Source organism: Camarhynchus parvulus, chromosome 7, assembly GCF_901933205.1.
Source record: "Camarhynchus parvulus chromosome 7, STF_HiC, whole genome shotgun sequence".
NCBI lineage: Eukaryota > Metazoa > Chordata > Aves > Passeriformes > Thraupidae > Camarhynchus > Camarhynchus parvulus.
In genome coordinates, this window is record NC_044577.1 from 7,440,536 (window position 1) to 7,495,889 (window position 55,354).

At 40.1% G+C, this 55,354-nt stretch overlaps 1 protein-coding gene across 1 annotated transcript; it reads left to right on the plus strand.

Moving 5' to 3' along the window:
* The first annotated feature begins 15,993 nt into the window (after positions 1 to 15,993).
* Positions 15,994 to 32,884, plus strand: WDR75 (WD repeat domain 75). The gene is made up of 21 exons (XM_030951922.1): positions 15,994 to 16,098; positions 16,247 to 16,376; positions 17,149 to 17,214; positions 17,786 to 17,879; positions 18,621 to 18,745; positions 19,075 to 19,145; positions 19,697 to 19,813; positions 20,345 to 20,433; positions 21,212 to 21,370; positions 21,669 to 21,728; positions 21,818 to 21,933; positions 22,405 to 22,577; positions 23,338 to 23,501; positions 25,695 to 25,878; positions 27,310 to 27,404; positions 27,779 to 27,874; positions 28,423 to 28,592; positions 29,190 to 29,249; positions 30,308 to 30,451; positions 30,536 to 30,627; positions 32,524 to 32,884. Exons 1-21 carry the CDS (start codon positions 16,013 to 16,015, stop codon positions 32,726 to 32,728), a joined length of 2,496 nt encoding a protein of 831 aa, XP_030807782.1. The 5' UTR covers positions 15,994 to 16,012; the 3' UTR covers positions 32,729 to 32,884.
* Positions 32,885 to 55,354: the final 22,470 nt, after the last annotated feature.

The window sequence follows — 55,354 nt, forward strand, 5'->3', positions numbered from 1 at the left end:
TGTCCTTGGGGTAAATAACACTTCTTTAGCTGTACCTGCTTTGCAGCACACCAACCTTGGCCAACAGCAGGTGATAGGAGACAATCACATATATAGGTCAAACATCAACTGGTATTTTCCCAGCATATCACACTTTCAATCACCCAGCCCATGCAAATATGACAGAAAACAGTGGCATGCACAGACTGTATTTTGTATTCTGTATTTTATCCTGAGAGCCTTGAACAAAGAATAATTTAATTACTAACTTTAAAAAGTCATTCTTAAATGCAAAACAAGACACATCTGGTTTCATTTCTTTTTAATTCATATCTCAGGAATACAAACCAATACTGTTCATTCAGGTATCTAGTACTTACATGCCCCTTTTAAATTGCCACATTTTCATAAAACTGTGTAGGGGATTAAGATCAAATTATCCCACTACTGACCAAAATGAGGTGGAAGCAAGAATGTAATTGTGTTAATAGCGTTTTTCTGGACAATCACAAACCTCTCTACAAAAAGTAAAAGGTTTGGTGCTCATACAGAGTCTGCAAAATGCCAATGGCTATTGAAGAAGGCAGCAGAACATGAAGTAAAGCAACACCAAGACGGTCCTGTGCTGCCTCTCAAGTTTCTCTTCTGCGTGTGTGCCTGCAAGCACAGCCCATGACTGCCTTTAGAACTGAACTAGTCTGAAGTGTGCAACATACAAATTACTTTTGTTTCAGTTTACCTCCTGAATCCACTTACTATAGCACTGCTGTGTCATCCTGAAAGGAAAATTCCAGTCTAGAGCATTGCTGATTCTCCCATCCCCACCTTTTGTGGCATCATCTCTGGTAGCAAGCCCAGCCTGGATGACAATTTATATTGCTAACTGCTCTACAGTGCAATGAAGTCAAAAAAGTTATTTGGGGGAATCCACAATCTTTATAAGTAACAAACCCCTATAAGAAAGGTGAACACAAAAAAGCCAAAAGTGAACACAGAGAAATATATATTTCTCTTTTTGCAATCCTAAGTTTTAAAACCTGGTTCTCAGAATAAGTGGATCATGTACATTTCCCAGGAAGATGGGTGGCTAAAAAAATTTCCAGAATTAGGAAGATAAGTATCACTTGATATGGCATTATGTTAAGTCCTTGGAAGATGCTGGCTCTAAACTGTTCAATGTAGGAACATATTCTGTAGGTGTCTGAACTATTCCAAAGGAAAACTTTCACCCTGATTTTCAAATAGGCCCACAGAAATAAACATACAACAATCAAATTCTCTCCCTACTCTACAATCACTAATACAAATACATATTTTGCAGTATAGCTAAAACATTAGGACACCTCCTTGAGTAGGAATACAAGTCTTCTCTTTTTCTTACTAAAAGTCAATATATTATTTTGATTAATTACTTGTCAAGGATTTGCTTGGCTGTCTAACAAAATGAGGGAATGATTTTTCCGCTATAGTTTGAAAAAAAGTTATTCCTTTTCAGCAGATTAATTATGTCTCTACTTTCCTCTGAAGAACTGGCTTTGGAATGGGTTTAGGCAACACCTTAAAAATAACATGGGCTGGATATTTCTTTTCCTCTCTGGGAGGGTCAGTTCTAAGTAAACACTGGAAAGAAAATCTGTCTGTTTTGATGCTCAAAAATAACTAAACTGAAAATATTAAAGAACAGTTTATAAGCTCAAATAATCTATGTGTAGAATACTGGTAAGTGAGAAGTTTCACCACAAGGAGAATGTGGGATAATGCAATGCCAGATGTAGGTAAGAAACCTCCTGACAGAATGAATACATGTTGATAACTATATACATTAACCAGTGTAGCTGTGGACTCCCAGTGTTTTGTTCATGTCAAAATTCTACCTGCAAGGTAGATGTAGCAGAATGGTGTTTCTTTTCAATCCACAAGTAGTTCATTATCATTCACAAACTAACAAAAGGACCACAACAAATTCACTGTTAAAGAACTCCTAACTACTAAATAAATGCCTTTCCTTCTAACACTGCTGTACCTTTCACCCTAGAACAAGTTAATCTTTTTCCTGCACACCTAGGAGGAACTGGTTTATTTAGGGTGGCATACAGGATTTGCCCTTCTCCTGACTATGCACCATACGCATTTTGCCACTCAGGTCTTAGTTCAGAACAAGTGATTACTTCTCCAAGACAAAATATTTTTCTTAAAGCATGTGTTTTCAAGTCTCAGCTGTACTCCCAAAGGCCAAATGGAAACACATGATTCAGGCTTCTCTTAGTGTAGAGAGAGCTAAAAGGAATTCACTTAAATTTTATAGAAGACTGTCCCAAATATCTTAGCAATTAGCACTGTCATCTAGTAATTAGTATTTTATTTTCTTTAAAAATTATGAGTCACATTCTGGAAAGCAGATCCTCTGTTTGATAGGGGACAGACTTAAAAGCAAGGTTAAGCAAAGGGCAAGTTCTTTCCAACCTTCTCTTTACTTATGGTAAGGTCTCCTGGGACTTGAAAACATGGCTAGAAAATAGTTGAAGTCACTGCTTGACTGTGCAGTGCATTCAAAACAAAAATGCCACTATTTTGCTTGCAATTAACTTTTAATTATGATCAACATAAATCTTACCTAATAGCTGTGTATGACTCATTAGGCTCCAGCCACTCCTCTTTTCTATGCCAAAGCACCTTTCAGAGCATGGGGAGGATGACTTAGGAGCTGACTTCATGTAAACTCATTCAATCAGGGCTGACCCCTGATCCCAAAAGCAGGACCTGGCACAAACAAAGCAGAGAAAGGGATTTTGAAAGTGTAAGTAGACAAAGGTGAACTAATAAACACCATGGGACAGTATGATCTGGTACAGACTCCCTAATGTACATCACAGATGTACTCTCCCCAAAGCTCAAACACGGGCATGTCCTTTAGCACCTGCCATGGTGACAATTGAGCAGCTATCAGTACCTACACAGTGTACATTTAAACATATATTCTATTGCTGCACATAAACTGTAACTTCTCCCCACTCATGTTCTGAGAGCTGATTTATTAAACACCAGTGTGTAACATTAGGCGCTTGGGAGTTAGCTCAGTGGAAAAACTGATCAGATTGTTCCTCTGCCTGCTTGTCCCTCAGCCTGCTGCCAGGAGGCAGGGCAGCTGCCAAGGGGTCGCACACTCTTGTCAGTTGCAGAGCAATTAAACCGGCATCCAGCTCACTTGGATTCCCTGCTTTAGTACTCCATACCCTTAACAGTTTGTACAGAAACCAAGATTTCTAAAGCCAACCAAGACAAAAACCAAAACAAACCCCAACCCCCCACCAGAAAAAACCCAAAACAACTTACAGAACCACCCAAAAACTGCACAGAAGTTATTTGTCCACCTCCTGTCTTCATTTGTTTTCAAATTTCATTTCATAATAGCCCTAATAGCCAAAAAGTGTCCAGGACCTTCCTTCTCTCCTCTCATCTCCCTCATTTAGCATTTTAATAAATTTAGACCACACAAATTTTGTCTTTTGATTTTTCTTTGGATTTTCCCTTTTTTTTTCCTTTTATCTTTGAAAATAAACTGATGACACTGCTGTCAAGGTTTGGGCAAACAGGTCTTCTCTGTAAATACTGACCTAGCTATCTAAGAAAATAAGCCTTACCAACATCATACCTGCTCTTAGTTTTAGTTTCTTCAATGCATTTTAAACTGAAGGTATGCATTTAAACTGAGTAACCTGAGAAAGGATAGGAGAACACAGGTATTGTCACCATGTCCTCCTCAGACACATCCAAGCACCAGGCAGCTCTCTTAGCTACAGACATATCCAGTGTTCCAACACAGTCACCTGATAATCCATCACTTCCAGCTCCTACAGACAATCACCATTTGCCCCAGCCTGTTCTCATGTGCTGTACCAGTGACAGATGGTTCTATCTAAGTGACAGAAAAAGGCATTATTTGACATGGCCCTTTTGATGCAGAGACCCAGAATCCCTTCTCAGTGTGAAATCTGTCCTTTTCCTCATTAATCATGATGCTGGCCTCAGCTATCTGCAGACCTTGGCAATACCCTCTGCAAATGGTGTTTAATGACCTGTCCCTGTCTCATCTTTGCAGGTCTGCTGCAAGAGAATGCTCCAGTTCTGACACTGGCACTATGATTTCACTCACATTCAACAAGTCAGCATAGAAGGCTCCAGATATGAAACTCGCTCTCAAAGAATAGAATGGCCTCAGTATCATGATTAAAATCACTTTTAAAAGCACATCTCAAGGTAACATCTCATTGCACATCTACATTAGTCTCAAGCAATATGAGTTCCAGATAAAATTCTAATTTAATACAAGAATGAGTTCCACATGCAATAATTAAAACTGAGTAACAAAAGTGCTTATCAAAATGCCACTTTTACATCAGAACTGAAAATGCAATTACCAAGTCCACTTCCAAATTTGATCTTCAAACTTGCCTGGCATGCTCAGAAGCCCACCTTTTTTTGTAAACTTCTTTGAAATAGAAAGCCATTTTAAAGACAAAATACAACTGCATTCTTTTTCCACTGCATAATTCCCATCAAATCTATTTCCAGCACTTCCATTTCTAATGGAATGACCTAATGAAAGCATCTGAAAACAGATGCTTTTCAAATTATCCTCAAACCAAAAGACTCCAGACTGCATGATGTTGAAAGTCCTAAAAAAAGATTATCACCAAGCTCCCCTCAGGTAAGTTCACTTCACTCTATGCATGTTGCATCATTCACAAGGAATACAGAAATGAACCTCTATAAATGTCCTTCTGTCCTCCTGTTCAAGCTAAACAGACCAGAAGTACTTAAGTAATTTGTCCATTTTGATGGAATTGCAGTGCGATTGCATGCAATTCTGTGATTATTCTGTGCAAGCTGAAAAGTCAGATGTTCCTACTTGGTGCTGTACTAAGCCTGCTAGTGAAAAACTTTTGGGAGGGATACCAAGCCCCTGATAAAAAAAGGCCCCTCTTTTTGCTGCCACAAATAGGTTCATTTTGTTATTTTGTGAAAGATCAGGCTGGCAGTTTTCCCTGTTTAAAATTCTCTTCTTTGAGACTATATATAATTTTATGGCTAATGGAGTGGAAGATGGTGGTGAAAAGCAGGATCTCTGATTTCACCCACACAGCACACACAGTGTACAGCAGTACAGCATCTCTTCAGCAGGCTCCTCACATTTCCAGAGCTCTGGGCTAGTGACCATCCACAAAAAAAGGTCAAATGAAAGTAATTCAGTTTCACGCCCTTCTAAGTCCTTTCTACTTCTGCTGGTCCTCCACCACAAGCACAAGTACAAACTGCTTCTCGGTGTGCTGTTGACGTTCCATAAATATCTCTTGTGTCTCCTGATCTAAGTCTTCTCAGATCTTTTCATATGAGGCACAAAGGGAAAGACTCCTCTTTGCTAAGTCTGAAAGTTTCAATGTGGGGACTTTTCAAACTAATTATAGATCACAACATTCAGCTTTGAACATTGTCTTTCCTTCTTTTCTACAAATTCCTGGTGTGCTTAACAAGTCAGAAAGTTGTAACATCACACTGAGATTTGTTCCCTCACTTAATATATGCTCTGTTCACCAACTGCCTTTTCAATATTGTTAAAAGGAAAACTTGATATTTCTATTTTCACACTACCTTGCTTCTTTGCCTTGACTCTCCTGCTCTGCCTCCTATATTTTTATATATGCCCCCTGCCTCTTTTGCTGCTGGAAAACTCAGCTGTCCTCTAGCTTTCAAAGTCACACAAAGACAAAAAATTAAGCAATTAAAAAAACTTCCTCTGTCCTTGAAGAGGTCCTTTTTCATTCTCCTGTTTCTAATATTCATGTGCCTCTTAGGAATCAAGCACAAAAGATTAAATGCATTTGAAGGAAAATCTTGATAGATGTGAAAAGCTATCTTTCAGCTTGAAATTATGAAGCAAAATTATCATTCCATATGCATCCACAAATAAAAAAGGAAATTATAGATTCAGTAATTTTGTTTCCAGATTATTTCAAGTTAGTTTCATGTGACTGTTTTTGACATCAGGGCATCCTGGGTCAAAGGAGGGTCTGCACTGAAAGGCTGTTTAATCTAAAGCATGACAAAGTAAGCATAAAACATTTATTTCCCTTGGACTTTCCAGGCAGCAAATAGCCTAGCTTACAACTGAAGTGCAGATAATATGCTGCAGAGACAAATATTTTTGTTGATGAACTTTCTTATTTATTCCATTCTATTTTGTCTAACATGTCAGTTTCTCCCACACACTGGTACCTCAACCACAGCTCCTGCACAAACATATGAGAGACTGACACCCACAACATGGGGGATAAGCAGGTGAGAAATCTTTCTTACAACATCAGCACATGTCGTGCTGAGGAAGAGAACAACAAGGAAAGAACAACAAGGAAAATGACACAACAAAGCAGCCGGTGCCAGGTAGCTGCCCAGCAGAGCCAGCTGGGAAGGTCTGCTGGTGAGGAACAAAACACTTCTTGTTACAACATCATGAAAGAGTGATACCCAGAAATCACCTTGCACCAGTTAATATTCAAGTCTTCAAGTAACACAAAACAGAAAGAACATGCAGCACTGCTCATGGAAATAGTTTATAAATACAACAGTATGAGAGTTCTTGTGCTTGTGGGCTCTTAGTAATAAATGGCACAAGTAAAAGTAAACCACATTTCGCTCAAACCATTTAATATGGTTTTCTCTAACACTATCTGCATTTTTTCCACCTAAATTGAAAATTCATAATTCACAAAGTTAAAACTGATTACCCATATGGGCCTGAAGGATACCCAGTCAAACAAAATGCAGAGGTAAGCAAATTCCAGCAATTGCCACAAGGCTGACTGAAGCCTGGCTCTCTAGATTTGCACAGGAAACCTGTGTTGTATTTGGCAGCCACTCTCTTGTGGGGCTCTCAGAATTTTTTTTTTTTTTTCTACAGACCTTATTGCTCAACAGAGGAAGAAAATTTAGCCAAAATAGCTGATACCTTTGCTATTTTACTTTGACAGTCTAGATTATTTTGAGTATTTCAAAAGCTGCACATCCTTTAAGACAGGATTATTTAACCTGCAAACTATAACCTTTGGTCTTGCTCCTCAGGCCTGATAACTACTGAGCACCACAGACTCCACAGAAGCAATCAGCTGGCTAACAAACAATCTGTTTTATAGAGAGACTCAGGGCTTATTGAACTCTGCCTTGCCAGCCAAATTCTGCAGTTCCTCCTATACCATCATGTAAGAGACGAAACATTTCCGATGGCTTTCTCTCCTGCATGCAGGAGTGCCTGGAAGCACGGCAGTAACACAATACCCAGTCTCTGCGGGAAGGGAGGGTCTCAAATTGCTCAGCAGCTTGTCTGCTGGCTGACAAAAGAGATTTTCATGGCTCTGGCAGGAGCTCTGTCCAGCCTTTCACAGCCAGTAACTATGAGTTCTCCTAAATTATGACGCCTGCAAGTTTCAGGGAAAAGTGGAGGCCAAATATTTATCCACAAATGTCAAATACAATCTTATTTATTCATCCCTGAGATGGGAAATACCTATGTGGTATGTCAATTTGACTGACAGAAGCGAGCACATGGCAGGATCTTGCTGAAATTAAAAGGCATTAACTCCCTAGACACCTGCCTATAATGGCAGCAAAACAGCAGACACACCATACACCAGCCTGTGGACTGTGCTGGGGACATTTTTCTTCAGAGACAGAGGAAATTTCTAGGGTGTGGCAGTTTATTTACCTCTTATACTGATCAAGAAACTAGTGTAAGATTTGAAATTTGGAAGAAAGCAATTTGAAAATGGAAAAGAATACTATGTTAAGCATGAAAAGTAGCACAGTAAACATACTCATCTTCACAAAAAACCCCTGAAACACATTTAACAGTTTTACTGCTGTTTACAAGCAGAATAGCACTGAAGACAATGAAAGGCAATTGTGAATCTAGAAGTGAAACTACACAGAACATACCATAAGAATTTGTATGGATTACCTTCAAAGAGGGTAGAAGTAATATGACCAAACTAAAATCTGCAATAGAAACCCTAATAGCTTGAGGATGTATTAACTTATCCACAGCAAACCACAAATTAAATACATAGTCAAGATAGGAGAAGGCATTTAAATGAAAAGAAAAAAGAAATGGAATCAAGACAAATAAACAAATTATTGCAACCAAAATAACTTTGGGTATTTAGAAGAACAGGTATCTCAGGAAGATTCTCTCTCAGAGAAATAACAAGTATGGACACCTAGGGTAATCAGATTAAGATTACTTTTACCACAATATACAAAGAATTGAAATTGGCATAAACATAGGTGCCCTAAAACAATACAATCCAAGGTGCTTATTCATAAAAAGACTTGTCCAACAGACAGAGAGCAAAACTTTACTTAAGCATAATTTGGAACCGGAGACTGATTTAGCGTTCACGAACAATACTAAAGTAATCCAAACAAATGCTTCCATAGCACAGAGCATTTTCTCTCACCTCCCTTTAATTAATTACTGTATCTAACACCTGGTAAACTCCACTTCTGTGACTTCTAAAAGTAGGAGGGTTTGACAGTGTTCTCTCCAGATGAACCAAAAGCATGGTTCATAGCAAGCTCAGGTTCTTGCTACAAGAATGCCTTTCAGGGATAGCATGAAACAAGTCCAGAAATTCATGGAACTGCTTATTCTGGGATCCTTCAATAAGACCTGCCATCATTTGAAGACAGCAGACATTGCTACTGCTGCCTTCTAAAACTTGGTGCCACCTTTATTAGTTCACTGGAGCAATACCCTCCACTGGAGCAATGCCTTCCTTCTAAGCCACAAAATCAGCTGCAGGCCAATACTATGAGCTCTCACTCTCTCAGGACCCTCCAAGTGCACTGTGTGGATCAGGAGCACACTGTGCCAGGAGAACATGAAACCTTCAGAAAAAAAAAAAAAACACTCCAATTGAAGCTACAGAATATTAGCAATATGAATTATATCAACAATTGTTAAAGGCAACATGAGCCCTAACCCAAGGGCAATTCTTGCTCCACCAGCTACCAAGTTCCAGTAAACTTTGGGAAAAGGCATATAAAGGATCTAACAGATGTTCATACCATTTTAGAAGATCCTTAGGTAGAATTGGTGCCTGTGGATTAAGAGTGTTAAGAGCAGGTATGCAGCACTACAAGTAAGCAGCCATGTGTGGGTAAGGGAAGACAGAATTTGGAGGGTATAATGCCTAAATCACAGTTCACACAACCTGTTACTTGCATGCAAGCTAAGAGATAGTCTCCTGTCAATTTATAGCTTGTCAGTTCAATAGGCCTTACAATACAAAGCTATTCCATGATGACTGACTGTTGTTTCTAACAGTTAAAGTCCCAGTTCAGAACACATCACGGTTTGTTTTGGTTTTTCCTCTTAGCTAAAGCAGCAGCATTTACCCAGACTACTAAAAACATTGTGCATTAAAAGATACCACACAACTCTGAAATAAACAACACATTTGGACTCACTCTCCCCTCCAAAATCCTTCTTTCAGTAGAAATCATGGTAAAAACCATTTGGCAACAAAACAGTTTTCCCTGCTATGAAACTCAATACAACTGTCCAAAAAAAAATCTACTCTGCAGCTGCTGCAAGAGAAAAATCCAAACCCTAACAATAGGCATCTGGACTTGGTGCTTGGAAATAATTTGGGAAATGAATTTTACGTCAGTTTGAACACACTTATAAACTAGAGTTCTGTTGGCATGGTTTATCTCAGAGGAGACGTGAATAGTAAAGGGCACCCACCCTTTAGAATCAGCCCCTTTGTGTCAGACAAGTACCACAAATGCCAAGGCATCAGTGCAAAATGCAGGGGAAAAGTAGAGGGTACGTTTATTGTAAGAAATAGACATATGAGAAGAAAAAAACAAGTAACCCTGCTAGCTGCAGTATCAGAAAAGGGAAAGTGGATATTTACTTGACCTATTATATTACATTACTCAGGACACCCACCAGTTCTGAAGTATCACTAACTCTGATCTGTGAACCCTCGAGGCTCCTCTCAGAGTTCTCAGAGAGAAGAAGATAACTACCATTAAAGATAACCACCTCCAGCAAGGAAAGTTTTAGAGTTAACTCATGAAACCCAAGAAAAAAAAAGAAGAGTCTATGCCTGCTCCATGAATTGCTTCTTGAAAAGTAGGGCCGTGGTTATGAACTAATGCATCAAAAGTACATTGTTTCCATGAGTTCAAAGATTTTGCAATGAGACTTTTCCCAAAGACACTAAAAGCTGCACCAAGCCCCCAGTCTCCTAGGCCAGTTTTCAGCTTGTCACTGGGCATGCAGTCCCAGCTGGCATGCAATCCAGTGCTGGCCCCTGCTCTTGCTGGCTTCAAGAATGGGACAGGATTTTTTAAAATAGGGTGATTATCAGTACTAGGGAATTAACACAAGTTGAGAACAGTAAAGCTTGTACGTCCTGCTTTGTTGTTGGAAACACTTACAGCAAGAGAACACTGTTTACACACAGTAATGCATGGTTACAGCTGGTTTGTATCACAGGAGAGGCTGTGAACATTTGTTAGGCTACAGGTATGAAGCTTTTAAAAGACTGTCTCTCCTTTTCAGCCAGAATATTTTTATAACTATTGCAGCACTTACCTTCCCTAGCTGAACAAAGCTTTGTCTCCCCCGCTACTGGTAAGAAAAAAAAATCTTTAAAGACATGGGACAGTGGACACTAAAGATTCAGCAGCTGTTTGATGAAAATAAGATTGGGACCCATTTTAGCTCTGCTCCCCTAAAACTCTATTCTTGCTTACTAACAGCCACTGCTTAAAGAACAAACCCAAGAACAAAGACCTCCACATACAATAAGGTAAACTTAGAGTGTGTCTGTCTTTTTATGGCAGAGTCTTTGCACTGAACAGTTTCAATTCAGAAGAAAGTTAGAGGTGCAGGCTCTGTTTTGCTTCTCAGGTTATCTTTTGAATAATCAGCATCTGTTTCAGCTGTTATGAGTTGCTCCATTTGCATTTTTGTGGAAAGGAAAAGGTATCCAGCAGTAGCCAATGCCTTATTGATAAAGTAACTTAAAGTCTGTATGTACCACAGCTAATTAGGAAATACTTGTTATCTTAAGCATTACTTATTACTTGTACTTACTACTTATTCCAGAGCTTCTTTTCTTTACCAGAATAGAGATACACCAGAATACAAAATCAGCATCACACCTGTACACCTGGCTGGTATTAATAAGCAGTTAACAGTGATGGGACTTGACTGGCATTGCCATGACAGATGTGTACAAGACACCATCTCTGCTTTTCAATGAGGAAAATGTGCTGTAAAAGGCATGTGGATCAACACTGTCCCCCACTCTGTCTGTTGGGGTAATTTGGAAGACCCTTGGCACTTGATCTAGCAGGCACTTGTTTCTCCAGTCTAAACTCCTCAGTGACTTCGTTGGTGTAAGGCACACAGATGCAGAAAATGCATTTGATGCACAGCTGGTACAAGCCACCATCTGGGACAGCACATACACAGAAGCATACAGAGTTCCCATAGCAAGACTCTAAGAGTATTCACAACCTGGATACAAAAGCACAGTTGTGCCAGCATGGAGGTCATTTGGTACCACATCTCCACAAAATGCCCTTTCCAAAGGGAAAGGCACAACCCAATGAATGAAGAAAAGGCCAAGTACATTCACACCGCCTCAAGGTGGGCTTCTGCTGTCACGTGCTACAGTTTTTCCTATTCTAACTACTATAATTTCCATTTATCAAGTTTGCCTCTACTCATTCTCACCATACGCTCAGTCCCTCTATTTAGAGATGTTTCAAAACAAAACTTCTTTGGAAAAGTGATTGAAGTGTTTACACGTGTTTTGCCACCACCTGTTGAGCACTGCTAAGGAAACAGTCACACAGAGTCCCTCCAAGGTGCCGGCCCTCCCTTTGACAGCAGCGGTTCCACCAGGAGAACAGCAGTGCGCTGTTTATGGCCAGGCTGGCTCAGAACAGAGGGCTCTGAGGGGCACCACGCCTTTGGCGAGCTCCCCTTTCCGGGGGTTCTGCGCTTCAAACACGGAGTTGTTCGTGTTGCAGTCGTTCTTCTAGCACCCTCTAGTGCCGACGGCGGCTTTGACTCACTACTATGAGCACCATCTCTCCATAAGCCAAGCCTCCCCTCCCCGCAGAGCTGCTTGGCCAACTTGAACACTGTGGATGTGCCCCTCTGCAGGGGAGTCCCACACCACCACGCCTTCCTGCTGCATACTCCGTTCTCATCTCTGTCACATTTATTTTTCTTTCAGCAAAGGAGATGTGAATTTTTGGTTACCACAAAGAAAACAGTGTAATTTCCCTTCAAATAAATATATCTCCTGAACTGAAGTCAACATATGAGCACATTGTCTTTGTGTTATTTACTTAGGCAAATTAGTAATCATTTGTTTGAGTTGGTCACATCACCTCCTAAAAGAAGGCATTTGTTTAGGAGATGATGTGAGCAGCCTTTCTTATCCCTGATCTCCTTAAAGAAGAATTCAAGGCATGTATTTCAGAACCCTCTTCTCTTTGCAGCCACAAGCCAGGTGAGAAGGGCACAAAATGGAAGACAAAAAGCCATTCGAGACCAGCGGTAGAGTTTACAAACAGAACAGATTTTTTGAAATGTACCAGATCCTTTGCCTCATGCTGCAATGCTGGCCAGCCAGCATCCCAGTGTGAAAGCAGAGTGTGGGGAGTGATAGATCAGCTCCCAGGCTCCAGACAGGGATATGGAGCTGGATATTCTATTAAGGAGCAAGGCTGCGATCAAATAGGATACAGGAAAGTAAAAAATCTGCTGAAAACCAAGTCAAATATAAAACACAGTTAGCATTCCAAGTCAGATATCTGCCCTGTGTTGTACTTCTGACTGGATGAACTGCAGTGGTACTGTGGTGACCCACGCCCTTCCTTAAGGACAGTCATTCTGCTTCCTTGGAGTGCCAACAATGGTTTTTCCCCTTAATCACTCTTACACTGTATTATTTACATGGGATTTCACAATTGATGGGACAGTTTAGAAACTTACAGACTAGGCAGAGTACATAAACCTAACTAGTAACACTTGTATAGAAAGAACTCACCTCTTGGCCTGGAAGGATTTCCATCTAAGTTGGTAACATATTTAAAGTTATTCCATTTTTATTTACAACATTAAAAATAGATGTCTCAGAACTACAGCTGCATTCTCTCCAACTAGTTTACCTGTAATTACTTACACAATCGCACAGTGAATTCTAAATGCAAACAAATCTTTGGCCAATACTATTTGCTATGATTTATGAACTATTTGCTCTATTCATTGCAATATGTTTTTTCAAAAATTTGCAAAGATACACCTTGTATTACTTACAATTATATTCTATTGATTAATTCCTCCTAAAGGAATTAAGCATCAACTGAATCCACTAGAATCCTTACTGAATCAAGTCACTATTTTGGGAAAGATAAAAGCAACTTTCTGCAGACAGACAACTCTATAAATTTTGTATACTGGAAATGTAAAATTAAACAAATAAATTAGAAAAAGCATACAAGGCCACCACTACAAACAAATAAAATCTAACAACAGGTTAGATTAGTTTTGCTCCTTTCTCCATTGAATACCACAAACCAGATACTTTCAGTATCTTCTACTACCTCAACTTCCAAAAACTGGTACAGGTAAGTTTTGGTTCTTTATACACCTGTGCATCAAATCACACTTAAAATATAGGTTATGACAATAAATTAAAAGGCTGAGTGCATCTTAAAAAAAATGTTTTAAAAACACACTCTGTGTGTGTTTATTATTTATTAATAATTCTATATTATATATTATTATTTACTACTATTATTCATTATTTCCTAATAAATGGCAACCATTTTAACTTTGAATATGAGTGTCTTTTAAACTCTGCCATAGTGACCCAATCGAATCCAAAAATGTTCCACAATAAACAAAAATGTTCCATATTTAGAATAGCACTACTAGAAACTTCGGGCAGCATTACTTAGAACAATTACACAGAGCATCTACCTGTATATAATAACTAACAAGTGAAATTGATACTGAAATCACATTAATTGTGGCTGCATTACTGGGTTTTCCGCTGAAGTGTGGGAAGGAAAACCGAATTAATTGTGCTGCTGGAAGCAGAGAAAGCCAGTGCTGAGAGCAGCAGCTGTGCTGTGGGGGGGGGAACAGTGCTCTGCACAGGTGCTGGGAGTTTATGGTTTGTTTTATCACTCTGTGCTCCTGCTCTAGGATATATGTTTGGGGGATAGTCTTGACCGCTACATGGTTTATCAGCTTCAAAGCTTAGGGCAGATTTCCAAAAATGATAAAAATAAACATGCGTTACAAAAACATATGGATTAAGATGCACAAGGTATTTGCCTTTCTCCCTTCATCAAGGGAGAGGATGAACATGCCAAGTTCCTGTATTTTAACAAAACTTGACTACATTTAGTGTAGACCTGACAAAAGAGTCCTATTCACATAATAAAGTGGATTAAAGGGACTGGCTTTTCCTGAAGACCTCGTTTTTTTCCCCTTCTGGCTTTATTCAATGTCTGTGGCTCAGGACCTGGACACAATATACTGTACCATACAGGAGGAGCAATAGGTTGCATCTGCCTTTGGGTTCTAAACCATTCACCAGAATGAGAGCACGACACAGCTGTTGCAGCGGACCGCAACTTAGGCAGCCCTTGTAAATTCTGCTCTCAGCTCCGGAGAGAGTGCACTGTTTAATTGCCAAAGCATCTGAGAATGGCAGCCAGGTTTCTGGGTGCACTGGGCCCTCTCACACCCATCCCCAGCCCCCTATGACCACAGTTCTCCACGGTGTGTGCTACTGCCCCTGCACAATCCTCGCTTAACCTGCGAACTGGGATTCAGCCAGCAGGGAAGAAAAGGGAGACAGCGGGATGATCACAACTACCCGCCCATAACGCACCTGTCCCTGTTATTGCCTGTGAAGGCCGACTGTTTAAAAACCAATTACAGGCATACCAGAGATACCTTCAATCGCCTAAACAGCCGCCAAAACTTCACAGCTGTGCAAAAACTGCAATTGCCATTCTGGAGCAGCAGTGAAGGGCGCAGACACCATAAATCACGCTGTACTCCAGACATTCGCATTGCTCCTGACAGCGGTTTTCCTCCAGATACGAGAACACGATGTGCTCAGTAACTCGGCAAACCCACAGCTCGTCCAAGTCGGCGAACAAGGAGGGGCGGGAGGGGGTATAGCAAAGCTTACCCATCGGTTTCCTCTGCTCAGCCTTTCTACTCGCTTAAACAAGGGCGTTAACGCATTTTTCTCCTCAGACAGGCGCAATTCCAGACCCAGGCAGAGGACTCTCCCTTGCAGTGCCCTGGCAGGCCGTGCCAGGCGCTGAGGCCAGGAGGGACCGGAGTGTGGGGTGGGGGGTGAAAGGGACACAGCCCCTCACGGGCCGGCGCCGCGCTGCCCAGCGCTCCCGCCACCTTTCATCCTGGGAATGGCCGCAGAGAGCAGCCGGGGGAGGTTTCGGACGAAAATCCTGGTAGTGGACACGGGCAGTATGCTCACAAGCTCCACAACTCCCCGCACACACCGACGCTCTGAGGGGCACTAATGAAGGGAGGAGCGCCCCGTAAAAATCACCTGTGGCCAGGTGAGGGGCGGCCTCTGCTGCCAGGTAACCGACGGGAGGACACAGTCAAGCTGTGCCAGCGGAGGTTCAGGTTGGACATTAGGAAGAATTTCTTCAGAGAAGCTGTTTGGAAGGAGCTGCCCGGGGAGGTGGCAGCTCCTGGAGGTGTTTAAGGAGAGTCTGGACGCCGGGTGCCACGCTCCGGTGATGGATGAGGCGCTTTTGGGGCCGTTCCCCTCCTGCGCCGCCCCGGTGTGTCCGTGAGGGGGCGCGCGTGCAGCCCGCCCGCAGCACGCGGCGGCGGCGGGGCCAATCGGCGCAGGGCGGGGCGGGGCTGGCGCGCGGGTGGCGGCGGGACAAGATGGTGTCGCCGGGCGCGCTCCGCGTGGTGCGCTGCGGCGGCGGCGGCCAGCGCGGCGCCAGGGCCGTGTTCTCCGCTGACTCTAAGCAAGTGGCACGGGGGGCGGGGGTTGTCTCGATCGGGGGGGCTCCTGAGCTCCGGGCCGGGCTCTGCCCGCCCGTGTCCCCGCGGCCTGCGGCTGCCGCGGGGCGCCCGGACCCCTTGGGCCGGGGTAACGGCGTTTCCCCCCCGCAGGTACCTGCTGTACGCCTCGGGCGACTTCGTGAAGGTGCACAGCGTGAACACCGAGGAGACCCTGCGGCTCCTGTGCGGCCACGGCGACCTGGTGACCGGCATCCAGCTCAACCCACACAACCACATGCAGGTTTGCGGGGGGAGGTCCGGCTGGGGGTGGCCGGGCTGCCCCTGACCCTTGTGTGCCCCCGCGGGGGCTGTCCCGGGGCTGGCTGGGGTTTGGGAAGGGGCTGGGAGGGATTAGGGCATCGTGGAGCTGATGTTTCACTGAAATCTGACAAGAAGGGTAGAGCTGTGTCAGTTTCCTACGAACAGAAACGTGAAATGTCATGTGGATTGCACTCCTTGAATGGAATGACAACAAAACGGAAATACAGCAAAATTTTCGGTTCAAATTGATTGAAAGAGTAAAAGAAGCATATGAGAAGATCAGAAATACTGTGATCGGTGTTCACCCTTCTGTATCTGCTGGTAGTGATGCAGATGTGACTAAATCCATTTAACTTCCCCAGTGGCTCCCTCTGCCCCCAGCCTGCGTTCCCTGCTCCTAGTTTGCTTGGACTTTTTTGGTGTCTGGATATAAGCAAGATTTATTTACCAAGAGGGATGTTGGTAAATAAGTAAGTCTACATGTTAGCTTTGTGAAATGTTGGTAAATCTATATGTTAGCTTTGTAAAATTAGATGTTCACATGGTGGGTATCTGTGCATTCACTCTTTGTGACAATGTACATTTTGAACTAGAGTAGTGGTTTTGCGTTTGCACTTTATTTGAAGTCAGCACAGAGCTGGTCCCTGTCCTGTATTTTTTATTATTCAGTTACCTGGTTGTGATTTTATGTAGAATCTGGCTTTGATATATTGCTATTACTTATACAGTTGGTTTTGGTTTTTTATCTTCAGCTCTATTCTTCCTCTCTCGATGGCACCATTAAGCTGTGGGACTTCATGGATGGCATTCCCATTAAAGTATGTTGAGTTATTCCTGTTAACAGCATGACAAAAATGGGCACAAATCAGTCTAAGATGGGTTGTTCTACTACAAACACAACCTAAAACCCATCTAATTGTGTCAGTAAAAGAATGTGTGGTGATGATAATGATGCAGATCCTTTGGGGAAGAAGCTGGGAGATGTACTGACATACTGACCTTGCGACCTGCTGCAGTTTCGAGTCCAGGGTAGCTCTGGGAAGTGTGCTGCAGTTTGGGATACACCATTAAGAATTGATCCAATGGCTTGAAAATGTGGGCTGCTTACTCTTGCTCATATTTTCTGCTAAATACCCACTCTGGGTGTGCCTTCTGCTTTGTGTTAGAGATAAGGTATCCTAAAGCTTTTCAGTAAATCTGATGTCTCATATTTTATTAGTACTGTTTTAACATTTGTATCAGTCCTTGATAGAATAAAGATGTATTTGTCTTAGAATTGAGGATTTTAATTAATACATGAACCTTTCTGTAAGACATGATTTCCTTATTTTAAAGACATACACACAAATGTAGTTATTATTGATTTCCTTCTCTTTTTTTTTCCTTCAGACTTTCACTGTAGGATCCAAACTTCTGGCACTGTACGCGCTTGCCAGTGCTGAGGACTCGGTGTTTGTTGTCATTCCAAAGAAGGGTGAACGAGGTACAGTACAGGCAGCATCATCCATGCCATCTCAGTCATTCTGTGTCTGTGAGATTAGTCTCCCACCTTAGGCAGTAATACCATAAGCAGACTTGTCCTATTCACAGCATGCCTAGGTATTTTTTAATGAGATTTTGTCTGCAGTAAATACACCATCATCCATGTCATCTCAGTCATTCTGTGTCTGTGCTACTGTCCCAGCAGTGAGCAGTGTGCTGCAAGAATGGGCTTTAATATGTTAATTGTGAAATATTTTTTAAATCCTGTGGCAGATGTCTAGTTCTGCACTTTGTACCTCTTTCATTCTCATTCTGTAACATCTGTCATTCCAATATTTGTCTAGAAGAGTGCTTGTCTTTGCTTTTGAAGCATGTACTGCATGGTTGTGGTCTCATAGATGCAGTTCATCTTTGAGCTCATCTTTGAGTGCTCACCAAGGTTCAGGTTACACTACTGAAGTTGGGTATGAGTGCTGGGGATCATTCTCCCACCTTAGGCAGTAACCTTAGGCATTTATTACCATAAACGGACTTGTCCTATTCACAGCATGTCTAGTATTTTTTAATGGGATTTTGTCTGCAATAAATACAGCTTGGCCTCACTGTGTACTATAATATGTTGCTACTTCAGAGCAAGAGCTTCCCTTGGATTCTTCTGCTTACCCTTGCACTGATACCCACTGTCTGGTCCTCATTCTTCAGTACTACTGTTGGTTTCAGACAGATTTTTTTCTTTGGTCAGATACATTCCAGCTGGTCTCAGTTAAGCTGACAAAAGGAGCAGGCCAAGATCTGGAAGGCAAGGAGCTCTCAGTGGTTCTGGATGGTGTGGGTGCATCACCGAAGCAAATTGCATTTGGAAGAGAAGTATGCTCACCTCTGGGTTTTTTTCTTCTCTTGGTGTTGGTTGGTTGGAGGTTTTTTCCCTCTCAGATGAACTCTATGCTGTTTATACCTTTATACAAAGCACAGCAGTACTGAAACAAAACTGGAAGTAAATTAATTGGTATAAAAACTATACTCTTTTTAATATTACCAAAAAAAAAAGAAACTTTGAGACTTATAATGGGAAAGTATTTGCTCAATATCAGCTTATATGTTGTCTCCAGAGTAAAGTATTTTGTAGTGAAATGTACTTGATTTTTTTCTTGTGTGAAAAGATAATCTGTGTGTCCTAAATGGCTTTACTTTAACAGGATTCATATGTGGTATCAGTAAAGGATGTGAATCTCCAAGTTTATTTTTTTAAACGGAAATTGTTGAACAGGTAAGAATAAGAATGAAAATGTCAGGTATTCATTCAGTCTGATCTATCTTAAATGGTTTTTAACTCATGATGTGTGCACACATGGTCTCATATTTGGTTTTCTGCTGGAGGGGATGTAGTCACTATATGAGAAGCTTCCTGTAGAAGTGAACAGTGAGCAGATCAGGGGCAGTGGTACCTTATCTTTGCAGCTCAGGAATGTATTTTTTTCAGTTAAATACATAGGTTGATGCTGACCTGAAACAAGTGGTGGGCATAGTTTGGGCAGGGCCCAGGCAGCGGGAGAGAAGCAGGAGAAAAGGAGAGGGAGAGAGAGAAAGACAGAAGCAAAAACTCTTTCACCTTGATTGAAGGTGAAGAATTATGGAAATCAAGAGGAAAATAAGTCTGTCACTATTTTTTGAGAGTGCATGTAACCATAACAACTTGAAAATGTTTAATTTTTCTAATCAGAATTATTTTTTATGTGCACTAGCTGATCCTTTTGAAGATTTGTTTTAGAAAAACCAACCTAACTCTTAAAATTAAAGTTCCTTTCTTAACTTTTGAAGGTTTTCCTTAAGTACAGCGAAGACAAAAGGAGGTGACAATCGCTTCACTTGTGTCGTGTGCCATCCTACAGAGGATTGCATTGCAACTGGCCATGCTGATGGAAAGATTCGCCTCTGGTATGTGCAGTTTGGTTAACTGTGTATCCCATCAGCTCCTCTGACTGTAGGAATTAAGTCAAACCTGAGCAAAGCAGTCTAATTTGTCCTTAGCAATGCCATTTTCAGAAGTCAGAATGAGCAATGAACCTGCAGTGCTGACAAGTCTGTATGTCAAGTGGAAAAAATGCTATGTTAAGTTATGCTCAGTTAAATCTAAACTTAGGTGTAAAAGGTAATGTAGGAACAGGTGAAATAACTCTTTATGGACACATCTAAGGAGAGCACATCAGTGGAATACATGATTAGAAACACTACATGGTTAAGTTGCCTCCAGGGCTGATGATGATCTAAGATGTGAGGTGTAGACCAGGAAGCTTCTGAAAACCTGTAGCGTGGTTCCTTCCCTTCTTCTGCATCACTTGAGCATAGGATAAACCAGTCTAGAAGGTAGAGGACTGGATGATATAATTGATTCAGTTCAATATTTCCTTTGGTTTACTCTGTTGTTGATGTTGTGTGTAAAGAATTGTTTTGTTCCTCTCCACACAGGAGGAATTTCCACCACAAGAAAGCATACACATATTCAGCACTGCACTGGCATCATGATACTGTCATGGATCTGGCTTATTCTTTGGAGGGTGAGTAAAAGAAAAATAAAAACCAAAACAAAGCAATAAGAAAAACCCTACCAAAAGAACCCAAAAATCTCCATCAAACAAACAAAACCTCAAATTTGAAGTGTTGCAGCAGACAAGGAAGAATCTGTAGAAGCTCCAAGTTTGTCCACTTACTAACAAGTTAATTTCCAGAATTTTAAGTGTATCCAGGAAGGATCTGAAATAAAAACTAAAGGAGTTACTTTTATATGCATTTTGATTGGCATTTGTAATGTCAAATATCTTCCTTTTGTTGTAGAAGTAAAAATCTAACCCCTTATCTCACCTCTTCTCCCTCACCTCCATTCTTCTGCCCCTTCCATTTCATCAATAGTACTGATGAGTTCCTGCCAGTTTTACTTGCATCCAAATAAAACAAGCCAGTCTTGTCTGAGCTCAAACCTCCTGTCAGAAATACTACACTTCTATCTGAATTGTGTGATCTGAACTATTCTTCTTAAGTACTTTTTACAGGAGAATAATTCAGCCATATCCTAACACAAATACCCAGCTGATTCAGAAAGTGATGGGATCTACTACTCCCAAAGCATTGCTGAAATTTCACTGTAGACACAAGTTCCTGTTACTTAATCCAAGTTTCTCTAGCAATTTAACAGGAGATAATGAAAAGCATGTTTTCTCATTCTCAGTTTAAAAAGTTTTGAGAAACTCATGTCTGTCTGTCATTGTAAAGACACAGGGTGCTGATTTCATTTCTTTTTAAGCAAAACCTTTTAACTGTATTTTGTTGCTGGAAAAGGAACCAGGTTGCTGAGTGGTGGAGTTGAATCTGTTCTAGTCCAGTGGCACAATGAATCTTCATGCCAGAAGGATTTCCTGCCTCGTTTGGGGTCTCCCATCGAGTGCATCTCCATGTCCTCTGACGGCGTTCTCTGCTGCACCCTGCACACAGACAACAGTAAGCCAAAACACATCCAAGTATCACTTCAGTGGAAATGCAAATCTCTATGAGCTTTATTTTGATGATTTTGGATGAATTAACTAAGAACTGTATAAAATTTCATTAATGATCTGAAAAAACAGATTATTTTGCTCTTTGATCAGTTCTGTGAATTTGCTTGGTGACTGCTGTAACTTGGTTTTCCACTTTGGTGTCGTAAACTGGGAAAAGATACATTTACAGTACAGGTGGTTACAGTTCTTTCCCACCGAGAGATGTGTGCTTTTTGTGAGACTTGGTCTGCTTTCTCTTTCAGGAATTACAATAATCAACAGCAACCTAAGGTTTTCCAAAAGTATTCAAGGGCTAATCAAAAGTAAGTGCAGTAAAATTTGTCGTCCACTTAGAGGGTGGAATGTGTCACTTGACAGCTTTGGTCATTTGTCACCTGAATTTTGTTTCCAGGTAGAGATGTCAAGACTGGCCTAGTGGTTGATCCTAGAACCAAAGCTTTGGTCCTGAATGGAGAGCCAGGCCACTTGCAGTTCTATTCCCTCCAGAGTGACCAACAGTTGTTCAGTGTAAGTTGAATGGGCTTATACCAAAACTTTAACTCACTCAGTCAAGTTACTTGTGCATCAGAATTTATTTGAAGACTTAATATGGCAAATGGGGAAAAAACGTTACAGCTATCCCACAAGGCTGGATTGCAGGCTGACATGTTCTTGGCTTTATCTCTATATTCATGTGCTAAGCAAATCTAAATATTGATACTGAAAAAAGTACTCTAAAACAATGTGCTATCCTGTTAAATGTCAAAAATTTGTAGGTAAAACACCTTCAAATTATTTTTCATTCTTTCCTACACTTTGCGTCATTGTGGAATGCACGTGCTCAAATTCTGCTTTCCCCACATGTTGGCATACTTCTTCATGCCACAGCCCAGTCTGGTCTAACTGGAGCCTTCAGAACGTGCTTCCTCTGTGGTTTCATGAGTGATATCTCTTCCAGCTGCACCTGAATTTTAACTCCCCTGTGGCCTTGCTTTGCAGCTGGACATCGTGCAGCGGCAGTACATCCACCAGGCGGGCCTGAAGCAGTCGGACCTGGTGAAGGTTGCATTCAGCGCTCGGGGCACCTGGCTGGCCACGGTGGAGGAGAGTGAGGAAGTGGCTGACCCCGAGCTACAGCTGAAGCTGTGGTTCTACAGTGAAGAAACACAGAGGTAATGGTAACAGCTGGCCTTCCAGCTGTCAGTCACACAAATCCCTGCACAGATGTTGCCTTGCAAAGATCTGGGAATTTACTATGCGCACTACAGCATCTGCAGCAGAGCACAGAGTTGCACTGAATTCACACAGGAAATAATTGCTCTGGATCTATTTTACTCAGAGTAATTAGAGACAGTTGTAACCATGGGACTTAAATTCACAAATTTTCTTGGTATTAAAAATCATGGACCTGACAGAATGGTTCTGTAGCTCATATAGTTTTCCTACCTCTATTTAATCCATCATTAATTGATGGATTCGGAAGCTTATAATTGTATTGTTGGTCTTTGTCTTTAGCTAACATATGCATTAATAGCCTTTCCCTAATTTTCCTTTCCTGGTTAATAGCCTTTCCTTAATTTTCATCTTTAAAAAATGACATTTTGACTACAAATTATTTTCTTAAAGAAACAAAGCAAAAGAAAGCTACTACACAGATAACCACATGACTGATTTTCTAACTACTGGAAAGACTGCCCAGGGTTCAGGCTGAGTGTTTGAGAGATGCTTGCCTACTGATAATTCTTGGTGCTGGGCTAATGTATGGAAGCCATTAGGGGAACCTGATCTGTTAATGCAATAGCATTTAGCTGTCTTAATTAGAAATTCCTTTGATTGCTCTTCTCTCTGCCCATTCCAGAATCAGCTTGAACTGAATTCTCCCCAGGTTCCAAATGAAACAGAATGACAACCTTTTGCTTTCTTTTCCTATAGCTTTGCGCTGAACACCAGAATAAACACGCCCCATGACAACCACATCACAGACATGTGCTTTCGTGACATGGATGAACTGGGAGATGACTCTCTCATACTGGTAACAACTGGCAGAGACTGTGTGTTTAAAGTCTGGGTGATGGTAGAAGACTCTGATCCAGAAGGTAAGTGTGGCCAAAATATAACTTACTCTTACTTGCACCTTTTAACGTAGAATATAAGAATAACCTGAGTTGGAAAGGACCTACAATGCCATTTGAAGTCATGCTGTAGAAATTAGAACCCTACTTTCATTTGCTCAGTCCCCTGCATTGATCTGCTTCTGCTGCTGCATGAAGTGTTGTGTTCTCCTGAGCGTCCTGTGATGGAGTTCTGCTGTAGTTTATAGTATTAGTTTGGTCTGGAGGTTCCTGATATAACCAAAGACCTTGGCAAGCTGCTGCAGAAGGGAGTGGCAGCCTATGTTCATTGGTTAAAGAACTGTTTCTGGTAATGATTTTTCCATGCTGAGAGAATGGATTTTTGTCAGTCCTCTGGGTTGGCTTTTCATTTGAGACTTCTGCTCAAAGGAGCAGTGTACAGAAATGTGTTACTGTTTTTGAGGTGAATTAGTGTAAAATAATAGCACTTCTGCAATTTGACATATCCACCACTTCAGAGTTCATTTTTTGAACATCCTTCCTTTCCATTAGGTACTTGAACATCATAGAATGGGTATCTAGGTATTTCTGAGATACTTTTAATAACCAAATTTAACCTCAAGAAAGACACGCTGATGTCACTTCTTTCAAACACACCATTTGTGTATATTTATTGATTGTTCTGTATGCCTCTGGATGTGAAATACAAAAGATTTCCAACATATTAATGTCCTTTTACTTCAATGTTATTACAGTGTCAGGCACACGTAAGTGAGGTGGCACTTTCCTGCCACTTGGCTGTCTTGTCATTTCATGTTCCTAAGTAGCTGTGATAGTGGTGTTGCTGAGCTGCTTGCAGTTTAGAAATCTGTTTGTCTTTTCATGGGCAGGTGAGAACATGTTCAAAAGTACTTTAGAGCTGCTAGGGTTTCCATTTGGCAGACTTTGCCAGACTTTCCCTTTCCAAGCTCTTTGTCCCTCAACTGTGGCTGCTCATGAGAAGACAGACAAAACTTGTGTCATTTACTGTATTAGTAGTAATCTCCCCAGTGGTATCTGAAAGAGGGTTTGGTTTTGCTTTTTTTCATAAATTATTCTGAGGTTAAATTATATCTTAACTTAATGAGCAGATACTTTGATCTTGAGCACAGTATTAGTTAGGGATGAAACTTAATTTTTTTTCCTTCCACAAAATAGTTTTGTATCTGCTGACTGGCCTCCTCAGGGTGTTTGTATTTGAGTGACTACAGGGCTCTGTTTTGTGGCATATGTAAAAGTACCAATTACTGGTGGCTGCTCTGGTGTATTTGCCCAGTGGGGCAGAGTAGGAATGCTCAGGCAGAAAGGCTTGACATGCTGCAGCTTCTCTGCAGCAAATACTAGTTTGGCAAAGGGCTCCTCAGTTGAGTTCACTCTGGTATGTGTTCATTGCAGCAGGTCTCTTGCTGGGCCCCTAGATGGTGCCATGCAGTTGGAAGTACTCAATCGTTTCTGGCTTTTTTTTTTTTTTTTTTAACAGGCAGGTCTTTTAATCATCAACTTGTGGCCATTATATAAAGAGTAACTTAGCATAGGGTGATTTTCGTTTTTTTTGCTCATCCTACTCAAATGTTTCAAAAGCATGCTGTAGGAATTATTTTATACTGGGAAATGTGTGTTAATGTGGTAAGTACATCAGTTTGCTCCAGTTTATTTTCTGGTAACTATCAACAGGGGTAAAGGTGTCCAAACAGAATGCAGTGGCAGGTGAACCAACTGAAGGAAGCATGCTGGTGGGTCACTTGGTGATCCTCAAATCCTCTGTAAATGAACCATGAGCTTTGTTGGACTCAAATGCAAGCTGTGTTCAGATTTTGAGTAATGCTCCTGTGTTCTTGCTAGAGTTTTGACAGAACAATTTTTCCAGAACATTAAGTGCTGAAACTACTTGGGTATCATTTTTCCTAACCTCTGCCTCTGTGAGAGCACAGTTATTGGAGTTGGCAAACTAAGCATGAATATTGTACCATGTCAGTCTCGAGGTTCACTGTTCAAATGCAAACCTGAGGACAAATGAAAACCCTAGCAGCTGTTTCTCCTATTAGAACAGGACAGATTCTCTGTACTCTTCAAAAATTCTGAAAGAAAACTGTTTTGCCTTGAGCCTGTTTCGCAGTAATAATTGAATTCTTTCTTCATGTATGGACTTGAATTAACTGGCTTGTTCATTCAATGCAGCACACCAGAGTGTGAGCTGGAGCTGTGACTTTGTAGGCAGCTACCACAACTACCAAGCTACAAACTGCTGCTTCTCAGAAGATGGCTCTTTGCTGGCTGTTAGCTTTGAAGGAACTGTCACTGTATGGGATTCACTTACTTGGGATCTTAAGTGTACATTTTGCCACCCACCTGGAAATATAAGGTACATTTTTCATCTGCTCTTTTTTTGTCTCATTTGAACTCTCAGAAAAGAAAGAATCAATTCATGGCAGTCCAAGACCTTGTATATGCTCATAAACATATACACATAAACATTGATTTTATCAGTCTTAAATTTGTATATAGAAAAGACTAAAATGGCTTTTAGGTGGCCATGGCTTTTTTTATTCTAAAAATAAGATTGAGCCTTGCAGTTCCTTCTTACTTGCTTATGTCTCTTGTACCTCCCATCCTCAAATCTCTATCATGGGACACACAAGTAGTGTGTTGATAGCCCTTCTCTTTTCCCCCATTAATCCAGGGGTGAATCAAAGTCCGGGAAAAGTGTAAATGCAAACAGTTGGTTCTTTATTTGTGTATGCATGCATGCAAATGGAAATTATATCAATAAACCATAAAGGCATGATGACCTTACCTGTACTATGAAATACATATCTTCATCCTCTGTAACCTCTGTTCAAAAATCCATGTTTTCCTGGCAGACTATCCCAGCAATGCTCCATTCTATGCTGTCATGATAAAAGACATCAACATTGTATGGTCACAATATTTTAAAGACTCTTGGCACAAAGAATCATAGCAGCATACAGAGGTTTCTCCCTTTCATGTGCTGTGTGTATGTTTGTAAGCATTTCTTTTGTGTTATGAAATCTGTTTTATGTTGGTCCTCTAAGATTAGAAATTGAGAAATGTTATTCTGAAACTAGTGTGGAGGAAAATTGTGGGAGGCATGTGAGCCACCAGCTTGGTGCAGTGGCAAGCTTTTCCCAGGCCAGCTGCCTCCTCTTATAACCTCTACTATTTGTTATATTAAAAGGAAATAAATTACTCTAGGTATATAATGAATTACTGTATTATTTGCATAATGTCAAAGGGCTATGCTTTAATATACAAATTCTGTCCCTTATTAGCTTTTTTAAAAATCTTTTATCATTACAAGTCCTAAGGCTGTTCTGTTATTCTCAAACAAGAGACTGAGAAATTAAATCTCATGCTTTCTTCAACTGGAGCTCTAATAGCCCTTTTTAAACTACTACTCTCATTCTAGTTCCTAAACAATAGTAGGGCTTCTCTAAATACTAATTTATTTTCCAATCCCAATGTGAATACTTAGAGTTATGTATGGGTTTGTAATTTATTTTAGAGTTTTAAATCCCTCCTTTATATTGGAATGCTGTAGAAACATGTAATCCTTACATAATTATGCACACTTTAAATTATCAGATTTATCTGATAGTTATGTGTGGAGTTTCATGCCACTAGAGGTGAATGCAAAAAGCAAACTTTGGATTTAGATACCAAAAGTAAATCATAACTAAATAGTTTTTGTGACTTGTGAGTAATTGCTACATAGAAAAAAAACAAAGATGAACTCTGAAGGTGACTAATTTGTTTTGACTTCTTACTTCTGTAGGAACATCTGCTTTGGGAGACTAACATGTTCCAAGTACCTTATTGGTGCCACTGATTATGGCTTTCTGTGTTGCTGGAACCTGCTCACTTGTGCATGTAAGATCAGCTTGAATGTGTGCTAGAGTAATTTATTACTTGAAATCACTGTGAAACCTTGAAATAATTCTAGTTCAGTTCCAGATTTAACACACTACAAAATGCCCTGTGGAAATGGGATTATTTTCATACTTAGGATAGGATACTGTCTGTGTGCATGTGCTTTGTGTGTGCAGAATAAATCTTGGGTTAGGTGAATGATAACCCAGTAATAGGTAGTATTTCTTACACTTGTGTAGGAGTTGGCAGCATTTGTGTGTTTTTATTCACCAGGGAATGAGTGAAGCTGCCTCTTCCAGCAGCTAAGGCCTTGTGTGTTTGTTTGACCTTTTGTTTGGCTCCTTTTCACCTCTGCCTCTTGCTGTGCTTTTCAGTGGAGTGGAGTGCCCACCTCAACGTCGTAGTGCTGCAACCTGATCCCCTTTCTGAACACATTGCTGCAGTCTCATGGCTCTCCAAAGAGTCCAGCTGTAAGTACAAAGCCTTCTTTCACTAGTCATAATCAGCAGAATTTAAAACTGGGGAAGCACAATTCCTAGAAAAGGTTTTCTTAGAATTCAGACCATGAAAGCTGGAGAGGGACTTCAGGGTGTGCCTGCACCTGTGGGAACTGAGCCATATCTGACAGCAGCATTCAGATAAAGTGTGTTACCTTTTCTTCCAGCTGGTAGTTTCAGGTACAGGATATATCTCAGGATTAACCACACTTTCTGGGTGAGGGTCTCAAATGTTCTTGACCTTCTCTTGTAAATGCAGAACTGTGCAGCTACATTTTAGAGCTCTGACATTAAATTAACTCTTCCTACAGAAATGGTAATTTCCAAGTGTGTTCTGTGGACTGGAGTATTGTGAAAGGTCCCTTCTATTACTGAGTGAAGTTAGCCAGTTAAATTCCTGTGAAGTGCTGCTTGGAAGCAATCCTGTCCAGCCTTCTTGGCTGTGATATGCAGGGCTTTGACAGCTGGCCAGGAGTGTAAGAATTTCCTGATTTTAAAAGAAGATATTTTTGGTTTTGCAGTGTTTGTGTTTAAACCAAGTGAGCCATGGCCAGTCTACATCCAGAGAAATCTTTGTAAAGAAAAGATCCTGCTTGCTGCCTTCATTCCAAGAGATGAACCTGAAATTATAAGCTCAGAAAAATACCTGTGGCTAAGAAAATCCCAACTGTTTTTTCTTACAGATACACAAGTAAGGAATAGTAATTGGTAGGTGGTTCCAGGGGAAAAACTGTTTTCTTTAAAATGGATTGATAGGAATTCAGAGTTCTGCTTGTGAGCATAGGAGTTCCTTTTTTGATTTCATGTCATTATAAGCTGTGCTTTGTTGAAAGCGTTTAACTGCCAAAACAGCCTAAGAGCAAAATTATTTACTGGTTTTCTATTGGTTTTCTACTATTCTTGTGAATAGTTTTATGCTGCTTCATTGATACAAGAGACTAGATAACTTGGGAACATTGCCTATGCTGTTTAACTTAAACAAGCACCTAGAAGCTGTATGAATTATTGCTGATTATTCAAATGTTCCATGTGATATTCAGTTTCCCTGTAATTTCTGATGGGGGTGTGGGGTTTTTTGTTTGTTTTCCTAAAAAGCATATAGAACCTCTAGGTCCATTCTTGCTTCTCTTCAATTTCTTTACAAAATACAGATGAAGACATGGTTTTGCCTCTTCCACTTGACTGATAAAACTTTTGGGCCAGTTGGAAGTTTCTGTAGGCAAGCTATGCAAATATAGAAAGCAGTTTCACATATCATAACATATCATAACATCCTTCTGTATTTTAGGAGCTAATGACACTTAGCACAAAGTCTCTGGAAGAAAGGCTCACACCATCAAGCAAACAGGTACCTCTCATAGAACTTCTGACTGAGATGGGCAGAGCAGTTCAAAATTCTGATGGTTGTTTTGTCATACTGAAATTCCCTTTTGCCATGAAAATGCTCACCAGATCCTTACCTGGAGTCCCAGGCACTTAGCTGAAGGGGCAGTAATCTGGATTTGCTTATTTTTTGACAAGAAGTGCTGTTTGCAAAATTTTTTTAAGTACCAGTGAGCTACTCTCCATTTCCCCTGGGGAGAAAAAATAATAATTTTCTAAAATCTTCAGGTTACAGAAATGAAGCAAAATGTTTGAGTAAGCTCTTTCCTTATGTTGGTTTCTGTAACACTTGGAATCTTGAGTGTGGTCTGAACTATGGGGATGAACAGTTGTCAGTCAATTGTGACTTACCTGTGAGAAGGAGTTCCAGAATTGCATTCCAGTATGTATTTCTGTGGAGAAGTAGTCTGGGAAATTGGATTTTTTTTTTAATTCATTTTGAAGAAGTTAAAACTATAACAGCAGCACTTGATTGATTTCGTTGGTTAGATAAAGTAGATCAAAGTAGAAGTTAGTATCTTTCTAATATAAAATGCTGTGGGACTGTGGGCATAAGCAATCAGTCTCTTTGGAGAGTGGGGAAATAATTTGGTGTTCAGATTAATGTATATTGATGCAGGAGAATGCCAAAAGTCAAGGTGCCATGTTTTGCTTCCCATTGCATAATTGAATCTCCCTGCAGATGATGCTGGAATATATATTATCTTTTGGTTCTGTGGAATCAGAAAACCCATCCTTTGGTTTTCTGGCACATGCACCACCTTCCATACTTGGAAGTTAATAGGTAGATCAGCAAACTAAAGTCCAGTGTTCTTGGGGCCAGATTCTGGAGAGTTTTGTAACCCTCTGTGCAGGATTCTCTCCAGACACCTGACAGAGAATGAGTACAAAGAGCCACATAGCTCAGTTGAGTTAAATTTGAGTGTAGGCTTTTCTCACTTGGGTTTATTCTGAATTTTAGTAACTTAAAAGGAGGTAGAACTTATATTTGTGACACTAAAATTCTACTTACATTTTTTCAAGCTGGCAGTAGAAGAAAGTCTTCCTGTGACACCATTTAGTGTGCTGCTGGGAAAGCACAGACGTCAGCAAGCACAGGAGGATATAGACCTTGGAAAACCAGTTGTTCATAATAAGCAGGAGCAAGCTTCACCTGCTGTCAAAGAGGTAAGGGTAATTACAGTAAAAGTAATTACAAGCAAAATCACGACAAACAAAGCCTTTCATAAAGCTTTTGTTTTATCTTTGCAGCTTTTGCACACTCCAGCACACGTTTTGCCATCTGCTTCCTTCCTCTGCACTATATTTATTAACTCATTGCTCATCTCCAAAGAGAACAAAAGGTAAGAAAAGTTCAAGAACTCTCCTTAGTTATCAAAGTCACTTTAAATTGTGTCAGTCTTTGTTTGAAGTGTAAAAGCAGTTTTCCAACACTCTTTATCTATTCAGTAATTTGAACACTTCAGTGTGGTAATGGTCTGGCCGTGTAGTGTATTGGCTCTTTTGTTGCTGTTATTTTTGCTGGGTTTTGCCTAATGTGTTTATATGCAAAACACTGCCTTTTACGCTCAAACGTTCTCTATGAATTTAACTTTATTCCAGGGATTTAATGGCTTTTTAGTGCTATTTTTGGTTCAATATTAGACTCTCAACTTTATTTGAAATTACTGTGACTTGCTGCATAATTTTTTGTTTCAGTTTCTAGATACACCAGTTAGTTAGAAGCTTGATCTTAAGAATTGTTTTAGAAGTCAAATGTCATTTCTAATTAAGCTAGAAAATAAAAGGGTATACTGTAAGCACATCTAAGTTTGGCTTACAGTGCATTAATGCCAATTTATTGGTAGGTACTTAAAATTGTAGCTTTCTCCTTTGGGATCAAAGGAATGCAGGCACAGGGATTACAACAGTGCTCTTGTATTAGGATTAATATCTAGTCACTTACACTGAAGCCAGTTCGGTGATTGCATTTTTGTGCCATGTGTTCTTTAAAATGCTTCATTAGACTCTGCCAGGCCAGGGATGAAAGCCTGTCCTTGCAATCAGGTGTTGGTGTGGATTTGCCAGATGGGTGAGTGGGTGGTTCGCAGGGCCAGAGCTCACCCAGGAACAATCACAGCTCCTGAGTGCCCTGGGTTCTGCCCTACAGCCTGTTCTGTGTCCTGGCTTCTGCCACCCTGTGCTGCCACTGCTGCAGGATCTCTGACTGCATGGCACAACAAAACAGCCACAGAACAGTGGCAGAAATCTAATACATGGGAACTTGCATCTAGTTTCAGTCCTGAAGAATGTGGGAGTTCAGTGACCTGTGTAAATATTTGCACTTGCAGAGCTTGTACTTTGACAGCAGTGACTGCTGTGGCTGTGCATTTAAAGGTACATGTAATTGTAAGCATTGGGCCCTTGAAGATTGTCCACATTTTATCAGTGTATATATTATACAGTGGATATATTATTAACATTAAATGCTTCTATTTTCCATGGCAATATGATATTACTGTGTGCTTCTCCATTTACATTTTGTGAGTGATGAATAGTTTGTGTTAAAACAGATGATTTTTAGAAGACCAGTACTGTTTTGCCATGAAGTTCACTCTTAATACATCTGGACTATTTATACAACAGACACTTGAATTAATACTATTAATTAATGCATTTTAAATTATAACAGTTCCATATAATTTGTTGGAATTGTGCTTTTTACTTCAGCACAGGCTTAAAATTCTTAAACTCAGAAGAGAATGGCCATTTCAAACATCTCTCTATGTTTAGAGAAAAAAAAACAAACAACCAAAGAATTTTTTTCTTTCCTAGTAATGCTAACTAATACCTAGTAATAGTATTGCAGCAGTTTTTAAGACCAAGTGACCCTTTTCAGATTTGAAGGAGTGACCTTCTTGAACAGTCTCATCTACCAGTATATCCAACATTTCTGATCCTGTAGGACTGCAGTGTTGTAACATTTGTCATAATGCTGACCTGCCTGCTCTGCAGTTACCTATTATGTTTCAAGAAAAAAAACTATTTTAAGTTTACTTAGAGGAGAGCTATTTGAAAAATGGCTTGAAATTGAGATTGCAAGAGAAGTATAGTAGGTAGACTGAAAGAAAAAAGGTAGATTGAAATGAAAAAAAAAGATAAAATCTTGTTTACTTAGTTGTTTGCATGATACTTCTCCCCTATAGTACTGTAGAATGTGAGAGTACCTATTAATTGGGTTGTTTCCAACCATCTTCCAGTGCTGAAGAAGTTGCTGATGAAGTAGAAATGGAGAGTGAAAAAGCAGAGGATGAGTCAGATGAGGAAGATGTCACAGCAATGGAACAAGAGGATACAAGCCATATGGAATTGTTAGGAGAGATGACGTGTAAATTGTCTAAATCCCAGGAAAAAGAGCTACGAAAAATAAGAAAAATGGACTACAGCTGGATATCAGCCTTCTAAACAGACATCTTACTTTTTTATACTACAAGTTGAAGCTTTGTGGATTAAATATTCTTTTAAATTTTTTTTCAGGTCCTCTGGCCAAAAATTTTTATCAGCTTCTCTTTCCAAAGGAACGCAGAACAAGGGGGAGTGATTAAAGTTTTGAAAAGCTGATTCTGCTCTTAGTTTATTACTGATTCTCTGTGACCTTAGAAAATGCTTAATCTGATTTGGGGGCTCCCCACCCCCTTGCAAGTGTATTTAAAAGCCTAATAGCAAAACTGAGTTCATTATCTGGCTTGTGATCAGTTAGCAAAGTGACAGCTCAGCTGCTGAAAATCTTCCCCACTGGGGCTGGGTTACTGCTGCCAAAGCAGCAGCAAATGCCTTCAGCTGGTGACAGAGCTTAGCTCAAGGTGTGGCAGGGGAAGTCAGGGTGGTTCTTGGTGCTGTATGCAGGTAAGTTACAAGTCTCCTCCTCAGAAGTTCCTCTCCAGCTGTTGAGACAGATGAGAAGTGGTTTTACATGCCTGGTTAGAGAATAGAGATGTTTAATCTTTTGTGGGGTTCACAGAGTGTGGAGATTCTCAGGTGGAGGATGCACAGTGTATCAGAGCACTATGAAACCTTTCCAGAACTCAAGACAGCTGCATCATGTAGGAGATGCATCAGTTTATGCAACAGCCAGTTTAACAGGCCTTTAATGCATCAGCTGCAATTCCAATATATCACTTAACTATACATAGAGAGTGTAGAATTGGTTTGGAAGTGGTGAATTTGAGGGCATAAGAGTGAATACAATCTCCATGGTGCTGCAGTATGAAGGCAAGCAGATGCAAATGGTACAGGGTCACTAAAAGCTCTGAAGAAACAATATTTTGCTAAAACTATTCAGATTAAAAATGCTGGAGCAGGAACAATCCAGCATTCAGTGAAAACTGTGTTCTCCTTACTCTGCTTTTCCAAAAAAGTAGAGGACCCTTTGCTTCCTCTCCTGTGTTAACATGATATAGTGGAAGGCAGTTAGTGGCAACACTTTTAACTTTTTGGGGGGAAATTATCCTACAACAGACACAATCTGTCACTTCCTCTTCTGTATAGAAATACTTAGGCATCAAGGAAAGCAGCTCAGAATCATTTTCCTAGCAGGTTTATCTCTCCCATTTTAACCCAAAGGCAGTGTTTGCTCCCTTGGTGTGCTGGCAGCTCCATCATCAGCTGCTGTGGGGTTAAATAGGCCCAGGCTGCAGCCAGGGAGGAATGGATGCTGTAGCAGCACCCAAAATGTGGCACAACAGTGACCTGTACATTTAGGAGTGAGGTACTTTGGATGTTGGGCCTGCCATGCTGAGGCTGTGGGGGGAAGTGTTAAACCCTGGGAGATGGAAACACTGCAATAGAGACAGGGATGCTGAAAAGAGCTGTTAAAAACAATTCCAATAGGTCTGAGTGCTGGCTTCAGGAAAAAAAAAGCCAAAAATTAGTTTAAAACTCATTATTATAGAAAATTACCTTTTAATTCTGTAAATTCACTATCATGGATGTGAAAACATGAATGTAAGGATAATATGAAGATACTTAGAAGACAACACTGGTTTCTGTAAAGAGCCTTGGAATGTCTGCCATGCAACTTGAATTGAATGATGACAGTCCCTTGCACATTCTATATTTCCTTCCACTCAGACATTAATGTGAAAAATAGTTAATTGATCCAGTTTCAGACAAAGCCAGCCAGGGTTAACATAGTCCCATGGCAGCAAGGGGCTCCTGCATCTTCTCATACAATATAGTTAGGCACCACAGCTCTTCAGACTACCAGTACTTAAAACTGTGAGGCACATTTTCTTCTATCATAGATTATTTACTAGGACTAGCATTACTGAGATTTTAAAGGAAAGGTTTTCATAATTAGGTGTTTTCCTGTTTAGGCCTTGGTATGCAGAAAAATAACATCTTAAGACCTGTAAAGTTTTTCAAAGTTAGTTTGCCTGTAAGTTCATGTCTCTTATTTCTATCATGCTTACAGGGAGAGAAGGAAAACACACCTTACCACAACTCTAGACAGTTTTATGCTTTTGCATTTTTCTCCCTTTGCATTACAGCTTTTTAGATAACCTCATATGTAGCTGAAGCAAAAAAATCACAGCTCCCCAAATATTAGCAATTTTTATTTCCATCCCTCTTACCTGCAGAGCTGAAACTGATACAACCTCTTCATAACCTTGGACCCAGTGTATTTTTCCCGAAAAGTTACAACAGAACAAAAAGGGAAAATTATTTAAGATTGTAACTGACAAGTGGTAGGTTTTGAAAACTCAGAAACATTAAGAAAGTACAGGAAAATAAAAAGTAAAAAGATTCACCCTCCAAAATATGCACCATACTAGGAAAGACACACTGAAAGGTTTTGGAATTTTTTCTTAAATAACATCAGACTTCAGCTCTGTGAAAAACAAGTGTGAGTTGAGCAGAGATCTGTGCACATGTTGTTGCAAAAGTGCTGCTTCAAAGCCTGCTGTGTGTTACTGTGTCAGCAACATTTAAGTGTGGCTTTAAAGGAGGAAACTTTAATATCTGTTCATGTGGGAGTTTTTAAAATTCACATGAAAGTCAAGTGCTTTCCTGGAAGCCAAGCTGGCATGAGCAAGAGACAGTTCACGTGCAAGTCAGCATCTGAAGGTGCAGTTCAGTTTGGTGTTCAGGCAGTAATGCATTGTGTTAGAAATCTTCATCAAGATGCAGCTTTTAGACTTAAATATTTTGTCATTACTGACTTGGTTTTGCTTTCCCAGCAGACTGAACATACTGGGCTAACACAGGGCCCTCACTTTGTAGTTCTCTGTGTGTGTGGTTTTTGCTCAAGAAGGAAATACATTTCTGGTTACAGTTTTACTACATTTAATAGGCACATTCTCGACCAACCTTTTAGAAAACATTTTCTGACTGATACTGCAATTGTAACAATGAAGAATACAGAGGGAGGGCTGCTACTGATTTGTCTGTGGCTGCTTTGGAATGCTTTATTTTTAAAACAGTTCTCTGCTGTTCCTTCTTTTTTTTTCTCTTTTTTTAAAATTTCAATCTTGTGTATCCCAGTAGCAATAATCAGTCCCTGTATTTACTGTGATGCCCTAAGTCAAATCTTAATTTGATTTTTTGGCTTCTGCTTCTTCCTTCTAAAGGCTGCTTTACAAGATTTTATTCTTTTATAGAAAGATTTGACACAAAAGACCACAGAGAAGAAGACTGAACTTAATCTCATGATTCCAGTTACATGATAAATACAACAGGTAAGAAAAGACAGAGGTCAGTGTTGAATAACCTGTGGGTGCCTTGTGCATCACAGCAGGACACCAATTTCCACAGAAGCAGTCACAACTTTATTTAGGCTGAGGGACAGACCACACGAGGGTGGCAGGTGCCTAGAAGGGGACTTGTTTACTTCCCAAATTTTCCACTCAAAGTGGTTGGATAAACATGAGAGCCTGGAATTCCAGCAGCTCTGGCAAGCATTACAAAAAATAAATGTACAGGCAAGGCCTTATGGAGCACATCACAGCAATGGGCTTTGACTGAGGGGCTGCTCTAAATGCTGCAGAGGTGCCCAGTAATTTCAGCCCATGTGTTCCAGTCAAGTGTAGTTCCACAGGGGCTGAAAACCACTGCTCTTCATTGGCATTTTGTGAGGCCCAAAGCAGTTATGAGTTTACAGCAGCTCCAACACGTGCCCTGTCCTTGGTGGGCAGATTTGGCAGGAAAGCCATGAGGAAGGGGCAGTAGTTGGTACGGATTTTTGAGTTCAAGAACAGAGGGGAAAAGCCTGCAAATTGTGCCACGTGTTTTAGGATCACCTGGATCTTTGTATTTCAGCCTAAAAAATCATTGTCTGTCTGGCCTTGGGGAGGCTCTTGCAGATACCTCAGTGTGCCAAACCCCAGTCTGCAGTGAGCCTAAAGGACATGCTAACAGCCAGAATTAGAACCAGCAGAGAATAGGACAGAGGAAAACAACAGCTTCAAATGTAACTCTGAGAAACCTGAACAGACCTTCTGCCCCAAAGCAGAGGAACTGAGGTTTATTTATTCTTGACAGATACTAGACTAATTTTGCAAGCCTTTGATAAAAGCCATTCTGTGGTATGGAATCTGTTCAGTGCTTACCTTTTCTGACAGATACAGTTTTTCCTAATAAAAGTAATCTTCCTTTCCTGCAAAATTTCTGTGTCATTCTTCATTAAGAATCTGTAGGAAAAAAATGAAAGCATGCTTCTCAATTTCCTTTAAATAAAATAACATATCTTTTCACTTTTATTTTTGCTTTTCCCTGGTCCTTAGCAACACCAGAACTGTCCTTCAGCCCTTCTTTGGGCTAATTGCTTACAGGTCAAATATTGTTCTGACTAATGTATAATTTCAAGGGCAAAACTTGTCAGGGTCACTTAATACATTTCTGGGAAGTCCTAAAGCCTGTTCTTTCTCTGTTCTGGCTTGTACTCCTTGCTGATTATCTTTCTGGTGATGGCAGAAGCAAAGGCAGCAATTTGTACATCAGCTAACACCCCAGTGCTTCTCACCAAACCCCTCTCCCAGTGCAGAATCCCTGCAGTGGGTTTCTGTGGAAATCCCAGTTCAGACTGAACAGGGCAGGTTCAGCTTTAGCCTCTGCACAGCATTTCCTTGAGGAGTTAAGTAGTAGGCTGTAATTATGTAAACTGGAATTTAGCCAGGGCAGCAAGGTCATTCCCCTCTAAAGTTGCAAAAGACATTTAAATAATACTCTGAACAGCTCTGCATTTTAACTACTTCACTAACATAAAGGGGTGAGCTTGTCACAGTAGGGTCTCTTCACAAAATGAAATCATTATCAGAGGGCAGAAATAATGAACAATATTTGTGTTTGTACTGCAAAGCCAACTCAGGATGAAATCCCTACTCTTCAGAAATCACTGACAAAGCAGCCTTTCACTTTATAGTCCAGGGTCACAAAGTCACAAGGCCAGCAACAAGGTGAAGTACCAAATCTTAAAATACTGCTATAAGCAGTGTTCTGAGTTGTATGTGTGGTCTGAAAATTAATTCCAAGCTTCTTACAAAGAATTTCTTGTTAATATTGTTGGTAATAGAAGGAATGAAGCCCTCTAGGTAAATACCATCATGTGGCTGTAAGGAAAGTCACCCCACAGCTCTGGAACCTGCCTATCAGCAGTTCCTGAGGCTGTGGTTTCTCAGATGCTTTGAACATATAAGTGGCCACCATGGAAAGAAGCATTCCCACCTCCCAGCTAACATCTGCTCCTTGCTGCTGCATCTCCTGTGCCAACACAAGCTCCCATTGCCTTTGTGGGGAACTGGCTGGGGGGAAAAATCTGCGTATAGCAAAACCAGATAATACATGAATAAATAGTTTAAGATGTTCCCAGAACCGCAGTTCCACTGAGAACAGGGTAGGACTTGTCTTCAAGAGGTTTTTCTATGCTCAGAAGATGAAGTTTTAATGTTATACACCCAAACCTCACTCACATTTGTCCCAGAGCCTGTCCCTTGTCCCTCAGAGCTCTCCCAGGACAGCTGCAATCACATCTAGAACATTCCCAAGAGATGTTTGTTTGTGTGATACCCGAGACAGCTCAGCTCTCATGCAGCAATTCCTGGTTTCCCCTTCCACCCTCTTCCTCCTCTCCCAAAATAATAGGTAAATAAACAAATAAAGGAGTGGCCAGCAGTTCAAAGAAAATACTTTAAGACTGATGGCATTAAACTGCTGAGGGTGATAAGTCTATTATTTTCTAAAATGAAAACTGTTAAAGAATTGTAAGCTTTTTAACATGTAAGGAATTATCACTATTGGAGCCATGACCTTTGTCTCTTGTAGACCCTTCCAGATGAAGCTGTGTAACTAAGAATTAGGCTTATCATTCAAGAACAGACATTGCAGCCATCAACTCATTTCTTCATGAGAGAAGCAACAAAGGAGTGGGTAGAAGGTAGGGCCCAGAAAAGCAGGAGTTTTTGCCAGTTTTTCAAAATGGCTTTCTCATAGAGCTAGCTCCTTTATTTTAAACTAGCTAAATTATCCCAGCCATAAAGCTGGTTATCAGTTACTGCTATTGATGCCTCAACTTATGTTTGTTTGCAGTGCTACTTAGTTTATTTTATTTTTAGATTCAAGACTGTGATCAAAGCTTTGAATATCTTGGCTATTTGATTTCCTTTAGTGACCAAAGGAGTTTTCATTTCTTCCTCAAACCAGTGGAACAAGCCAACAGACAAACTCTCCAACATTATCAGAAATGTTATCTCTTTAATTTTTAGTCACTGATTTTAAAAATAATAAAGTAACTTGGCTCTCTCATAAAGTTTGCTAGTCAAAAGCAATATATAATTTTCACCAAAGTCAGACACTTCTGTATTGAAAGGTTTTGTTCAGGCTAAGTTTCCTCTGTCCCTTGAGCTTCCTTGGCCCTACTTTTCTCTTACTTGCAGTCCTAGCTCTTCTATGGAAGAAACACAGGGAAAGCAGGGACATCTTTCACAGTTCTCCTCCTTTTCCACTTAGAAAATGAAGTTTAACATAGCATAAGGTTCCTCTTATTCATTAAAATTATGTTAAGATAAGTTCTCAGTATGAATGACAACTGAATCCTGCCTCAGAAGGAGGATCAGAGGGATTTGACACCTTGGGCTGTAGCCCTGGGACCAAGCAGGAGCACAGGGACTGTTGGGATCACAGCTGCAAAGACAGTGAAGAGCAGGTCCCAGGGCACATTGCTTTCTATATAAAACATTGCTTTAGCCTCCTGGTTTTTCTTGTGAGCTGCAGATTGCTCCATTTCCTCCATCACTTCAAAGAAGGAAAAGTACCAAAAATATAAACAGTAAAAAGCAGTGCATGAGCTCTTAGTACAAAGAGACTATTTAAACCCTGAAATATCCCATCCTGAAAAGAGCCCTTTTTCACTCGGCAAAGTGCAAATGAAAACTGGATTTCTGAGAACTATCACATCTGTAGGAAAGAAAAATTTTCATAGTGCTTGCTCCATCAGTCTGTACAGTATGTTTTTTCTGGACTGGATATTCTGTGAGTAGGCTCAGGATACAGAGACAGTTTATCTTTCCTTTTCTATAAAATCTACTAGCTGATCTCAAGGATTAAGTGGAAAGAAAAACTCACATCGGTTGCAAAATAAATACCCACTTCTAAATCAACAGGTTAAATGAAGCCAGAAAACCACCCTGAATGCCCATCAGTGCAAATCACCAGGAAGCCATAAATAATAGTTTTCCAATTAACCAGCAAAGAATGTTCCAAAAAACATTTCAACTTGGAATAATGCAATGTAAGTAGAACCACTTACAAAATAATTAAAGATGGGCTGAGATATACAAACAGTGGAGATTTCCAGCTGCCCCTCTCAGCTCAGAGGTAAATCAAGCCACTTAAACAGTTCAGGTAAAACAATTCAGTAGATCCTGTAGAAATTCTGCAAAGATCTCTCCATAGACAGATAAATATAATACAACCATTGTTGAGACCTCAATTTAGAGATGGATACCAATGCAAACACAAACATCAAAAAAGGAGAGCTTCCTATTTACATTCCAAAAATTTCAGAAGTGCTTAAATAGTTTTCCAGACTAAATAAAACTATCTAATGTATTAACATGGAAATCCTGCATCCAGAGAAATAAATTTTAAGCATGCTTAGCTCTTTGTTAAGAGAGAAGGAATCTGCAGAGATTCACAGGTGCCGCTCAGGTTGCAAGAGTAGCGTCAGCAAGCAAAGGAATAGCAAAGGGGAACAGGCTAAAAATATCCCATTCCTTAAAGCTTTAGGAGAAAGAAACCCAAGAAGTTCTATGCACAGCACAAAGTTGCTAGTTTTTTTCCCATAATTTTTTGGGTTTGGTTTGATCTCTGATGACAACTTTTCCTCTACCTGGAGCATTCACGTCCCTTTTCCGTATGAATCTTCTGGTGCTGAGCCACAGCCTCCTCTTCACTGGGATGTTCATGGAGACTCTCTGCTCTTACAAATGCTCATCTCAATTAACTCCCTGCAGTGCAGCCTCCTGATCCGACAGGGCCAAAACTGACTGAAGGGTTCAAAAGTTATTTGGGAGGGGAGCAGGGCCGAGGGAGACACACACAGAGAAATTGCAGGAAGTCTCATTTTTCTCACGGAACCAAGGCAGAAATCAATTCTCTCCTTTTGTACAACTCCCTCCTAGGCAGTCATGCCAAGTGGGAGAGGCAGCTGCTGTGCCTTTTCCCTGAACTCAAACACTGGGCCACCTGCAGCACAGGGAGGGAAGAGGATCCAGATGATCACGCACAAATGCACAGGGACAAGAATCTCACATTAAGACCCTGCTGATCTATCGACTTCAAATATATTCCAAAAAATGAAAGCTAACAAATTCAGTCTAGGTCATTGTTCTAAATTAGAATAATTAGGAAAGAACAGAAAGGCGGCTTCCTGCAGGCACATCAAATGGACTTGAAAGAGTACTAAAATGTCCTAAGTGTTTTATTACACTAATTAGTGAAAAGCTGTTCAACCAGAGATGACCCAAACACTCTGCATGTGCAACACAACAGCTCACACCACAGAGAACAACAGATTAAGTTTGACTTTGGGCAACAGTTAGGTTTGACTCTGGGTTTTACACTAAACTTTGATTTTTTATTTTTGTAAAAGATCCTTTTTTACTTTAATTTTTAGTCCGTGATTATCAGTTGGAGCTTTATAGAACTGATATGAATTTCCTGTAGATTTACTGAAGTCTTATTCTGTAAGGCTTTTCTGTAGCATCTGCTGTTCTTCTCTCATCTGTTTAGATCTCTATTGTTGTTTTAATTACCATCTTACTAGTTTGCTCCAAATTTACAGGACATAAAGCCTTACACCAATACAATTTTTTCTTAAAAAAAAAAATCAAAGTTTTAGAGAGAAGGAAAATATGGATGGCATCTGGAAACTGTTTTGTTTCAGTTTTGTTTTCCACAAATAATCAGGCTCTGGACATCATGTGTGTGGTTCTGATAGGTGAGGTACAGTTTGCCCAAGCAAAGCCCTGACAGGAACAATGAATTTTGCTGTTTCCAATCCTACACACTTCTCCCATTCCCAAGGAATCAAACAATGCAAGAGAGAGAAGGGTTCACAGCTGCTTGGGATCCAGCCTGAAATGTGGAACAAGCCATTGTGCTTAGGTTAATGAGCTAAATATTCATTACAAGGAAGCAGATCTGAGCAGGACAAGTAGGCTGTCTTCATTAAGGAATCTAAAACATGTGCTTGTTTCTGACATCTTTTTAAAAGAGATTCAAGAGTTACAAGGAAACCAACTCTAGACTAATGCAAATGTGGCTCTCATCAAAATAAAGTTTAAAATATTAACAGATTAACAGAACTCAGAAAACTAAAACTTTTAATGAATTATTTGTTAAAACTTTTTTCTCCATAGGAAAAAAAATATGTCTTCTTAACAATAGGGATTAGGTTAATTTTCCTAACATTTTACTGAAATAATCACTTTAATTGTCATTTTCCTTTAAGTTTCATAATAACTACAGGCTCAGATCTATAGAATTTAGTAAGAATGAAATCAGCAGGGTTCCAAGGAAATGATCTCGGGATCTTTAGGTGTTGCTATTTCTCCAGAAATTAGAAGAATAAGAAATTCCATAGCAAACATTCAATTCAAAATGATAAATTGAAAAGCCTACCTTTTTATTAGATCCAGTCAACACTAATTATTTCTAAAGTAAAATCTGAGTGGTACAAAAAACAGCTTTTTTTATCCTGTATTCATTTTCCAAATTCAACTTGACTATTCATTAATGAGATCACACTGCAAAGAACGAAATGTGAACCAAGCCATTGGGCAAGTTTGCTAATCCTGTATTTACTTTTTGCCCACAAAAATGTTAGATTTTCATGTTCATAAAGGAAAATTAGTGTAAATTAAAGAAATATCTGTTTAAGGGAAGAAAAACTAGAGTAATAGAAATCTGGAAAAATGAACAATTCAGAAATCCTGAAGTGCCCTCTTGGAAGGTTGTTACTGAGAGAGATTAAAAAAAGGGGGCATTTCTGGGGCTATTTTGTGTAAACCAATAGTGAGATAGGGCTGTAATGTGCATAATGCAGATCAGAGGGGTTGAAAGTACTGGCAAATATTAGGCAGGTCCAAGTTTTTAGAGGGAAAAAGGTTATCATTGCTTCTTTAGACTAGGTAAAGCCTGTCTTGTAATCCCAGGGCTGTCTGCTGCCTAAATAGAGCACAAACATCATCAGGGGCAAAGGGGGCTGTGTGTGGTCGCTGGCAGGGATGAGAGTCAGCACCAGGATTGTTGGGGCTGGTAAGGCCAAATATATATTCCGATATGGCACAGGGGGCACACTGCAAATATATTTGTCCCTTTTCTTGGCACATTGATGGAGAAAAAAATCCATCTTAAAAGCCATTACTGGAGGTTCAGGTTTATGAATTTTATGGCTTTGAGGGTTACAAACCAAAAGGCAACAACATCAGAAAAAAACCAACCAAAACCCAGGCTGATTTCCCATCCACCCTCATGCCCCCAATTCTAAGAGCAATAATATTTGTCATTTGAGATTATGGGCTTTGGAGAAATAGGGTTTGTTAACCCAAAGTGTTTCATTTGCTGAGTTTGTAAGTCTCTTGTGCGTAAGGTAAAAACCAAACAACCCTACAAAACAGCTGTGTTTGCATTTAAACAAACATTAATTGATTGAAGTAATGAGTAACCTCAAAAATGGTTTGGAAAGTTCACAGCATCCTTCAAATGTTTGTAGACTATTAGAAATTAACTAATTTAATTTTTTATGTCCTCTGTTGCTACAGCTGTATCTGGAAGCAAGGGGTGGAAGGCACACCACACTTGTGTGTAATGGTTAGAAATAAAAGAAATATGAGTTAAATACTCAGAAAGGTTTTCTTGACAGTAAATCTACCTCCAGTGTCCAGAGGACACAGTTCTGTTACACTTCTGCTTTTTCAGAGAGGGGAAACACTGCAGCAGTAGCCTGGCAAGTGGGTCTGGGCTTGTTCTGTTCCTCCTCCTCCTCCTGCAAATGCCCTGACACATCCCGGAGGTGTGAGAGTGGATGTTGGGATTTCCAGCATGGTCTCTTCAGAGGCACATGGCCAGGCCCACCTGACAGCTTAGGGCAGGGCTGGAGCCCCCAGAATGGCTGGGAAGGGAAGAGTGCACCCATCACTAATGTAATACAGTCCCAGGGCTGTCCTCAAGCAGAGGAAATGAAAAGATGGAAATGTAGAACACATTTCAGGTATGTGTAGTACCTCTTCAAAGGAATTTGACATGTCAATGGTATATTCCATAAAACAAGCCAAGAATTTTGTACTTTCTCAAGTATCACTCTTGTGATGACAGATATCACTGGCTGGACAGATCTTTCTAACCACTTGTTCCATTCAGTTCTTTCAATAGTGTCTGTTGCTGCCCTCTGAAAGCAACTTGTTACTTTGAAAGAGGAAATGCAACTTTTGGGACTATTTGGTTTTTAATTTACCTACTAAGACATTACTAGAAAACTGTCTGCTCTTTATTTACACTAAATTTCATGCCTGTAATTAATTATATTCCTATAATACTTGAGCCAATTACTTCTGTGGTTTTTTCTACAGAAATTATAATTGATGTAAAATGATCCTTTGAGTACCCCATAAATACAATACAGGGAGATGTTCCATAGCAAAGAATGCATTTCCTTCAGTATTTTGGCCTGTCTTTAGTTTAAGCAACATCAACTCCCAGCTGGGAAGTAGCCATAGAAATCAGGAACTCTCTGCAATGCTCAGAAACCACTGAGCTGGTGGCAGCCAATTCCAAAGCATGTACCTCATTAATTAACACCACATTTGTGGGTTGTACATTGATTTGCTGAACAAGTTCCACTGCTATTCAGAAAATAAAGCAGGTAATCAGAACCAGATGATGTACACAGAAAATCTCTTATTTCCTTACTTTAATTTTTCTGAAACAATAGGGCAGACAGTACTACTTAAAAGGATAAAATTAAGCAAATCTAAGCAAAGTTAGCTTGCAATAATGGTGGTTTAGTGCAATAAATATTTGCCCCCTAATCAAGCCCTGACTGGACCTCCATAAAGCTGCATGTGCAGGGAAGATACAGCAGCAGACCAAGGGATACTGTTAATTAACCAAATCCAGTCAGAGAAAATGGTCACTTTGCCAGACAAGTTGTTCCTACACTACAAGATGCAGTTTTAGTGCATTGATTTTTACTAGTCCAAGTAAGATCTGGATTTTTCTCAGTCTCTCTGTGTTCAGAACTTTAATAGCACTAAAGTTACAAATTAGAAGACCCAGTCCTTCCACATGAGTTCAAGCACAGACAGTCTAATTCAATTTACTGGGACAATTCAGATGCATTAGGAATTACTTACATACACATTTGCAAAAATCAGACTTCTAGATCCTTCCAGAGGGTGAAAATGAGGGTGGGAGACAGAAATTTTATGTCAGCAAGGTAGGCACCACAGCTGCTCAACCAGATTCTGGTTTCCCAACACCACATGAAGTGAAGGGGTTCCAAAAGATTAAGCACATGCTAGTGGTGTATAAAACTCGATGACATTCTTTATCTCCCCAAAGACCTGAGCTCCTAGAGCTACCAAAAGAAAAGCTAATTGGACAGCAGTTCAGCTGCCTGTGCCTACAGCCACATCCAAACCTACAAACAAATGCTGCTGAAGCCCATGAGGTCAATCAGATGGAGAAGCTGAGCAGAGAGGATGCTTCTGCTGAGCAAAAGTCTCAGCTGAACAAACTGTGCCTTGATCTTCCTTGGTTCATGCCTGTAGCACACAACAGCAGCTCAAGGTACTCAGGCATGTAAATATATTTGTACTTTCTATTTGCTAACGTTGCGTGGCTTAGAAGAATTTACAGCTTTGGAACACCAATGCATATCTATAGATGCTTTTTCACATTTTCCATGATAAACATCTCTATCTGCTAGCATATGGAATGAAGCCTTTTTCAGAGCCATGACAGGTATAGGAGGTATAGGTTACCTCATGTCCCTGGGCTGCACTGTCTCCAAGTTACACATTACCAACACAGCAGGAGCTGTTACCTACTGCAGGCACTCCTGACAAGGAGCTGAGGCTTGTAAAGGCAGTGGGAAGCTCAAACCTTTTAACTCTTAGAGAGAAATGATAGGAAACATCCACAGACCTGAAAGGGAGGCTGCTACCAAAAGGATGAAGAATCTTTCTCCATGGCACTGAATTAATGTGTAGTTTGATATAAACTTTCTGCATCCTTAGGGAAGCTGGCACAAGATGTCACTGCAATATTTCAGCAGTCAAGGAATTTATGAATGACAAATTATGAACAATTGGAAAAAAATCTCCAACTCCTTGAAAAGCCTTAGCCTGGGTCAGGGACTTACTAAACAATTCTTTCCTGGGATTATTTGGGTAACTATCTGCATTACCACACAATTTAAGGATTCTCTACTGGAGAATTAAGGATCATGTTAAGAAACTTGTTCTGTGTATCATATGGTTGAAAAGCTTTTAAACCTACAGCCTTTTAAAAATATGAGAAAAAAAAAGCTGTTCTGTATGAATACAAAGGATTAGAAAAATTTTGTGCTGGATTACAAAGTCTCTTACGACATATCCAGCTGGAGGCACCAGTGCTTGAGTGAGCAGCAATGCCTCCAAGCACACTGGTGGTGTTTAAATACACAGGGTTTGCCTTCACTTCTGGAGAAACTAAAACAATCCCAAATAATAATCAAAAGCTTCCATAGCAGACAAATAGTGGTAGAGTCAAATTATCATATGAAATGAGTCAGTTTTGAGGCCATATATCCCAAAGATTAAACTGATCCATAACTGATGATCCATAACTACTGAGAATGCTGCTCTTGCATGGGACAATAATGTTGCTGTGGACAGTGTACCAAAGCAGTTTCCTTTAATCTTTTCTAGTTTTTAATTTCTCACACATGGCTTTTAAATTCATATTTTACCATGTGAAGTACCTTGTCTTTTAGTAAATGAAAGCTGAAAAACATGCCAAACTTTGCCTTAATTCTAAGAACATACTCTCCAGATCAAAATCATATGATTTGAGGGTCATTTTTATTCCTTAACCATTACTCGTGGTCATTGAACCAGTCACAGCAGTTCTCTGCTTCTCACAGTACCTAAAGTGGTGAGAAAGCTGACACAGCACATAAGCTGTGGCTTGGATTGCTTAGAAAAGAGGATCTTTCATGCTTAGCAATCCTCATTTGTGCAGAGAAAGGACAGTTTGACTAACCACAAAAAACAAAGCAACTATTGAGTAATGTGCAGTCTTCATTTTTGTGCTCCTCTCTCCCATTTTAACATGGATTTTTCTTCAGTTTTTCCATTAAGTTTTCTTACCTCACTTATTTTAATTATTTAACTAAAAAATTAATCACACAGTAGATAAAGTGAGGGACGGTTCTGTTATTTCAGTGGAATATATTCCCACAAAGGCCTCTGGAGCCACAGAAAGGACCACAACAAGTAACACAGACAATCCTCAATAATTTACTTCCCAGAAAGCACACCTTGAGATGTGTGGCCTCATCCTGCAGAAGCTGTCTATAAAAGCAACTTTTGCCTAGGATAAAATCTACTTTTGGGGAAAAAAAAACACCAAACAGTGTAAAATAACTGAGAGAAAGCATGAAGTGGCCTTTTACTGGGTGTTTTTATCTTCAATTTGTGATGTGTGGTAACTGTATGACTAAGAAAAAAATATACTTTTTATTTTAAAAATGTACCTGTACCAAGGATTTTATACCAGGTTTGATTTCCAAAGACAAAAAACACTCAGAGAGTAGCAACATATCTCTTAAACGGCACTTGGCTAAATTAATCACAAAAGCAGCTTTAGAGTGTCTGGGGCCTATACAAAACAGGAAAAGTATTTCCTTCCTCCAGCTCCCCAGAGCTGGCTTTCTTCATGGGACATGTATTTCATAGGGCTGGGTGTGGAAGCAGCTCTCCTGCCCTCAGCAACACCACATAGCCATCCTGCCCCAAAACCCATTGTGAAAGAGAAAAAAAGGAAAAAAGAATGCAGAGCATGCAAATTCACCCCATCCACCAGTGAAGGAGAATAAGGGAATGATGACTTCCACTGGGCTCTAGTTGCTAGAAACAATTTAAATGTTGAAGTTTTTCTGTCCCTTACTATGGAAATTAGCCCTCAGATAGAACCACTGGGGAATGACACATGGGAGAACTGGACTGTGCAATGGGGTTCATGGAATATTTGTTATTCCCCTTGGATTTGACTCCAGCAAGTCTTTTAGTCTGAACAAACCAGTCAGTCTGAAGGCAGGCAGAGATGTCTAAGGCAGTCGAAGACATAAGAAGAAAGCACACTGTTTAAACTGGACTCCTTAGAGACTCCACTTTTCTTTCTCTTCCCTAAACACCTCTCTTGGCCTGGAAAGAAATTCATCTTGCTAAAGAATCAAGAGTCTCTAAGTACAAAAAGAAAACATGGAGGTTCAAAGTAAAACTAGAAAATAGAAATGTTAACAGCACTGAGTTACAAAGGGGTATATGTTAAAAGGAAATCTTTCTTTGTTGGTCCTGACTAGGATTTGACCTGAGATGGAGGTTTGGGGCTGAGGAGAGAGGATTCCCTCTTCTGAGAGCCTTTGCCCATCTCAGTCACAGAAGCAGGAAGACACAGTTCTTAATTTGCAAGAGCTGACAGCCCTGATCTGGCTGTTGCTGGTGCAACAGCAGCCTGGAAAGCAAAACACTTCTGCTGCCTCAGCTCCTGACCACAAGAAGTATAAAAGAAAACAATTTTTGCCTCAGTTTTGTTCTTGGACATAATCAGGACCCAATTCCATTTAAAAATCATGAAGTATTGTTGCCATCTTATTGCAGGGGTTCCGTACTGCTGTCTCTTTATCACAGAAGTGCCATACCTTCTTGGTGTTTCTCATGGGCAGCTCCTCCAAGCACTGACTCTTTCTTCTTCACAAAGCAGCCAACTGACTCCAGTCCCCTTCCCAACCAACCACCCCACTCTTTTATAGCACTCTTCTTCTCATTGCTTACAGCTGTGGCCTGGTAAAGTCAGGCCTGTTCCTAATCTTTGATAATTGGCCCAGCTGCAACTCCTTAGGGGTAAGATTACTTTCTACACTATCTTTATTTTCTTATATTCTATCCCCCTACAAAGTCTAAAGAGCCCTTTATAAAGGGCTGGGAGGCAAAAGTAACACTGAAAACCAGCTCACCTGTTGTCCTAGGGAGGCAAAGATCTTCCTGAAAAATACAGACACAAGGGCTCAAATGGGCAGGTTAGTGTGAATTCATTACAGAAGTGAAGCCATTTTAACCTTCCCAGACAATAGAAACAGTCAGCTCATATGAGTTTTGGACTGAGGATGAATTTCAAAAGCAAAATGTTCACAACCAGCCTTCTGCAAATAATGTGCAGAAACAGCAATTTCACAGACAGAACTGAGAGTCCCACAGGACAGGAGGGCCACTGTCACCACGGTGACAAACTGCACACAGTTACACCAAGGGACCCCAGACAAGGATTCCAGATGTTCTATGATCCAATCAGCACAAATAAAATAATATTACAGTCCCCATTTTTTTTTTACTAGTTAACACTGAACTATTCTTTTGAGGAAGAAGCAAATTGTCTGACACATGGATCAAAAAATTTGGGTTCTCTACATTCAACAGCTGTCTCTGTTGATAGTCTTACAATAAAAATATTGATTTTTTTAGTATGAATAATCCCATTTTTGCCTTTTATTAATTTTCCAAGTATTCTAATTGTATCATAAGGGGAATGGCAAACAACTTGTTCAGATAGCAGTTTAGTCCATTAAATAAAAGACAACACACCTGTTTTTACAAAACTGACTCATAGGAACAATATAAGCAGCAAAAAGGGTCCTGAGAGGCAAAAATAAAAAATGTAGGATTAGGTCACCCAGACATTTCAACTGAAACACTTGGAGATACATCAGACCATAATCACACTGCAATTACACAGCAGTTTAGGTGTAGAGATGACTGCTTATACAATTCCCTGCAAAAGAAGAAGGAATTGGCAAGAATTCTTCTGAAACAGCAAACCATATTTTATTTCTAGCAAGCAGCTGAATTATTAATGTTTTTAAAGTATGTCAAGATCTATCAATAGAAAGTGTACCAGGAACAGAAAACACATCACCACCCATGTGTTACAGAGACCTCCCTTAACTTCACTCCTTTGAAACCCAGCTTGAATTAAGAGCTACATAAAACTTTGATGTAAAGCAAATAATTGTTCTGCTTAAAATACAAGCTGGTTTTGTGCTTTGAAGATGTGTGGCAGTAAAGAGAGGGAAGTCACAAATGACTTCCATGGGAAACATGTGACTCCACTGCACTCCTATCATTGCTCAGACATCTACTCCTGGGTCTTCTGTTTACACTGTGAAAGGATGTGAAACCTCAGAAGTATTATTTCTTGTATATTTACATGCCATGAGCACAATGAATTTGCTTGCTCTCAGGGGCAAATCATAGAGCATGCTTATTGCTAGAATCAGAATGCACTAAACTCAGGTTTTGATCTATTAAAATAGACTATTTACAGCAAAGGTTTCCTTTCTTAAGGAACTTCCCTTCTAAAATATCAAAAATTTTTGCACTTGTAGAGTTTGATGGTACCTATATGCTTAGATGAGGTTGCATTTTATGCACAGTGCACTTACTGTGGTTTTGGTACTGAAGCTGATCAAGCATAACCCATTTTCCTTTGAGGTCTTCACCAGAGAGAACCACCAGACTCACCTGAGAAACCCACATTCCCTATTTGCAGAGGTACAGGTATTTTCTGGAGTAAAAAAAAAAACCAAAATTGCATTTCTGATGCTGTAGTAAAATAAATTGAGTGGAAAATAACTTCCATTCACCAAAAGGCAGAAAATGCCCGACAGATGACAGGTAAGCAGATGACAGGTAAGGAAATTTATTCTTACAGCTCTGTAGGCAGACAGAATGGGATTTTACATACCTCACTGGATTTTTGTCCTGTTCTAGTTCATTTTATACCACTTGCATCTCTGTGTCCAAACATCTTTGCAACATCTCCTTGCTCACAGCCTCTTGGCAATCCACAGCCATCCCACAGTTGTTGCCAGCCATCCCTACCTTTCTGGCAAGTGTTTGCATCATGTAAAAATAACTTTTGGTCCAAAATACCATTTCTACAAAACCAATTCTTAATCAAAATTTCATTTGAGAATCCCTTCTTATCCTAGAATCTGAAGTTACTTGAAGCTAATATTGTGCATATATTTCTGATTCATTAAATATTGACCTTTCCTTTAATTTGGTCTGGTTGTAATTTTTAAGCCTCTGGTAGGAAAAAAAGTGACTTCTCTGAAAGACTGCAAACAAGAGGTAGGGGTTCATTCTAGACTACATGCAAGGTGAAAGAGTGCATTAGTTCTTTTCAAGGGCAAAAAAAGAGATCATGTGAGGAATGTGCCAACTTTCCATAAATAGCCAATGGACAGAAATTCAAGTTCCTAATTGTATTTCTGTTTTTCCAAGGACAGGAGAAAGAGAAGGACTTCAAGGAAATGAAACTCTCCAAGTACAAGTATCAGCATAATTACGTTTGCAATATCTGAAAAACATGAGTTTTTCTTTCTAAGGACAGAAATAACATGTTCTAACAAGTGACCCTGAGGTAAAGGGCAGCACATGAATTTTCTGGTTCACTCAGAATTAATATTTTAGAGTACACAGATTCTCATATAAAAGGCACAGTAAGCCCTCCTGAGGCTGGACAGGCACTGGAGCAGGCTGTTCAGTGGCTAATGCATCCTTGCTATTCCCAGCCTTGGAAAAAGCAGATGAATCTGCTCTCCAGCACCATCTTCCTTATCAGTGCCTGCATGGAAGACATTTATTTCATGGCTGAGGTGAAGCTCATTGGGCTGAGGTGAAGCTCATAGTGTAAATGAAGCATAGGCCTGGCACACTGCAGATGATGTTTCACCTTGCTGACCTCACAACCACATCTTCTCAATGAGCATAGAAATGTTTTACTGTGCCCTGCATCCCTCTTTAAGGAAGTATTTCCACTATCTTGTCAGTAAACTAGTATTCAAAGCCTAACAACATAAAGACTACTGATTTTCTTTCAAAATGAGCTTAATCTTTTCCAGTTATAGATACTCTAAGACAGGACTGAGCCTATGTCACACTGAGTTTAGAGGTGCAGTGTGCTAGGGAGGATGGAGGGGAAAATGGGGATGGTGTGGGCAGGAGCTCTGAGACATTTCTTAACAAATCCCTTTAAAGTGCTACTCTACCACTTATGTGGAAGCTCAGAGGAGGAAAAAGCTCAAGCTTGGATATCAAGCTGGAGATATCCAGCAGGTCTAAATTTCAAAGCAACCTTTAAAGGTGGCTGACTCCCAGCTCATAGAGAGCCTTTGTATTCACTCTGTTTGAGGGCAGGACAGCTGAAATTTCTACCTTGTTGGTAGTTTTTAGGTAGAAGTTACCAGAATACAACAATTTTCTGTTGTTTTTCTGCAAAGGGTGATGAACAACAACAATCCGTTCTCAAAATATGAGAGCTTCTTTTACAGTGTTGGTTAATGCAGAAATTTTTTTTTGTGTCCACTCCTACATCTCAGCCAGTGAACAGGACCCAGACTGTTTGGAAAACTTCAATTTTTCACTTGCAGTCTCTCAACCTAAACTGTGCAGTTTTCCTGGCTTTTGTTTAACTCAGGAAACAGAGCCAATAAGGAGCACTGTTACAGGCAAAGGGAGAACTCATTATTTGAGTTGGAGTGCCACAAAGCTTAAATCATTCTAGTGACTAAAAAGAAACTTCTAGAAAAGAAATTTGAAGTTGCAAAAAATTTTTAAATCCTAGCAAGCAGATTATAACCATTTTACCTCAAAGCAACAAATTGCTTCCTACTTAAGGTGATACCTTACTGTGTTCTGCAAGACCAGTTCTGTGACTTGATAATCAGAATTCAGATTTGTGATACTTCATGCAATTCAAAATATGTATTAGTAGCAATAAACCTGTCTGACAGTAGAAAACATACATTTCCTGATCCTGTGCGAAGAACTTGTAGTCTGCAGTCAGAAAAGTGGATTGTTACTCTGTGATCAGCTGTAATTGTCATTCTCATAATACTTTAGTGTAAGACAAGCAAGGATTTTAGCTCCCTCTCATTCCTAAAGGTCCATGCAGGGAATCTGTGTAAAGTGCTTGATGCAATAGTTTAAAATAAAAGCTTACTTGAAAAAAAATAAAGGTTTAGGCCTCAAATCAATAGATTTACCACATTTGTAGACTTACCACATTTCAACCTTTAAGTTTATATCCTTCTCATTCTAATAATAAACATTTACAGAATCCAAAAATTAAGTCCAGTGGTAAAAGCAATATTTTTTTATCTTTGAAATGCTGGAAGATCGTTTAAAAGTTTTCCCCATGTTCAATTAACACTGTTTAATGTGTTTACCTCACATCCAAGTGATTTCAGTGCTTACACCAAAGGGTGTTTGATTTTCCAGGCCTCCAGAACCACTGGCATGTACAGTTTGAGTAACAGGATGCTTCACACAGAAGAATAAAGCTAAAGCAGGTAAAAACAAGGCACATCCCCAGCCAGAAGCACAGTGTGTGTTGGTAAGGGCCTTTCTTACAAGGAGATAAAAAGGCTGTCACCAGTCACCACTGAGGAATTTCATGAGCACCTCTGCTAAAAGAATCTGAAACAACTGCAAGATACTGTAAAATAATTACCAGCGTTTCTGTCTAATAGAAGGACCTGTTTGAAGTGTTTGAAACTTCCAACCAAATTTCAATGCTTAAAGAATTTCTCAAGGAGCAAACACAGCAGTTTTGAGAGCACAGTTGTAGGGGTTTTTTCCCCCATTAAAAAAAGATACAGTTGCAATGTCAAATGTCCTCCATCAGCTTCCCAGAGCCTAAAGCAGGGAGATGTTCAGTACAGCTGTGGCAGGGCTCCAGCAGTGGTAGGAGGAAAGCTTTGTCCTGCCTGCCAAGAATGTCAGGCAGGAGATGGAGAGCAGCAAGCTGAACTTTGCCTTACATAGTGGCTGACAAGGCCAGAGGTCTGTACAGCTTTCATATTTTCATTTGGCTTTCCTTGCTTACAGAACTGTTAACTCTGTGGGAATCCAGGGGAAAAAAAGCTTTCATTGTAAGTAACTAATTCATACTGTGCTAAGCCTGTAGTCAGAGGTCAGCTCTCACTCCGGTACCCAGCTACTACAGAATTCTTTTAACATACCTTCTCAAAAAGACTTCCCACACACACCACATATTGCCTGACAGGGTGGATTTATTCATCTCTTAACCTAAAGAGCCCTGATTTGTCAGGAACACACAAGAGAAAACCTCACATGACATGTCCCACATTTGTATTTCACTGCTGAAGTTTTTCACCTTGCTCATGAACAGCTGAGGGAACTTGGAGCCCCCAAACCTTCAACAGCCATTTTCTTGTTACCTTTACCAAAGGACAACTTATGTATTGTTGGAAGAGTTTAATTTTGTTAAAAATTTCTTGGTTTGTTGCTATTCTGGTTCCTTGATGGGACATAACACAACACTCATTCTTTCCATTTCATTTCTATAAACCTTTTACCCCTCTAAAATACAAATGAGTTGGCTGGGGCTATTGCAGTAAGGAAGTTTTGGTGGGAATTTGGTTTAAGGCACAGAACAGCTTCAAACAAAATACACAGATTTTCCTCTTCACTGTAGTAAAGAAAAAACAAGCAAGTTGTTGGAGGGTCTGACATCTTAAAACATTTTAACATTCTACTTTGCAGAGTTACTCTTGTTTAGAGGTAACTTTGTATAAAGCTCAGTATTTTGTCTTTCCCAAAATATATTTTGAAGTGTGTGCTCTTTTGTTGTTAATTTTTTGCTGGTTTTGCCAAGAACATCCAAGTGCTTGAAGCTGAGTGAGACCCATGTGTTTGGGATGTTTTTCACCTAACCAAAAGTCTCTTTTCCCCCAGCTCAGTCACTGAATCAGTATCTTGTTCCATTGACTAATGGACACCTCACATTAGTTCTAGATCATGGAGTGAAGCTGCAAAGGCATTTTGGTGCCTGACTCCCAGGTGAACAACAGAAATCACTCCCTCCACTGAGAACTGCGCTGATTATTTTTCACCTTTTCAGCAAGCACTGCACTATCAGGTCAGATTCTTTCCACCTCCCATTCCCAGCCCCTCCCTGCAGAGGAAATACCATGAAATGTTTTTCCAGAGGAACATGTTTGATTTCACAGATACTGGAAGTTGCCCACACAGGCTCTTTTCCTCTCCATGCAAGGAATGGGGTGAACATGCCAAGGGGCATCAGATGTGCTTTACCCTATTTCCTGCCTGAAAACTGTGAAGGAACCAGGAAAGCTGTAGCCAGGAGGCCAAAGGGTTTTCCCACAGTGCAACACCAAATCAGGATTGTTCCCTGGGAAGGTCCTTCACATGCTATGAGCCAGTAACCACCGAGATGGCAGGACAGGGG

Excerpts from the sequence above, each read along its gene's own strand:
- WDR75 (XM_030951922.1), top strand. The coding sequence starts at position 16,013 with ATGGTGTCGCCGGGCGCGCTCCGCGTGGTGCGCTGCGGCGGCGGCGGC. Across the intron at positions 21,371-21,668 it reads CACCCTGCACACAGACAACA|GAATTACAATAATCAACAGC; the intron begins GTAAGCCAAAAC and ends TTTCTCTTTCAG. Across the intron at positions 22,578-23,337 it reads TACAGTGAAGAAACACAGAG|CTTTGCGCTGAACACCAGAA; the intron begins GTAATGGTAACA and ends CTTTTCCTATAG.